The sequence below is a fragment of the Pocillopora damicornis genome, chromosome 10 (genome assembly GCF_964200805.1).
Source record: "Pocillopora damicornis chromosome 10, jaPocDami1.2, whole genome shotgun sequence".
NCBI classification, from domain to species: domain Eukaryota; kingdom Metazoa; phylum Cnidaria; class Anthozoa; order Scleractinia; family Pocilloporidae; genus Pocillopora; species Pocillopora damicornis.
Genome location: NC_142679.1, coordinates 16,993,796 through 17,061,295, shown reverse-complemented (window position 1 = coordinate 17,061,295; position 67,500 = coordinate 16,993,796). Strand labels below are relative to the sequence as shown.

General features: G+C 39.4%; 5 protein-coding genes across 5 annotated transcripts in view; all 5 read left to right on the top strand.

Moving 5' to 3' along the window:
* LOC149039149 (uncharacterized) overlaps positions 1 to 4,816 on the top strand; it is a 28,828-nt gene extending 24,012 nt beyond the window's left edge. The window contains exons 4-5 of the mRNA XM_089185767.1: positions 3,519 to 3,668; positions 4,269 to 4,816. Coding sequence (XP_089041893.1) covers positions 3,519 to 3,668; positions 4,269 to 4,816 — 698 coding nt within the window. The remainder of the gene's footprint in view (positions 1 to 3,518; positions 3,669 to 4,268) is intronic.
* Positions 4,817 to 8,203: 3,387 nt separating this feature from the next.
* LOC149039148 (uncharacterized) lies at positions 8,204 to 14,353 on the top strand. The gene is made up of 2 exons (XM_089185766.1): positions 8,204 to 8,264; positions 13,700 to 14,353. The coding sequence occupies exons 1-2, from the start codon at positions 8,204 to 8,206 to the stop codon at positions 14,257 to 14,259; spliced, it is 621 nt and encodes a 206-aa protein (XP_089041892.1). The 3' UTR covers positions 14,260 to 14,353.
* Positions 14,354 to 17,398: 3,045 nt separating this feature from the next.
* Positions 17,399 to 21,506, top strand: LOC149039147 (enoyl-CoA hydratase, mitochondrial-like). The gene is made up of 5 exons (XM_089185765.1): positions 17,399 to 17,404; positions 18,165 to 18,177; positions 20,037 to 20,156; positions 20,664 to 20,731; positions 21,240 to 21,506. Exons 1-5 carry the CDS (start codon positions 17,399 to 17,401, stop codon positions 21,303 to 21,305), a joined length of 273 nt encoding a protein of 90 aa, XP_089041891.1. The 3' UTR covers positions 21,306 to 21,506.
* A 17,208-nt stretch (positions 21,507 to 38,714) lies between these two features.
* LOC113685006 (uncharacterized) lies at positions 38,715 to 43,145 on the top strand. The gene has a single exon (XM_089185764.1). The coding sequence runs from the start codon at positions 38,715 to 38,717 to the stop codon at positions 43,143 to 43,145; it is 4,431 nt and encodes a 1,476-aa protein (XP_089041890.1).
* A 4,960-nt stretch (positions 43,146 to 48,105) lies between these two features.
* Positions 48,106 to 50,182, top strand: LOC149039146 (enoyl-CoA hydratase, mitochondrial-like). The gene is made up of 3 exons (XM_089185762.1): positions 48,106 to 48,178; positions 48,979 to 49,083; positions 49,947 to 50,182. The coding sequence occupies exons 1-3, from the start codon at positions 48,106 to 48,108 to the stop codon at positions 50,180 to 50,182; spliced, it is 414 nt and encodes a 137-aa protein (XP_089041888.1).
* Positions 50,183 to 67,500: the final 17,318 nt, after the last annotated feature.

The following is a 67,500-nucleotide window of genomic DNA, read 5'->3' as shown; positions in this document are numbered from 1 at the left end:
GTCGTTCACCGTGAAACCGCAGCAAATGTGTGCGTCAGCCTGCGTACAAAAAAATAATTTTTTGCAGTCATTTTTGTGTTGAGATGTATGAGAAAATACTAAAAAAAATGAAAATTAAAGTGACTGGCTCCACGGGGAACAGTGAGGACTGCTTTCTCTTGCCCTGCAAAACTCGTTGTTTCCCTTGGAGTCAGTCATTAGTCACTTATTTTACCAACTTTGCCAGATGTCTGTATTAGAATTTTCTGGATGCGAAAGTAAACAATATCAGCAGGGTAGCTAGAGTGCAAAAGATGAGAAAATAGTTAGAGCATCGAAGAAATAAATATTTCTTAGCATATTGGCTTCGGTTATCAGATTTTTGGATCCGTGCGCGGGTCTGAAAAAGGAACACATAACTACATGTATGGTACGGCAGATATATCTACAAATTGAGACTCATAAATGTACGAGTTACAACTTGAGGGGCAATTCTGTCAGTTTTCATCTCTCTCTGTTGCATCCCATTACATCCTGTTTGCTGTTTTTCATTAGTCGAATTTAGCTTTGTTTGGTGGGGAAAAGTTGTTATGGATCCCAAATGCGACTAATTGATACTCTTAAAGAGTGCAAGACAAAAGAAGTCCGGATATTAAAAAGAATCCGAATAATCGAGGTTTTTCTCAATTAAAGTCAAACGCCCCCACGTTTTACTCGATTGTGAAGAACCACTAAGCCCCCCCGGGAAAACAACAAATTGAACTTTCAACTCTCACGTGATAATGTGTGTGCCAGCCTGCGTACAAAAAGTAAATTTTGGCAGTCATATTCGAGTTGGGAGGTATATATGAGGAAACACTTTAAAGATTAAAATGACTGGTCTCACGGGAAACAATGAGGATTGCCCCGCAATGGAAACAAAATTCATTGTTTCCCATGGAGTCAGTCATTAGTCACTTTTTTTTACCAACTTTGCCAGATGTCTGTATTAGAATTGTCTGGAAGCAAAAGTAAACAATATTAGTAGGGTAGCTAGAGTGCAAAATATGAGAGAATAATCAGAGCATCTAAAGAAATAAATGTTTCTTAGCATATTAGCTTCGGTTATCAGATTTAACGTGTACGGAATGGTACGGCAGATATACCTACAAATTGTGACTATTTAAATGTACATAAATATACGAGTCAGAACTTAGGAAGAAATTCTGTCACTTTTCATTTCTGAAAAAACTTTTTAAGTTGAAATTACACCCTGCAGCTCTTTTTCATTAGGCGGATTTAGCTTTGTTTGGTGGGAAAAAGTTGTTATGGATCCCAAATGCGACTTATTGATACTCATAAAGGGTGCAGGACAAAACAAGTTCGGAAAATAAAAAGAATCCGAAAAATCGCGGTTTTTCTCTATTAAAGTCAAACGCCCCCACGTTTTACTCGAATGTAAAGAGTCGGTAAAACGAGTCGTGATCAGTACTTCGTGCAAAACTGACCCATGCATAATTTATGTATGAGTTCTCAAGCTGTTTCTATTAATTTCTATAATTTTCAATGTTACCCAAGGTTCGATAAAATTGTATGAAAAGTTTATAAAAAAGTTTTTCAATACAAAAATACGAGAGAAGCGGAAAGAAACTGAAGGTAAGAATATACTGGTTTCAAGGAGTAACCAAGTCATTCAATTTGGAGAAAATTGGTTAATTTAAACTTGATCTCTAACTTTGACAACATCATAAATCTTGAATAGTCAGCCGCTTCGATAAATACTTTTGAGTGAGAAGTATATATACAAAAGACCTTTACTACCGCATAAACGTGAGAAGGAAAGTCGAGGAAAAGGAAGGTGAGTGTGAGTGAGAAACTCGATGTATTTACTTACTATCGGGTGAGTATCTTGTGCAAGCCAGCGGACAAGAATTAATCCTTAGCAGGGAAGATTCCTTATATTACTCGGCAGTTTAAAAAGCGCTCGTATTCTTTCGCTGAGTCAGACAAAGTGTAATTAACAAAATCCTAAATTCACAATCAAAACTATTTGTTGCATCTAAGAAAGGAGAAGAGCAACATTTGTCATCTGTTTTTCTTTCTTTCTCAAATTACAGGATGAGAGCGCTTTTAGTTGGTTTCCATTTCTGTCCCGTTCTGTTGAGTGGTGTTGCTTTGTTTCTTGTGGCTTTCTCCAAATTGAATGACTTGGTTACTCCTTGAAACCAGTATATTCTTACCTTCAGTTTCTTTGCACACTGACTTGAGCAGGGACACGGTTTTCGAGAGAGTTGAAGGTAACACATGAATGTGTTATATCTCATAACACAGTGATATTTTTTTCCGACGGGATGTGAATGTTTCAAGTGCCATGAGCGAAAACTTGGATAGGATGATAGATTTTGGCTGTGTCACGATAAACTTTACATGATCCCCCCCCCCCCCCCCCCCCAAATAAGGCTCTGTGACATTCTTACAATCCTCCTCATTGGTAGTAAATCTTCATTCTTCCCCCTTTATACTCTGTTGGCCACAGCAGTTCGCCCCCCAAAAAAATATGAGATCGCCCCAAAATCGGGTAAAAACAACAGGAACTTTCTAGGCGCAACTCTTATAACTCTCAGGGCTTCTTCATATTCACCTTTGAACGATATCAAGAATCAAGATGACCTCATAAGACAGGCTAATTAACCACACACAAACTGTGTTATTAAAGTATCCAAAAAAAATTGAGTGATGAGAACATGAAACACGATTGTGTTGTTTTTCAAGGATTTGAGCTAATTGGTCACATCACCATGACACTATATGCTGACGAAATAACCTGTGGATTGAGATGCCTTCAAGATGAAAACTGCCAATCTTACAACAGCAAGTCCGATGCTAATGATGCAAAGAAGGAATGTCAACTGAGTAATCAAACCAAAAATTCAAGTCCGGAAAACCTGAGGTGTAACCCACGTTCTACTTATTATCATGGAAGAGGTACTGTTAAGTAAAGTGCTTAACATTATGGAAAAGTTAGTGGAGGTGGGGATAGGGGGGGTATGAAGGGTCGGAGTATTTTGGTTGTCACAATAAAGTTTTCCTGATCCTTCCATAACGTTCCGAATTATTCTATCGATCTTCCTAATTGGCAGTCAATTTTCTTTAATCCCACCTTTAAACTCTGTTAGTGACCACTGCTCCCCTCTCCATTCCCTTTGAAAACAATGATACCCCCCCCCTAGACCCTGCCGCCCCTCCCACCCCCTCTTTCCAAGTCAAAAATGGTGACCTATTTCTTACTTCTGATAAGCGCTTTTCAGAGCTCTGTCATGTCACGTGTACATCCACGTATAATCTTTCCCGAGAGAATATGAAGTTAAAAATCTCTTGCTTTTCGTTATAATGATAGGTTGTCCATTTTCTTAATTTAAATTTAAATTTCCAAAATCAAGAGCTATCTAATAATTACGCGAAAGGAACTACTTATGGAATCAGACCTCTGTGGTGTGTTTTGTTTCTTAGTTTGATCCTCTCCTCGTTTCAAATGATTATTCTTCCCTTTTCCTATGCAGGTAAACGAGGTTTGGATTCTGCTCATCCGGCCCTCTCCTGTAAAGAAATTCTGGACTCTGGACACTCTAAAGGAGACGGGGAGTATTGGATCGACCCAGAGAAGAGTGGAAACCCTTTAAAGGTCTATTGTGACATGTTAAGATCTGGTGGTAAGAGAATGAATTTTTTTTTCTTTGAGACACGAGGACCTCAACAGGAGTATATTTGACTTGGAGAATTTTCTATTTGAACGTTCTGGTCTTGGCTATTCTTGCTTTCTCAAAAAAGATCCTTCTTATGTTTTGAATCAAAAGTATAGCAGAATTCTCGAAAATGAATGGTTATCATCAGCAGGCCGATTTGAGCACAAATAGGACAGTGTACGCGTCATACTTGTGATTGGACGGTATAATAGGACCGTTGAAGGGACAGTTAATGGGTAATGCCTGTGTGAGAGGACAGAACGCGTTATGTGCGCGCTGTTGTCTCGCATTTCGCCGAGTAAACTGTTGTTTTTCGTTTTTATGAAAACGTATAACCGATGTCCAGTTTCTTCTCAAATTTTGTCATAGTTTTAATTAATTGGTAACAGGCCTTCTTGTCGTCTAATTCTGTCTGTAATGATACGAGTGATTAACAAATCGGACTCCCGCTTTGCGGTCGTACGATTCTGTAAATCACTCGTATGATTACAGACCCAATTGGACTCCACTCGGTCCTGTTTCATTTTCATGGATGTCACCAGATGATTTAGGTTTGTTTTATTTTAGGAGGTTGGCTTCTGGTGTCAAATGTTGAGTTCGGAAGCCCCTCTCCTAAGGTGTCAATTGAGACATCATACCGTGGAATAGGTAAGTCACACATGGTTCTGCAGAAAAGTGCCATGAAAGAGCTCAGAAGACACTTGTCCTTCACTCAGCTGAGATTCCACTGCCACAAGAAACAGGGACGCACATTCCACGTGGTCACAGCTTCCAACAGCTCAGGGGAAGCTGTGGTCCGGTACTTCAGCGGTCAGACAGATGAGCAACCTGACGCCTGTGGTTCGTTTGTGAGATTGACGTTGGATGACAATTCCGAGTTAGCTGGCATTTGCAAAGATTGGGGTCGACTAGTAAGTGGAGAGTACCGGGTTGGAAAGTGGGGACATGGTGAAGATCAAAACAGGCTATACTGGTATCCCGTCTCTAGAATAAACAAGTATAATCTTAGGGTCCAACTGCATAACGTTGACGACCTCAGAAAAATGGAATGTGATGATGACTCCCGTAACACTAACGACACAAACGGCGATTTCTGGAGAGTCTTTGTTCGTTAGTTGCGTCTATCTGTACACCAAGCAACCCTTGACTGTGCGAATAACAGTAACAAACGAATAAAGCAAAATAAAAAAATGCACCGTTACACTCATCAGGTTATAAGATTGTTTTTGTTTCCATTTCGGGGCAAGGGAAAGCAATCCTCACTGTTTCCCGTGGGGCCATCTATTTTAAATTTAATTTTTGAAAATATTTTCTCATATTTCCCAAACCGAATATGACTGTAAAAATCACTTTTTGTACGTGGCTGGCACACACATTTGCTGCGGTTTCACGGTGAACAACCTTATCGCGCGAGAGTCGAAAGTTAGAGTTGTTGTCTCCCCGGGGGCTTAGAGAATTTTGTTCACCCTAGAAGGTTAGTGTATTTTGATTCACGGCGCGTGACATATTCAACCGTCCAATCAAAAAACCTATTTGAGTTGAGAGATACATAACGATAAATATTTTCACAACTGCTTAAATAAAAGGTTGAACTAGTGACCACGTCAACCTCAACGTTAAGTTGAAGGACTCTAAACATGATTGGCTAGTTGATCGGATCGCGAGCGTCGCACGTGAATACTAAAAATTCCAGAGGAAGAGGAAAGGACACTTTGCAGTTCGAAAAAAACTCACTACTGACACAAGAAAATTTCAACGACCTGTTTGATATGGCGGGAAGCCATTGAGAAAAGCCATGCTTAGCACAAGAGGTCGAGCCTAGCTGGGAAATCTCCCGGACAATAAAAAAGTAATCATACAGATTTTGACCTTCAACCCCTCGGGGACTGGGGTAGGGTTTTATTCCACTTTTCAGACATGACACGAGTTTTTATACTGTAACCAATCACAATAAAAGAAATTTTAATTTTCAATGATTGAGAGATTTATATCAAACATAATAACCGTGCATTATTATCAATATACGCGGCCAAATAGATAATCGGCCTCTTCAAAACACACGCTCAGACTGACAGCGGGCTGCTAATACATTATCAGCCTTACCGCTGATTGGTTCTTGCTTCATCATCCGATGAATTTTAACCAATTAGAGTAAGCCTAGTGTTGACGCGGGAAAACCATTCATTTGCGAAACTCCGGTTTTGAACTGCAGTTTTTTCAGTCGTCGAATCGTCTTCGAGCGAAAACTGAAGTAATGGCATGGAAGAAATTAGCAGTCAAAACTCAGATTTGCGGCTAGAAGATTTGGACAAATTAGAAGCAAAAGACGATAGACAAATACAAGGGCACAAATAAACAATATTCCCTAAAAAAGTCATGTCATTATCATTATTATCAATAAACAAGGCCAAATGATATCAAGAATGCGAGTTTTAATAATACAAGCTAAGTGAATGACGAATTCAAAGTCACTTCAAATCATCATGTAAGTGTTGATTGAACAAGCTATTAAAGAATCAAATAGTGAACTTATTGAAAATTACCGAAAAAATGCTTAAAATCGTCTATCATTTGGCCTTGTTTATTGATAATAATGATAATGACATGACTTTTTCGGGAATATTGTTTATTTGCGCCCTTGTAGTGTCATTTGCGGGCGCAAATAAACAATACTCCCTCAAAAAGTCATGTTATTCCCTTATTGTGAGCTTCACACAAGTCAAGAACTATATTATGCTTTTGGCACCCATAAGCTCCTTTTCCTTCGGGTTTCAGTCGGCTCAAATCTCGATATCAGCAATTTCATTTGCCCTTTGGAAGAAAACGTTGCCGTTGTTGGCGGACCAGGGCAGGTTATATAAGGGCTCTTTTCAAACCGCATGCAGTTTACAATTAGGAGGCTAAAATAATCGTCATTCCATACAGATGGGGTTGTCCTACCATATCGAAGGTCTCTGTGTCAGGACGTCCACTGAACTCACACGAGCAACAATCTCGCCAACAGATTGAGACTGGACATTTCATGTTTAAAGACCAATGGTATCTATGTTCTCTCGGTGATACAATGCCGATGCCTCGCGGGAAGGAGGGAGAGGGAAAGGCCACAGCATTTTTGTTGTCACAATAAGTCGAGTCAGTCAATTTTCTTTGGTCACGCCTTTAAACTCTGTCAGCGACGACTGATCCTACCTCCGTTCCCTTTGTAAACCAGGAGACCCCCCTACCACCCGCAAGACCCGCTCACCCTCCAACCCCTCTTTCCAAGCGAAAAATGGTGACCTATTCCTTACTTCTGCTCAGCGCTTTTCAGAGAATGTAAAGTTTATGATCTCTTGCCTTTCCTTATAACTTTTCCATTTTCTTAATTTGAGATTGAAGGATGCTATGGATACTACAAATATTTCCAAAATCAAAAGCTATCTAATGATCACGCGAAAGGAACTACTTTTCGAATAAGAGCTATGCGGCGTGTTTTGTTTCCAAGTTTGATCCTCTCCTCGTTCCAAATGGTTATTCTTCCCTCTTCCGATGTTGATAAACGAGGCTGGAATTCTGCTCATCCGGCCTTCTCCTGTAAAGAAATTCTGGACTCCTGACACTCCAAAGGAGACGGGGAGTATTGGATCGACCCCGAGAAAAGTGGAAACCCTTTGAGGGTCTATTTTTACATGTCAAGATATGGTGGTAAGTGAATAAGTCTTTTTATTTGAGACACGAGGACTTTAACTGGAGTATATTTGACTTGGAGCGGTTTCTATTAGAACATTCTGATCTTGGCTACTTGTGCTTTCTCTTCGAAGATCCCTGTTTTCAGTGTTTTTTAATCGAAACCGTAAAATATTCTCGAACGTGTTTGGTTATCACCAGCCTGCCGATTTGAGCACAACAGGACAGTACACACGTCATGCTTGCAATTTGACAGTGTAATAGGACCGTTAAAGAGACAGTTAACACGTCATGCCTGTATGAGGGAAAAGAACGCGTCATGTGCGGGCACTGTTGTCTCGCACTCCGCCGTGTTGTTTTTCGTTTTTATGAAAACGTATAACTGATATCTAGATTCTTTCTCAAATTTTGTCATTGTTTTGATTAATTGGTAACAGGCCTTCTTGTCGTCCAATTCTGTCTGTAATCATACTCGTGATAAAAAAAATCGGACTCCCGCTTTGCGGTCGTACAATTCTGTGAATCACTCGTATGATTACAGACCAAATTGGACTCCACTCGGTCCTGTTACCATTATTCATATGTAAAAAATTCTAGTTACACGAATGTCACCAGATCACTTAGGCTGGTTTTATTTTAGGAGGTTGGCTTCTAGTGTCAAATGTTAAGTTTGGAAGCCCCTCTCCTAAGGTGTCAGTCGAGACATCATACCATGGAATAGGTAAGTCACACATGGTTCTGCAGAAAAGTGCCATGAAAGAGCTCAGAAGGCGCTTGTTCTTCACTCAGCTGAGACCGACTTCCACTGCCAGAAGAAACAGGGACGCACACTCCACATGGTCAGAGCTTCCAACAACTCTGGTGAACCTGTGGTCCAATACTTCAGCGGTCAGACAGGTGAGCAATTGGATGCCTGTTGTTCGTTTGTGAGATTGAAGTAGGATGAAAATTCTAAGTTAGCTGGCATTTGCAAAGATTGGGGGCTAGTAAGTGGAAAGTACTTTTTTGGAAAGTGAGGACGTGGAGAATTGAAAGCAGGTTATACCGGTTTCCCGCCTTTGGTCCACTTAAATAATGTTGGTGACCTCAACGACATGGAATGCGATGATATCGCCTCTTAGACTGTTAACTCAATCGACGATTTCTGGTGAGTCTTTGTTCGTTAGTTGCGTTTGTCTCAGAGCTGTCTGTACCCTAAGCAACGCTTGATTGTGCGAATAACTTTAACAAACGAATAATCAAAACAAAGACGAACACAAGAAATGCGCCGTCACCGTAACCAGCTGCACGACGTTTAAGCGCACAAACATCTAGTTAGGTCACATGTCTGGCGCTCGCTTCTTCCTTATGGTAGGCTTACCGACAGTGCTCCACCGTTTGTATCATGTAGTTATAGTTTTACATGCACCGCACCGCATCCTAAAGGAGTCAATGAGATAAACACGGTTTTCTATGTAGTAGTTTATGTTGCTTTACTAATTTCAAAGAACAATTAAGGTTCGAAGAGTTAGCCTTTCCCTTTTGTTTAGTCACGGAATATGTAAATATACTGATTTCCGCGTGAATATAAATAAATATTAGGGCAAGGTGTTTTTTTAAATCTGACAATTTGTTATTTCATCCATTTCAAAGTCAAATCGTTCAAGTTTTCGAGAGCAAGAGGAACTTTGTCTGAAGTATAAAGGGGGTAAGGTTTTAGAGAAACAGTAGTGCTGTGTCGGTGGGGAAGTATGACAAAATAATTTGGTTTTATCAACTGAATTGTTAACGTAAATTGGCCACCACAAAGAGCTTAAAAGCTGACGTTTTGAGTGTTAGACCTTTGTTAGAGCGAATGACGATTCGTATGCATTTATTATCAGGAGATGAATGTCGCACGCCCTTGTTTGAATTCTCAGGCGATTGAAGCGCTTTTTCTGTCGATCACGTAATCAGCGTGCATGTGACAGAATCACCAGAGGATTGTGAATTGCAGTGTTATTTAGAGGATGATTGTATGTCAATCAACATCGGAATAATGGGGGATGAAACGTACTATTGTGAATTGAGTGACTCAGATCATGTTGTACATCCTCGCGATCTTGAAAATCAGAAAGACGTTATTTACAGATCAGTACAGGTGAGAATTTGTCGATTCAACTGACGGATCAATTTTTCTGTCAATCTTATTCCGTAAGGGGATGCATTGAGATTAGTTTTTAGAACTCTTACGTTTCCGAAGGCCTGTACGGATTAAATATAAATCTAGAAAAGTGAACGAACAATCCTCTCTGGAGAATTAACTCATAGAACAGACATGAGTTCTGGTTACTATTTGTTTACAGTATTTTGTCATGCTCGCGATCGAGGCATCGGCATTGCATCACTGAGAGAACATAGATGCCACTGGTCTTCAAACAAGCAATGGCCAGTCTCAAACTCCTAGCGAGATTGTCGCTCGTGTGAGTTCAGTGGACTTTCTGATACAGAAACCTTTGATATAATAGGAGAACCCCCTCGTATGGAATGGCGACTATTTTAGCCTCCTAATTGTAAACATGCATGCGGTATGAAAAGAGCCCCAACATAGCCTACTCCGGTCCGCCACAACGGAAACGTTTACTTCTAGGGGGCACCTAACGTTGCTAATATCGGGATTTCAGTCGACTGAAACTTGAAGGAAAAGTAGCTTATGGGTTTTAAAAGCATAATATAATTCTTGACTTGTAGAGAGCTCTGAACGCGACATTTATGCAATGCCCAACTTAAATACGTCTTTTGATTGAAGGGCTGAACATGTCGCGGGTTGTGAATCAAAATACACTTACTTTCTAGGATAAAAAATATTCACTAGGCCACCGGGGAAACAATGACTTGGCTTTCAACTGTCACGTGATGCAATGCCGACTTAAATACGTCTTTTGATTGGAGGGCTGAACATGTCGCGAGTCGTGAATCAAAATACACTTACTTTCTAGGATAAACAAATTTCATTAGGCCCCCGGGGAAACAACGACTTGACTTTCGACTCCCACATGATAAGGTCGTTCACCGTGAAACCGCAGCAAATGTGTGTGCCAGTCTGCCTATAAAAATTATTTTTTGCCGTCATTTTCGAGTTGGGATGGTGACTGGCCCTACGGCAAACAGTGAGGATTGCTTTACCTTGCCCTACCAGGGCAACAAACTCACTGTATCCCTTGGAGTCGGTCATTAGTCACTTATTTTACCAACTTTGCCAGGTGTCTACATTATAATTGTCTGGAAGCGAAAGTAAACACTATTAGTAGGGTAGCTAGAGGGCAAAAGATGAGAAATAATTAGGGCGTCAGAAAAAACAAATGTTTCCCAGCATATTGGCTTCCGTTGCCAATTTTAACGTGCACGAGTCCAAAATAGGAACACAGAAATACATGTATGGTACAGCAGATATATCTACAAATTATGACTCATAAATGTACGAGTTAGAAGGTGAGAGGGAATTCTGTCACTTTTTATCTCTCTCTGTTGAAATTACATCCTGCAGCTTTTTTTCTATTCGACGAATTTCGCTTTGTTTGGTGGGAAAAAGTTGTCATCGATCCCTAATGCGACTAATCGATACTCATAGAAATCCGTGTGCAAGAGAATCGAGGTTTGTTTCTATTAAAGTTAAACGCCCCCACGCTTTAATCGAATGTCAAGAAATGTTAATCAGAAATGTTAGTCGTGATCAGTACTTCGTGCACAGCTGACTAATGCTTGACTTACGTAAGGGGTTCTCAAGCTGTTTCTTTTATTTCTTTTAATTATTGTCTAAAGTCTCACTCAAATTGTATGAAAAATTGATGAAAGATTTTTTTTAATAGAAAAATACGAGAGGAGTGGAAAGAAACTGAAGGTCAGAATATACTGGTTTCAAGGAGGAACCAAGTCATTCAATTTGGAAAAAATTGGTTAATTTAAACTTAAAAGAAGATTGCTTTCTAACTTTGATGACAACATAATAAAAACAATCCGAGTAATCAGGTTTGTTTCTGGTTGAATGCCCCCACGCTTTATTCAAATGTAAAGAAACGCTAACCACAAGTCGTGACCAGTACTTCGTGCAAAGTTGACTGATGCATAACAAAGTGTATTTAACAAAACCCTAAATTCACAATCAAAACTATTTGTTGCATCTAAGAAGGGAGAAGGGCAACATTTGTCATCTGTTTTTCTTTCTTTCTCAAATTACAGGATGAGAGGGCTTCTAGTCGGTTTCCATTTCTGTCCCGTTCTGTTGAGTGGTGTTGCTTTGTTTCTTGTGGCTTTCAGTTCGTCTTTGCACACTGACTTGAGCAGGGACGAGGTTTTCGAGCGACTAGAAGGTAACACATGAATGTGTTATATCTCCCAACACAGTGATATTTTTTTCCGACGGGATGTGAATGTTTCAAGTGCCATGAGCGAAAACTGGGATCGGATGGCAAAGATTTTGGCTGTGTTACGATAAACTTTACATGATCCCCTCCCCCCCCCCAATAAAGGATGTGTGACATTCTTACAATCCCCTCATTCGTAGTAAATCTCAATTCTTCCCCCTTTGTACTCTGTTGCCATAGCAGTTCGCCCTCAAAAAAAATATGGGGTCGCCCCAAAATCGGATTAAAACAACAGGAACTTTCTACGCGCAACTCTCATAACTCTCAGGGCTTCTTCATATTCACTTTTGAACGATATCAAGAGTCAAGGTGACCTCTTAAGACAGGGTAATTAACTACACACAAACTGTATTATTAAAGTATCCAAAATAAACTGAGTGATGAGAACATGAAACACGATTGTGTTGCTTTTTAAGGATTTGAGCTAATTGGTCACATCACCAAGACATTATATGCTGACGAAATAAGCTGTGGATTGAGATGCCTTCAAGATGAAAACTGCCAATCTTACAACAGCAAGTCCGATGCTAATGATGCAAAGAAGCAATGTCAACTGAGTAATCAAACCAAAAAATCAAGTCCGGAAAACTTGAGGCGTAACCCACGTTCTACTTATTATCATGGAAGAGGTACTGTCGAGTAACGAGCTCAACATTATGGAAAAGTTAGTGGAGGTGTGAGGGGGGTGTAGTATTTTGATTGTCACAATAACGTTTTCCTGATCCTTACATAACGTTCCGAATTATTCTATCGATCTTTCTCATTGGCCGCCAATTTTCTTTAGTCCCACCTTTAAACTCTGTTAGCTACCATTGATCCCCTCTCCATTCCCTTTGAAAACAATGATATCCCCCCCAAGACCCTACCACCCCTCCCACCCCCTTTTTCTAAGTCAAAAATGGTGACCTATTTCTTACTTCTAATTAGCGCTTTTCAGAGCTCTCTCGTGTCAAGTGTACATCCATTTATAATCTTTCCCGAGACAATATGAAGTTTAAAATCTCTTCCTTTTCCTTATAATGATAGATTTTCCATCTTCTTAGTTTAAATTTAAATTTCCAAAATCAAGAGCTACGCGAAAGGAACTACTTATGGAATAAGACATCTGTGGCGTGTTTTGTGTCTTAGTTTGATCCTCTCCTCGTTCCAAATGATTATTCTTCCCTTTTCCTATGCAGATAAACGAGGTTGGGATTCTGCTCATCCGGCCTTCTCCTGTAAAGAAATTCTGGACTCTGGACACTCCAAAGGAGACGGGAAGTATTGGATCGACCCAGAGAAGAGTGGAAACCCTTTGAAGGTCTATTGTGACATGTCAAGATATGGTGGTAAGGGAATGAATTGTTTTTTTGAGACACGAGGACTTCAACAGGAGTATATTTGACTTGGTAGAGTTGTTATTGGAACGTTCTGGTCTTGGCTATTCTTGCTTTCTCTACCAAGATATATATTATGTTTTGAATCAAAACTACAGCAGAATTCTCGAAAGTGATTGGTTATCATCAGCCGGCCGATTTGAACACTAATAGGACAGTGTACGTGTCATATTTGTAAATGAACAGTGTAATAGGACCGTTAAAGGGACAGTTAACGCGTCATGCCTGTGTGAGGGGACAGAACGCGTCATGTGCGCGCGCTGTTGTCTCGCATTTCGCCGAGTGAACTGTTGTTTTTGGTTTTTCTGAAAACGTATGACCAATGTCTAGTTTCTTTCCCAAATTTTGTCATAGTTTTGATTAATTGGTAACAGGCCTTCTTGTTGTCCAATTCTGTCTGAAATCATACTCGTGATTAACAAATCGGACTCCCGCTTTGCGGTCGTACGATTCTGTAAATCACTCGTATGATTACAGACCCAATTGGACTCCACTCGGTCCTGTTACTATTTGATATGTCCAAAGTTCTAGTTACATGGATGTCACCAGATCATCTAGGTTTGTTTTATTTTAGGAGGTTGGCTTCTGGTGTCAAATGTTGAGTTCGGAAGTCTCTCTCCTAAGGTGTCAATTGAGACATCATACCGTGGAATAGGTAAGTCACACATGGTTCTGCAGAAAAGTGCCATGAAAGAGCTCAGAAGACACTTGTCCTTCACTCAGCTGAGATTCCACTGCCACAAGAAACAGGGACGCACATTCCACGTGGTCACAGCTTCCAACAGCTCAGGCGAAGCTGTGGTCCGGTACTTCAGCGGTCAGACAGAAGAGCAACCGGACGCCTGTGGTTCGTTCGTGAGAGTGACGTTGGATGACAATTCCGAGTTAGCTGGCATTTGCAAAGATTGGGGTCGACAAGTAAGTGGAGAGTTCGAAATTAAGTGGAGAGTTGGAAAGTGGGGACATGGTGAAGATCAAAACAGGCTATACTGGTATCCCGTCTTGATAAAAAACAGTCGTCAACTTAGGGTCCAACTGGATAACGTTGGCGACCTCAGAAAAATGGAATGCGATGATAGCTCCGCTCCCAATGTTGGCACAAACGGTGATTTCTGGAGAGTGTTTGTTCGTTAGTTGTGTCTATCTGTACACCAAGCAACCCTTGACTGTGCGAATAACAGTAACAAACGAATAAAGCAAAATAAAGACAAATGCACCGTTACACTCATTAGGTTATAAGATTGTTTTTGTTTCCATTTCGGGGTAAGGGAAAGCAATCCTCACTGTTTCCCGTTGGGCCATTTATTTTAATTTTAATTTTTGAAAATATTTTCTCATACATCCCAAACCGAATATGACTGCAAAAATCACTTTTTGTACGTAGGCTGGCACACACTTTTGCCGCGGTTTCACGGCGAACAACCTTATCGCGCGAGAGTCGAAAGTTAAAGTTGTTGTCTCCTCGGGGGCTTAGAGAATTTTGTTCACCCTAGAAAGTTAGTGTATTTTGATTCACGGCGCGTGACATATTCAACCGTCCAATCAAAAAACCTATTTGAGTTGAGAGATACATAACGATTAAATTTTCACAACTGCTTAAATAAAAGGTTTAACTAGTGACCATGTCAACCTCAACGTTAAGTTGAAGGACTCTAAACATGATTGGCTAGTTGATCGAATCGCGAGAGTCGCACGTGAATACTAAAAATTCCAGAGGAAGGGGAAAGAATACTTTGCAGTTCGAAAAAAAATCACTACTGACACAAGAAAATTTCAACGACCTGTTTGATATGGTGGGAAGCCTTTGAGAAAAACCATGCTTAGCACAAGAGGTCGAGGGTAGCTGGGAAATCTCCCGGACAATAAAAAAGTAATCATACAGATTTTGACCTTCAACCCCTCGGGGACTGGGGAAGGGTTTTTTCCACTTTTTAGACATGACACATGTTTGTTGTATTTAACTAATTGTCGAGAGAGGATTGTCCGCTCATTTTTCTTGTTTTTAATTTAATCCTTACCGGCTTTACGCCTAATCATGGGAAGAATTCTCCATTTGACTACCTCAAGATAAAATAAGAATCTGAAATAAAAGGAATGACAAAAATTCAGATAAAATGCATCATTTTACGCGACAGCACACTTACAGTCTAGACATTCAGAACTATCGCTTGGAAACGTGATTAAGTGATTCATTGCTTTAAACCGGCCAAACTGCAACTAGAGGGCGCTTAAAAACTATAAAAACTACTTATTTTACTAAATAAAAAACTATAGGATTGTGACGTAAGACCCCACATAGACTGTTCCATTTCAAGCTTGACTTATCCATTTCACTTTTGTATTTTTGGCGGTTACGGCGTAAACGAACTGCTGTAACACTAAACCATTTCGGTTTCGGTTTGTACTAAACCTTTTGTCGTCACGCTAAACCATTTCACTTTCCTTTGAGTAGGTTGATGCGTTACTAAGCCATTACGGCCTACTATCAACCATTTGCCGATAGCTTTAGCTATTTCACACTACTCTCGGTTGTGTCAAGTCACTGAACCAAAGTACAGCTAGCTGAACCGTTTATCGTTTCGACACTGAGTTGAGTAACTTTTGCAAGCCAGCGGACAAGTTTTAATCCTTAGCAGGGAAGGTTCCTTTATATGAGCTGGTAGTTTAAAAGCCCTCCGTGTTCTTTCGCCGAGTCAGACAAAGTGTAATTAAAACCCTAAATTCGCAGTCAAAACTATTTGTTGCATCAAAAAAGGGAAAGCGCGACAATTGTCATCTGTTTTTCTTTCTTTCTCAAATTACAGGATGAGAGGGCTTCTAGTTGGTTTCCATTTCTGTCCCATTCTGTTGAGTGGTGTTGCTGCATTTCTTGTGGCTTTCAGTTCGTCGGCCCGCGCTGACTTGAGCAGGGACGAGGTTTTCGAGAGAATTGAAGGTAACACGTGAATGTGTTATGCCTCTGTTATAACACCGTGATATTTTTTTTCCGACGGGATATGAACGCGTCAATTCCCATGGGAGAAAACTCGCCAAATCAATATAATATAACTTACTGATAACGATAAACTTTACATGATCCCTCCCCACATAAGGCTCTGTAACAATCTTAAGATCCCCCTCTTTGGCAGTCAGTTTTCTACACTTCCGGTCTCTCTTAATACTCTGTTGGCCACAACAAATCCTCCTAAAAAAAACATGGGATTGCCCCAAAATCGGGTAAAAACAACGGGAACTGTCTACGCACAACTCTTATAACTCTTAGGGCTTCTTCATATTCACCTGTGCACGATATCAAGAATCAAGATGACTTCTTAAGACAGGGTGAACAACTACACACATACTGTATTATGAAATTATCCAAAGGAAACTGTATGATAATAAAATGAAACACGATTGTGTTGTCATATCACCAAGACATTATACGCTGACGAAATGACCTGTGGATTGAGATGCCTTCAAGATGAAAAATGCCAATCTTACAACAGCAAATCAGATGTTAGTGATGCAAAGAAGGAATGTCAACTGAGTAACTTAACTAAAAAATCAAGTCCGGAAAACTTGAGGCGTAACCCACGTTCTACTTAATATGGAAGAGGTACTGTTGAGTAAGGTGCTTAACCTTAGGAACAAGTCATATTTTTATCGCCTGGGTAGAAGGGGAGAAGAGGGGGAAGGAAAGGTCACAGCATTTTGGTTGTCACAATAAATCGAGTCAGTCAATTTTCAAATCAATTTTCAATTTAGGTCCAACCTTTAAGGTCTGTCAGTAGCGACTGATCCCCTATCCGTTCCCTTTGAAAACCAGGATACCCCACACCCCCGGTAGGACCTTCCTACACCTCCCACCCCCTTTTTCTAAGCAAAAAATGGTGACCTATTCCATACTTCTCCTCAGCGCTTTTCAGAGAATATAAAGTTAATGTTCTCATGCCTTTCCTTATAACTTTTCCATTCTCTTAAATTGAGATTGAAGGATGCTATGGCTCCTACAAATATTTCCAAAATCAAAAGCTATCTAATGATCACGCGAAAGGAACTACATTTGGAATAAGACCTAGGTGGGCTGTTTTGTTTCTAAGTTTGATCCTCTCCTCGTTGCAAATGATTATTCTTCCCTCTTCCGATGTAGAAAAGCGAGGCTGGGATTCTGCTCATCCGGCCTTCTCCTGTAAGGAAATTCTGGACTCTGGACACTCCAAAGGAGACGGGGAGTATTAGATCGACCCCGAGAAGAGTGGAAACCCTTTGAGGATCTATTGTGACTTGTCAAGATATGGTGGTAAGTGAATAAGTCTTTTTTCAGAGACACCAGGACTTAAACCGGAGTATGTTTGACTTGGAGCACTTTCTATTGGAACATTCTGGTCTTGGCTATTCGTGCTTTCTCTACAAAGATCCTTGTTATGTTTTTTAATCGAAACTGTAACAAAATTCTCCAACGCGATTGGTTATCACCAGCCGGCCGATTTGAGCACAACAAGACAGTATACGCGTCATACTTGTAATTGGACAGTGTAATAGGTCAGTTAAAGGGACAGTTAACACGTCATGCCTGTACGAGGGGACAGAACGCGTCACGTGCGCGCGCTGTTGTCTCGCATTTCGCCGAGTAAACTGTTGTTTTTGGTTTTTCTGAAAACTTATAACCAATGTCTAGTTTCTTTCCCAAATTTTGTCATAGTTTTGATTAATTGGTAACAGGCCTTCTTGTTGTCCAATTCTGTCTGAAATCATACTCGTGATTAACAAACCGGACTCCCGCTTTGCGGTCCTACGATTTTGTTAATCACTCGTATGGTTACAGTCCAAATTAGACTCCACTCGGTCCTGTTACCATTATTAATATGTCCAAAATATTATTATGAATAAGATGCCAGTAGTCTAAGTTATTGGTGCAAATCACCAGCTCAATGCCCAGATTGTCCAATAATTAAGAGATTTTTTTGTAGCTGTCATTGTGTTATTATGGGTGGCAAACAAAGTTTGTCTTTTTCCATTGTTGCTCGATTGAAGTATGTTGTACAATACTTTCTTCACAGCTTGAAGGAGGATGTGAGTTAGCCATCATGTGTGATATCATTTATGCTGGAAACAAAGCTAAGTTTGGTCAACCAGAGATTTTGCTTGGAACTATTTGAGGTATGCCACACATAAATTACCCACAGAAACAACTTAATCAGTTTGCACAATAAGAAAATATAATATATTCCAGTGACCTTGATTAAAATATCAGAGAGCAGAAATAAGCTACAGGATAGCAGATGAAGAAAATGAAAATTATGTCTTCTCCTTTCCAAGATTTTTCTATACTTCTTAAGAGTATTAGTCATTAGCCCCTTTACACCCAAACATCAGTCTACAAGTTCTCCATACTTTTCTCCATACATTTCCTAATGTGCTGACGAGGAGAATTTGTTTAACAATCAAAAGCTTGTTTGATTGATGATCATTTCCTTTATTCTCATGACCTTAATGTGTGATTCAGGGGTGATATTGTGAGGAGAAACTAGATGCTAATCACTCTTTGGGGTCAAAGAGTGAAAATTTTCTTTAACTTAAAAAAAAAGTGATGTGATTTAGTGAAGTAAAGACTTGTAATCAGGAAAGATCATAGGAGTAAGATGGCTTTTTTATGAAATGGATATTTTTTTATTCTAGACTCTCTTATATTGCTGCTTTTATGTTCCTTAACCCTTTAACTCCCATGAGTGACCAAGACAGAATTTCTCTTTACATTATCAATACAATATTAACCAGATAAGTGATGAGAATAAAGAAAAATTTCAATTTGGGGATAATTAGTTGATCCAATATTAAATTCTTTAAATTAAAATTATAAGAATTGTATGGTTGACAATAAGTAGAATTACAAATTTGATCTGGGAATTAAAGGGTTAACTGTGTCAAGCTTAAGTTTGTGCTTAAAGCTGCAACTAACTCGAAGATTGCTTTCATTTTTTTAGGTGCTGGCGGTACACAGCGACTTTCAAGAGCTGTTGGGAAGTCCCTGGCTATGGAAATGATACTAACAGGAGATCCTATTTCAGCAGAAGATGCACAGAAATCAAGTCCATGTTCCTTTCAACTTAGCTCCTATTTTTGACCAGTTGTTCATCATTACCTCTTTACCTTACAAAATCGATCAACATGCAACTTCTCCCTGTAATAAACATACATCATCCAGCAAACGGGTAATGAGAATATTTAAACTTCTCAGTTCAAAGTTGTTATTGATCTAACGTCAAATTCTCGTAACTAATTAAAAACGAAATGTGTAGCAGCTAGAGGAGAGAATTAACAATCAGATCTTAGTGGTTAAAAGATCAAGGAGGGAGGTACTTAGCATCGTGAGCCTTCCCGGTGGCACAAGGAAACTCTCACACAAATTATTGAGAAATGTGTACAGTACTTCCACATCATCAAGGACTGCAACGGAGACACACTGTTTTGTGCTAAACACTTGTGTAAGCCTGCAAAATTTGAGTTAAAAGCGTAGATTTTTCCCTTCTGTTTGTTAGCATTTCCTCGAAGGAACCGTTCACTTCGGAAGACGTTTTTTAGAGTTTACGTAAACTTATATGTCTTCAGTACTGTCCTCTCTTATTAAAAGCTCTCGGCAAAAGTTATTTGCGCAAACCTTTCTCTTCGTTTTGATTCAATTACATTTGCTCTATACACTTATTTCAAAAAGTCGCAGTTAAGGCCGCGTTACCTCAAGTTGTTCAGTTAGGTTTAAGGGTTAATAAAAGAATGAACTTGGGGCATGCACTCCTGTGATAAAACTACACAAACTTCTGAGAATTATTGGCGTCGGCTTTATCAGGTGGGGCATTGCGCACTCATTCTCGAGATTTTTCTTCACTTAGATCTAAATTCAAATTGCAGACTTAAAAACTTTAATTTTTTCTTAGGCCTGGTTAGTAAAGTCTTCCCCGTAGAAGAGCTCGTAGATGAAGCGATCAAGACAGCTGCAAAAATATCATCCTTGTCGAAGATTGCCGTACAGATCGCCAAAGAAGCTGTCAACACAGGTATTGCCCTGGCAGTTGTAACCGTCCGATTGACTGTTCCTGTCATGAGTTATACCTCGATTATTCGAAAGATTTTATGTCAACTGCAGTCGGTGTTGATCTTGTCCATCGCTAGACGTTTCTTGTTGGTTTACCAGTCAACTTCAAAACAGTTACCTATCCTATTTGACTGTTCTACTGCGACACCATTTTTTTTCCGGTGATCGAAATAGCCCAAAACATCATGACATACTTACATTAAAAAGAGTAAAATTGATTGTTTCTAAGTCATCATCTTAATTGAAGCAAACTGAGAAAATGAGGTAGACTTTTGCGCAAGTTAAGCAGAGAGGAACTTGATCTCTCGTAGGGTTTTGTTGCCTCGGGATATAAATCATCATGACTGACCTGCTTGAGTCCAAAAGTTTAACAGTTTACAAGAAATGCATGCAAGAACAATTTATGGTCGTTGCATTCCCTTTGAAAGTTTCGTAGATGGTTGAATTTCCTAAATGTCTTTTTGTTTAGGCTACGAGATGTCACTGGCAGAAGGACTGCATTTTGAGAAAAGAATGTTTCACTCAACATTTTCAACAGTAAGTTAATATTGATCGGCGTTTACACTTGAAAGAAGACGCCAATTGCAATACAAAGTGAAAAGCCACTTAACCATTTCCCGAAAACATATCACCTACTCTCTCTGATTTAGAGCAATACACTGAATACTTCACGTCTTCTGCGCAACCGAAGAAAGTTTGGATTAAAATATTAAAATGTTCTTATGTTCCCGCTAAAAGCGTAGCTCCATCTTTCTGCATGTAAACTAGACACAACCCACAATTCCTCTATTCGCTCTGACGAAAGGCTAACGCTAGGAACGTCAGCTTTAGAAACTCTCTATGGTGGCCATTTTTGAATTATCAACGCTTTTGATGTAAATAATATTTCTGATACCCCACCCGCCGCAACACTACAGTTTCTCTAGAAACTTACCCCGTCTGTTCGATTGTTACCATGGTGATGAATAACAATGTAATGAATTTGTAAGGACTTGCGATGAAACTTTCCCGAATGAAAAATTTCTCCTTTTCTTTAATTTCGCAGGACGATCGAAAGGAAGGGATGACAGCTTTTGTCGAAAAACGGAAAGCCGAATTTATGGACAATTAGTATCAGTTATTTTTCGGAAAGTCGTAGCTTGCGAGAACTTTGGATTGTTTTGTGGGAGTGTTAGGGCAGGTGAAAGAACGATGAAAGCTTATATAAAATTGTGTGAAGGGAAATGAAAACACTCAGCATGAATTTTCACCAAAAAAAAACTTAACCGGCGAAATTGATAGAAAAAATAAAATAAATAAAGTAAAGTCATAGTTATTTTTCGTTCGTGCGCTCATCTGTTGAACGGATACCCTGGTACCCTGATACCCAACTAGTAAGTGGAGAGGTCCGGGTTGGAAAGTGGGGACATGGTAAAGGTCAATAAAGGTTATAATGGTATCCCATCTTGGAAAAAAAACAAGTATCACCTTAGGGTCCAACTGCATAACGTTGACGACCTCAGAAAAATGGAATGTGATGATAACTCCGCTCCCAATGTTGGCACAAACGGCGATTTCTGGAGAGTCTTTGTTCGTTAGTTGCGTCTGTGGTCCAGTACTTCAGTGGTGAGACAGATAAGCAACCGGACGCCTGTGGTTCGTTTGTGAGATTGACGTGGGATGACAATTCCAAGTTAGCTGGCATTTGCAAAGATTGGGGACTAGTAAGTGGAAAGTACTTTGTTGGAAAGTGGGGACATGGTGAAGATCAAAACAGGCTATACCGCTTTCCCGTCTTCATAAGAAACAAGTATCATCTTAGGGTCCGACTGCATAACGTTGACGACCTCAAAAAAATGGAATGTGATGATGGCACCGGTACCAATGTTGGCACAAACGGCGATTTCTGGAGAGTCTTTGTTCGTTAGTTGCGTCTATCTGTACACCAAGCAACCCTTGACTGTGCGAATAACAGTAACAAACCAATAAAGCAAAATAAAGAGAAATGCACCGTTACACTCATCAGGTTATAAGATTGTTTTTGTTTCCATTTCGGGGCAAGGGAAAGCAATCATCATTGTTTTCCGTGGGGCCAGTCATTTTAATTTTAACATTTGAAAATATTTTCTCATACGTCCCAAACCGAATATGACTGCCAAAAATTACTTTTTGTAGTTAAAGTTGTTGTCTCCTCGGGGGCTTAGTGAATTTTGTTCACCTTACAATGTCAGTGTATTTTGATTCACGGCGCGTGACATACTAAACCATCCAATCAAAAACCTATTTTAGTTGAGAGGTACATAACGATTAAATTTTCACAACTGCTTCCTTCTAAATAAAAGTTTGAACTAGTGACCACGTCAACCTCAATGCTAAGTTCAAGGACTCTAAACATGATTGGCTAGTTGATCGGATCGCGAGCGTCGCGCGTGAATACTAAAAATTCCAGAGGAAGAGGAAAGAACACTTTGCAGTTCGAAAAAGATTCACTTCTGACTCAAGAAAATTTCAATTTTCAATTTCAAGCCATTGAGAAAAACCATGCTTAGCAGAAGAGGTCGAAGCTAGCTGGGAAATCTCCCGGACAATAAAAAAGTAATCATACAGATTTTGACCTTCAACCCCTCGGGGATTGGGGAAGGGTTTTTTTCCACTTTTTAGACATGACACGAGTTTTTATACTGTAACCAATCACAATCGAAGAAACTTTAATTTTCAATGATTGGGAGGTTTATATCAAACGTAATAATAACATAATAACAGGGCATTATATATATATATATATATATATATATATATATATATATATGTTATTATATGTATAATTTTTTTTTTTTATCGTGTTCGGAGTTTCACACAAGTCAAGAACTATATGATGCTTTTAGCACCCATAAGCTCCTTTTCCTTTGGGTTTTCAGTTGATTCAAATCTCGATATCAGCAACGTCTCAAATCGCATGAGTTCTAGTTACTGTTGGTTTACAGTATTTTGTCATGAAAAATCGAGCAAATCTGCTTGCGATCGAGGCATCGTCATTGCATCACTGAGAGAACATAGATACCACTGGTCTTCAAACAAGTAATGGCTACTCTCAACCTCTTAGCGAGATTGTCGCTCGTGTAAGTTCAGTGGACTTTCTGATACAGAAACCTTCGATGTGATAGGAGAACCCCCTCGTATAGAATGACGACTATTGTAGCCTCCTAATTGTAAACATGCACGCGGTATAAAAAGAGCCCCTACATAGCCTCCACCACAACGGCAACGTTTACTTCTAAGGGGTACATAACGTTGCTAATATTGGGATTTCAGTCGACTGAAATTTGAAGGAAAAGGAGCTTATGGGTGCTAAAAGCATAATATAATTCTTGACTTGTAGAGAGCTCTGAACGTGACATTTATGCAATTCCCAACTTAAATACGTCTTCTGATTGAAGGGCTGAACACGTCGCGAGTCGTGAATCAAAATACACTTACTTTCTCGGATAAACAAAATTCACTAAGCCCCCGAGGAAACAACGACTTGACTTTCGACTCTCACGTGATGCAATGCCCAACTTAAATACGTCTTTTGATTGGAGGGCTGAACACGTCGCGAGTCGTGAATCAAAATACACTTACTTTTCTAGGAGAAACAAAATTCAAAAGTCGACGCTCACATGATAAGGTCGTTCACCGTGAAACCGCAGCAAATGTGTGTGCCAGCCTGCCTATAAAAATTATTTTTTTGCCGTCATTTTCGAGTAGGGATGTATGAGAAACACTTTAAAAAATTAAAATTAAAGTGACTGGCCCCACGGCAAACAGTGAGGTTGCTTTACCTTGCCCTACCAGGGCAACAAACTCACTGTATTCTTTGGAGTCCGTTATTAGTCACTTATTTTACCAACTTTGCCAGATGTCTGCATTATAATTGTCTGGAAGCGAAAGTAAACACTATTAGTAGGGTAGCTGGAGGGCAAAGGATGAGAAATAATTGGGGCCTCAGAAAAAACAAATGTTTCCTAGCATATTAGCCTCCGATGCCAATTTTAACGTGCACGAGTCAAAAATAGGAACACAGAAATACATGTATGGTACAGCAGATATATCTACAAATTGTAACTCATAAATGCACGAGTTTGAAGGTGAGAGGGAATTCTGTCACTTTTCATCTCTCTCTGTTGAAATTACATCCTGTAGCTCATTTTTATTAGACGAATTTCACTTTGTTTGGTTGGAAAAAGTTGTCATCGATTTCCGAATGCGACTAATTGATACTCATAGAAATCCTTGTGCAAGAGAAAAGAGGTCCGGAAAAAAAAAAAAAAGAAAAATCCGAATGATCGAGGTTTTTTTCTATTAAAGTTAAACGCCCCCACGCTTTACTCGAATGTAAAGAAATGTTAATCAGAAATGTTAGTCGTGATCAGTACTTCGTGCAAAGCTGACTAATACTTGATTTACATAAGGGGTTCTCAAGCTGTTTCTTTTTATTTCTTTTAATTATTGTCTCAAGTTTCATTAAAATTGTATGAAAAGTTGATTTTTCACACGAGAGGAGTGGAAAGAAACTGAAGGTCAGAATATACTGGTTTCAAGGAGTAACCAAGTCATTCAATTTGGAAAAAATTGGTTGATTTAAACTTCATAAGAAGATTACTTTCTAACTCTGATAACAACATAGGTCTTGAATGGTCAGCCACTTCGATAAATACGTTTGAGTGAGAAGTATATATACAAAAGACCTGAGTGTGAGGGAGAAACTCGATGTATTTACTTACTATCGGGTGAGTAACTTGTGCAAACCAGCAGACAAGAATTATTCCTTAGCAGGGAAGATTTCTTTATATGATTTGGTAGTTTTAAAAGCGCTCGTATTCTTTCGCTGAGTCAGATAAAGTGTAATTAAAAAAAACCCTAAATCCACAATCAAAACTATTTGTTGCATCTAAGAAGGGAGAAGGGCAACATTTGTCATCTGTTTTTCTTTCTTTCTTAAATTACAGGATGAGAGGACATCTACTTGGTTCCCATTTCTGTCCCGTTCTGTTGAGTGGTGTTGCTTTGTTTCTTGTAGCTCTCAGTTCGTCTTTGTACACTGACTTAAGCAGGGACGAGGTTTTCGAGAGAGTTGAAGGTAACACGTGAATGTGTTATACCTCCCGACACAGTTATATTTTTTTTCCGACGGGATGTGAATGTTTCAAGTACCATGGGCGAAAACTGGGATCGGATGACACAGATTTTGGCTGTGTCACGAGAAACTTTACATGATCCCTCCCCCCCCCCTCTCCCCAAATAAGGCTCTGTGACATTCCTACAATCCCCCTCATTGGTAGTAAATCTCCATTCTTCCCCCTTTATACTCTATTGGCCACAGCAGTTCGCCCCCGAAAAAATATGAGATCGCCCCAAAATCGGGTAAAAAGAACAGAAACTTTCTACGCGCAACTCTCATAACTCTCAGGGCTTCTTCATATTCACCTTTGTACGATATCAAGAATCAAGATGACTTCTTAAGACAGGGTAATTAACTACACACAAACCGTATTATTAAAGTATCCAAAATAAACTGAGTGATGAGAACATGAAACACGATTGTGTTGTTTTTCAAGGATTTGAGCCAATTGGTTGCATCACTAAGACAGTACATGCAGACAAAATAAGCTGTGGATTGAGATGCCTTCAAGATGAAAACTGCCAATCTTACAACAGCAAATCCGATGCTAATGATGCAAGGAAGGAATGTAAACTGAGTAATCAAACCAAAAAATCAAGTCCGGAAAACCTGAGGCGTAACCCACGTTCTACTTATTATGGAAGAGGTACTGTTGAGTAAGGTGCTTAACGTTATGGAAACGTTAGTGGAGGTGGGAGGGGGAGTATGAAGGGTCAGAGTATTTTGGTTGTTGCAATAAAGTTTTCCTGATCCTTCCATAACGTTCCGAGTTATTCTATCGATCTTCCTGATTGGCCGCCAATTTTCTTTAGTCCCACCTTTAAACTCTGTTAGCGACCACTGATCCCCTTTCCATTCCCTTTGAAAACAATGATACCCCTCCCCAGACTCTGCCACCCCTCCCACCCCCTCTTTAAAAGTCAAAAATGGTGACCTATTTCTTACTTCTTATCAGCGCTTTTCAGAGCTCTCTCATGTCACGTGTATAATGATGGGTTTTCCATTTTCTTCGTTTAAATTAAAAGATGCTATGGATCCCACAAAGATTTCCAAAATTAAGAGGTATCTAATAATTACGCGAGAGGAACTAGATATGGAATATGACCTCTGCGGCGTGTTTTGTTTCTTAGTTTGATCCTCTCCTCGTTCCAAATGATTCTTCTTCCCTTTTCCTATGTAGAGAAACGAGGTTGGGATTCTGCTCATCCGGCCTTCTCCTGTAAAGAAATTCTGGACTCTGGACACTCCAAAGGAGACGGGGAGTATTGGATCGACCCTGAGAAGAGTGGAAACCCTTTGAAGGTCTATTGTGACATGTCAAGATCTGGTGGTAAGCGAATGAATTGTTTTTTTGAGACACGAGAACTTCAACAGGAGTTTATTTGACTTGGAGCATTTTCTATTTGAACGTTCTGGTCTTGGCTATTCGTGCGTTCTCCTTATATGTAAAAAATTCTGGTTACATGAATGTCACCAGATCACTTAGGTTCGTTTTATTTGGGGATGTTGGTTTCTAGTGTCAAATGTTAAGTTTGGAAGCCCCTCTCCTAAGGTGTCAGTTGAGACATCATACCGTGGAATAAGTAAGTCACGCATGGTTCTGCAGAAAAGTACCATGAAAGAACTCAGAAGACACTTGTTCCTCACTCAGCTGAGACTGACTTCCACTGCCACAAGAAACAAGGACGCACGTTCCACATGATCACAGCTTCCAACAGCTCTGGTGAAGCTGTGGTCCAGTACTTCAGCGGTCAGGCAGATGAGCAACCGGATGCCTGTGGTTCGTTTGTGAGATTGACGTGGGACGACAATTCCAAGTTAGCTGGCATTTGCAAAGATTGGGGACTAATAAGTGGAAAGTACTTTGTTGGAAAGTGGGAACATGGAAGTTGAAGGCAGGTTATACCGGTTTCCCGCCTTTGTACAATTTAAGTATCACCTTAAGGTCCACTTGAATAACGTTGGTGACCTCAACGACATGGAATGCGATGATATCGCCTCTCAGACTGTTAACTTAATCGGCGATTTCTTTATTCATTAGTTGCGTTTAACTCAGAGCTGTCTGTACCCTAAGCAACGCTTGATTGTGCGAATAACTTAAACAAACGAATAATCAAAACAAAGACGAACACGAGAAATGCACCGTTACCGTCACCAGCTGCAGGTTATAAGGACTTTAAGCGTACAAATATCTAATTAGGTCACATGTCTGACACTCGCCCCTTCCTTGTGACTCACCAATAGTGCTCCACTGTTTTATCGTGTACTTATAGTTTTTACATAGACCACAGCCTAAAGGAGTCAATGAGATCAACACGGTTTTCTATGTAAAAGTTTATGTAGCTTTACTTATTTATTATTTATTGTATTATTTCCAAGAACAATTGAGGTTAGAAGATTAAGCCTTGCTCTTTTGTTTGGTCATGGAGTTTGTAAATATACTGATTTCCTCGTGAATAGATATAAATATTATCGCAAGATTTTTTCTTAAATCTGATAATTCTTCGTTTCATTCATTTCAAAGTCAAAATTGCTCAAGTTTTTGAAAGCACGAGGAACTTTGTTTGAAGTATAAAGGAGGTAAGTTTCTAAAGAAACCGTGGTGCTGTGTCGGTGGGGAAGTATGACAGAATAATTTGGTTTAATCGACTGAATTGATATTGTGAATTGGCCATCGTAAGGAGCTTAAACGCTGATGTTTCGAGCGTTAGACCTTTGTCACAGCGGAAGACGAAGGGCTAACGCTCGAAACAGCAGCTTTTAAACTCTTTGTTTGAAATATGTTAAAATTAGAGTTTTAAAATTAGAATAAACGCGCCATAGCGTCTTCTTCAGCGGTTTACTTGGCCTGTATTTGTCCGAAAAAACAAATGATGGTGATTGTGGTGAATGGAAAAACAAGTTGTCTGTAAATTATTAACGTTGCTGTAGGGACGTTTAGATTATCAGTGGACGAGTTAAGCAACATGTACGAGTTTTGAACATAAGTGAAACTGTGCGAAATCATACAAGCATAGTATTCCGTTTGAGGATTAGTGGGACTTTTTATGAGCAGCAAAGGTCCCTCTACAGGTACTTCCTTTGTGTTTGTGCTTGTGAAGAGATACCCAGCCCTAATTAATACTCCAGCAATGTTACAAATCAAATATTAAGCACAACTGAAGGATTCTTGGCTATTGTGTTCAATATATAAAAATGACACAAGCAGGGTACAGTAGGAAAAAAGGTTCAACTGATAATAGAAATATTTGTGTTATTTTTATACTTCTAGATACTTCTATGGCTTTGTTTATTAATTCCTATTTTCTTCGCTGAGTAACAACGCAGAATTCTTAATGAAAAATATATTTCTGTCATACGCCGCTTGTTGTCCTTCTTTACAAATGAGGATTATAACAAGCTAAAGGTTGCACAACTTGATCTGTACTTGCCACTGTTCCTAATTAGTTTGATCCGTTAAAACTCCAAGCCACGTAATGCGGTCTGTTCGTTATAAGTATCGCCTTAGAGCTTGCCACAATCTTCTTTAACCCTTTACACCCTAAGATCAGTATGCATATTCTCCATAATGTTCTCTGAACATTTACTAAGGTTCTGACATAGAAATTTTGTCTAGCAATCAAGAGTTTCTTTAGTTGGTGATCATTTCCTTTATTCTCATGACATTAATGTGTGACTCAGCGGTGATATTGTAAGGAGAAATTAGATGCTAGTCACTCTTAGGGGTTAAAGGGTTAAAGTGCCGGGGCAAGTTTTATGACTTTTTTCCCGACAGCTTTACAAAATATTTTGCATGTCAGAACGAATATTCCCGATCGTACTTTTCCTTTCTTTAAAGCGCTTGGCTCGTTGGAAGTCTCTCAAGGAAGTGGTAAGCCATTCGTTTAAGATTTTTCACTTATGTTTTCTTAAGAGAGGATGAAGAACATCATTCCACCCTTGGTTCTCTAATTTACAGGAGAACATGATCCTCTCATGAATCCCTCTATAACCTATAAAACCTCGAATGAGTAATGATGTTACTGCACAAGATTAGTTTTCTGACACTGTAGATCACACTTTATGTCAGTTTAAGCTTTCATGTGTTAGACAAATCTGACATTTTATGAATCAGTTTAGTGTTGCGTGGTTCTGTAAATGAAAATGTTTGCGCAAACTGATTATAGTCACAAATATCAAAACTCCGACCCCTCTAAAAATCTGTGTTCTTGACAGCACCGAAAAAGTGATCAGTACGGACTATAGTTTGAAAGCCCTTTGTGAAAGCTTGAGTTTGGCATTAAGAATTTCTCAAAGTTTCCGTATTCTCTTTACACTGTCGTCCCCTTTATTCGCCGTTTTCAGCTAATTAGATAAGGCTCAATTGTCCGTGTTAGGGATCGAATGAGACGAGGGATGTTAAGGTCAAAGATTCCGAAGTATAAAACAATTCGGCGTAATCCTCGGGTATTTTAATCCTAAATCAGAGATTGGGGATATCATTCAAGGAAACTCAGGTTTGTAAGCACAGGACAGGTGATGAGCTAGAATGACGAGTGTCGACCAAGAAATGCTTCATTTACCATAAAATGGTTAAAGTAACACTCTAAAATATAACATTATTAAAACAATTAGGCTTCAACTGCGTACTATCTTCAATTTTGTTTCCTATACATGAAGGAAGCGCCTTGGTTGTCGATCACGTAATCAGCGTACATGTGACAGAATCGTCAGAGTATTGTAAATTAAAGTGTTATTTAGAGGATGATTGTATGTCGATCAACATCGAACCAAAAGGTGATGGAACATATTACTATGAATTGAGTGACTCATACCATGTTTTACATCCTCGAGATCTCGAAAATCGGAAAGACGTTATCAACAGATCAGTGCAGGTGAGAATTTCTCGATTCAACTAACGGATCAATTTATCTATCAATCTTGTTACGTAAAGGGATGCATTCAGATTAGTTTTAGAACTCTTTCGTTTCCGAAGGCCTGTAAGGATTAAATAAAAAACTAGAAAAACGAACGACCAATCCTCACTCGAGAATTAACTCATAGAACAAACATGAGTTGTAGTTATTATTTGTTTACAGTATTTTGTCATTAATAATATACAAGGAAAAATCACTCAGTTCTGATTGGCTAAGATAAATGCAGTTTTCAGGTAATTCAGTGCAGAAGAGAGTTAATTCAATGTAGAAGAAGGTTAATTTAGTGCAAAGAAAGTAACAAGTCGGACATTCTGATTGGTCAATAATCAAAGAAATTCACAAATAACCAATCAAATGCGAGCCTTAGATGTAGGCGTTTTAAGTGGGTTTTCTTTCGCCACCGCAGCTGAAAAACAGCTCAAACAACGAAAATGCTGTAAAAAGCACTGCTATTTGGTTGTCGGTTTGGAAAAAGTGGTGTTCAGAGAAGGGAATTGCCAAGGAAATCGAAAATTACGAGCCGACCCAGCTTAACACTTTGCTCGAGCGATCCAACGCCGAAATTAAAAACAAACATGGTTTAACCTCGGAAACGACGATTCAATTTTATCGAAAGTGATCCGGACACAGAATGAAGAATTCCTTGAACTGTTTAGCCGGACTTTGACTTTTTTGCGCCTTAAAGTTGTAAAGATATTATTGCACATTATTGTTTTGATCGTACGCGGTTGTTTTGACCGAACGCACGGTTTGAATAAATAATTTTTGCATGCACTTGATGCGCGCGCTTTGCTTATGCTTATTTTGCTTATGCTTATTAACACGTTATGTGTTAGTCTTTAAAAAACACTTACTCGTGCTTATTTATTCCAAATTGCGCTCGAAATCATGTGATTACCTCTACAAACAATCGCACAATTTGCACGCACGATCCAGGCATCGGCATTGCATCACTGAGAGAACATAGATACCAATGGTCTTTAAACAAGCAATGGCCAGTCTCAACCTCTTAGTGATCGCATGAGATTGTCACTCGTGTGGGTTCAGTTGACTTTCTGACACAGAGACCTTCGATATGATAGGAGAACCCCATCTGTATGGAATGACGGTTATTTTAGCCTCCTAACTGTAAACAAACATGCGGTATGAAAAAAGCCCCCACATAACCTACTCTGGTCCGCCACAACGGCAACGTTTTCTTCCAAGGGGTACATAACGTTGCTAACATTGGGATTTCAGTCAACTGAAACTTGAAGGAAAAGTAGTTTATGGGTGCTGAAAGCATAATGTAATTCTTGACTTGTCTAAAGCTCTTGAGCGCGGTATATATATACGCTATGCCCGACTCAAATACGTTTTTTTCGATTGGAGGGTTGAACATGTCACGAGCCGTGAATCAAAATGCACCAACTTTCAAGGGTAAAGAAAATTCACTAGCCCCTAGGGAAACAATGACTTGAATTTCAACTCTCACGTGATAAGGTCGTTCACCGTGAAACCGCAGCAAATGTGTGCGTCAGCATGCGTACAAAAAAATAATTTTTTGCAGTCATTTTTGTGTTGAGATGTATGAGAAAAATACTAAAAAAAATGAAAATGAAAGTGACTGGCCCCACGGGAAACGGTGAGGACTGCTTTCTCTTGCCCTGCATAACTCGTTATTTCCCTTGGAGTCCGTCATTAGTCACTTATTTTACCAACTTTGCCAGATGTCTGTATTAGAATTGTCTGGATGCGAAAGTAAATAATATTAGCAGGGTAGCTAGAGTGCAGAAGATGAGAAAATAGTTAGAGCATCGAAGAAATAAATATTTCTTAGCATATTGGCTTCGGTTATCAGATTTTTGGATCCGTGCGCGGGTCCGAAAAAGGTAACTACATTTATGGTACGGCAGATATATCCACAAATTGTGACTCATAAATGTAGGAGTTACAACCTGAGAGGCAATTCTGTCAGTTTTCATCTCTCTCTGTTACATCCTATTACATCCTGCAGCTGTTTTTCATTAGGCGAATTTAGCTTTGTTTGGTGGGGAAAAGTTGTTATGGATCCCAAATGCGACTAGTTGATACTCATAAAGGGTGCAAGACAAAAGAAGTCCGGATATTAAAAAGAATCCGAATAATCGAGGTTTTTCTCAATTAAAGTCAAACGCCCCCACGTTTTACTCGAATGTAAAGAACCACTAAGCCACCCGCGAAAACAACAAATTGAACTTTCAACTCTCACGTGATAATGTGTGTGCCAGCCTGCGTACAAAAAGTAAATTTTGGCAGTCATATTCGAGTTGGGAGGTATGAGAAAATACTTTAAAGATTAAAATGACTGGCCTCACGGGAAACAATGAGGATTGCCCCGCAATGGAAACAAAACTCATTGTTTCCCTTGGAGTCAGTTATTAGTCATTTATTTTATCGACCTTTCCAGGAGTCTGTGTTAGAATTGTCTGAAAGCGAAAGTAAACAATATTAGCAGGGTAGCTAGAGCGCAAAAGATGAGAAAATAATCAGAGCATCTAAAGAATTAAATGTTTCTTAGTATATTAGCTTCGATTATCAGATTTAACTTGCACGGAATGGTATGGCAGATATACCTACAAATTGTGACTATTTAAATGTATATAAATGTACGAGTCAGAACTTAGGAAGAAATTCTGTCAATTTTCATTTCTGAAAAACTTTTTAAGTTGAAATTACACCCTGCAGCTCTTTTCCGTTAGGCGGATTTAGCTTTGTTTGGTGGGAAAAAGTTGTCATGGATTCCAAATGCGACTTATTGATACTCATAAAGGGTGCAGGACAAAAGAAATTCGGATAATAAAAAGAATCCGAATAATCGCGGTTTTTCTCTATTGAAGTCAAACGCCCCCACGTTTTACTCGAATGTAAAGAATCGGTAAAACGAGTCGTGATCAGTACTTCGTGCAAAACTGACCCATGCATAATTTATGTCTGAGTTCTCAAGCTGTTTCTATTCCTTTCTATAATTTTCATTGTTACCCTTGGTTCATTAAAATTGTATGAAAAGTTTATAAAAAAGTTTTTCGATACAAAATACGAGAGAAGCGGAAAGAAACTGACGGTAAGAATATACTGGTTTCAAGGAGTAACCAACTCATTCAATTTGGAGAAAATTGGTTAATTTAAACTTCATAAGAAAATTGCTCTCTAACTTTGACAACAACATAAATCTTGAATAGTCAGCCGCTTCGATAAATACGTTTGAGTGAGAAGTATATATACAAAAGACCTTTACTACCGCATAAACGTGAGAAGGAAAGTCGAGGAAAAGTAAGAAAAGGAAGGTGAGTGTGAGTGAGAAACTCGATGTATTTACTTACTATATATCGGGTGCGTAACTTGTGCAAGCCAGCGGACGAGAATTAATCCTAGGCCTTAGCAGGGAAGATTCCTTATATTACTCGGTAGTTTAAAAAGCGCTCGTATTCTTTCGCTGAATCAGACAAAGTGTAATTAACAAAACTCTAAATTCACAATCAAAACTATTCGTTGCATCTAAGAAAGGAGAAGGGCAACATTTGTCTCTTTCTTTCAAATTACAGGATGAGAGGACATCTAGTTGGTTTCCATTTCTGTCCCATTCTGTTGAGTGGTGTTGCATTGTTTCTTGTGGCTTTCAGTTCGTCTTTACACACTGACTTGAGCAGGGACGAGGTTTTCGAGAGAGTTGAAGGTAACACGTGAATGTGTTATACCTCCTAACACAGAGATATTTTTTTTCCGGCGGGATGTGAATGTTTCAAGCGCTAAGGGCGAAAACTCGGATCGGATGACACAGATTTTGGCTGCGTCAATATATACTTTACATGATCCCTCCCCCCCCAACCCTCCCCCCCCCCTCCCTAAATAAGGCTCTGTGACATTCTTACAATCCTGTAGTAAATTTCCATTCTTCCCCCTTTATACTCTGTTGGCCACAGCAGTTCGCCCTAGAAAAAAAAAATATAAGATCGCCCTAAAATCGGGTGAAAACAACGGGAACTTTCTACGCGCAACTCTCATATTTCTCAGGGCTTCTTCAATTTTACCTTTGTACGATATCAGGAATCAAGATGATCTCTTAAGACAGGGTAATTAACTACACACAAACTGTATTATTAAAGTATCCAAAATAAACTAAGTGATGAGAACATGAAACACCACTGTGTTGTTTTTCAAGGATTTGAGCTAATTGGTCACATCATCAAGACATTATATGCTGACGAAATAAGCTGTGGATTGAGTTGCCTTCGAGATGAAAACTGCCAATCTTACAACAGCAAATCCGATGCTAATGATGCAAAGAAGGAATGTCAACTGAGTAATCAAACCAAAAAATCAAGTCCAGAAAACCTGAGGCGTAACCCACGTTCTATTTATTATCATGGAAGAGGTACTGTTGAGTAAGGTGCTTAACATTATGGAAAAGTTAGTGGAGGTGGGGGTAGGGGGGGTACGAAGGGTCGGAGTATTTTGGTTGTCACAATATAGTTTTCCTGATCCTTCCATAACGTTCCGAATTATTCTATCGATCTTCCTCATTGGCAGTCAATTTTCTTTAGTACCACCTATAATCTCTATTAGCGACGACTGATCCCCTCTCCATTCCCTTTGAAAACAATGATATTCCCCCCTAAGACCCTGCCACCCCTCCCACCCCCTCTTTCCAAGTCAAAAATGGTGACCTATTTCTTACTTTTGATAAGCGCTTTTCAGAGCTCTGTCATGTCACGTGTACATCCACGTATAATCTTTCCCGAGAGAATATGAAGATAAAAATGCTTTTCGTTATAATGATAAGTTGTCCATTTTCTTAATTTAAATCTAATTTTCCAAAATCAAGAGCTATCTAATAATTACGTGAAAGGATCTACTAATGGAATAAGACCTCTGTGGCGTGTTTTGTTTCTTAGTTTGATCCTGTCCTCGTTTTAAATGATCATTCTTCCCTTTTCCTATGCAGATAAACGAGGTTGGGATTCTGCTCATCCGGCCCTCTCCTGTAAAGAAATTCTGGACTCTGGACACTCCAAAGGAGACGGGGAGTATTGGATCGACCCAGAGAAGAGTGGAAACCCTTTGAAGGTCTATTGTGACATGTTAAGATCTGGTGGTAAGAGAATGAATTTTTTTTTCTTTGAGACACGAGGACCTCAACAGGAGTATATTTGACTTGGAGCATTTTCTATTTGAATGTTCTGGTCTTGGCTATTCTTGCTTTCTCAACAAAGATCCTTCTTATGTTTTGAATCAAAAGTATAGCAGAATTCTCGAAAATGAATGGTTATCATCAGCAGGCCGATTTGAGCACTAATAGCACAGTGTACGCGTCATACTTGTGATTGGACGGTATAATAGGACCGTTGAAGGGAAAGTTAACGCGTCATGCCTGTGTGAGAGGACAGAACGCGTTATTTGCGCGCTGTTGTCTCGCATTTCGCCCAGTAAACTGTTGTTTTTCGTTTTTATGAAAACGTATAACCGATGTCCAGTTTCTTCTCAAATTTTGTCATAGTTTTAATTAATTGGTAACAGGCCTTCTTGTCTTCTAATTCTGTCTGTAATGATACGAGTGATTAACAAATCGGACTCCCGCTTTGCGGTCGTACGATTCTGTAAATCACTCGTATGATTACAGACCCAATTGGACTCCACTCGGTCCTGTTACCATTTAATATGTCCAAAATTCTAGTTTCATGGATGTCACCAGATGATTTAGGTTTGTATTATTTTAGGAGGTTGGCTTCTGGTGTCAAATGTTGAGTTCGGAAGTCCCTCTCCTAAGGTGTCAGTCGAGACATCATACCGTGGAATAGGTAAGTCACACATGGTTCTGCAGAAAAGTGCCATGAAAGAGCTCAGAAGACACTTGTCCTTCACTCAGCTGAGATTCCACTGCCACAAGAAACAGGGACGCACATTCCACGTGGTCACAGCTTCCAACAGCTCAGGCGAAGCTGTGGTCCGGTACTTCAGCGGTCAGACAGATGAGCAACCGGGCGCCTGTGGTTCGTTTGTGAGATTGACGTTGGATGACAATTCCCAGTTAGCTGGCATTTGCAAAGATTGGGGTCAACTAGTAAGTGGAGAGGTCCGGGTTGGAAAGTGGGGACATGGTGAAGATCAAGAGAGGCTATACTCGTATCCCGTCTTGAGAAAAAACAAGTATCACCTTAGGGTCCAACTGTATAACGTTGATGACCTCAGAAAATTGGAATGTGATGATGTCTCCCGTTACACTAACGACACAAACGGCGATTTCTGGAGAGTCTTTGTTCGTTAGTTTCGTCTATATGTACATCAAGCAACCCTTGACTGTGCGAATAACAGTAACAGACGAATAAAGCAAAATAAAGAGAAATGCACCGTTACACTCATCAGGTTATAAGATTGTTTTTGTTTCCATTTTGGGGCAAGGGAAAGCAATCCTCACTGTTTCCCGTGGGGCCATTTATTTTAATTTTAATTTTTGAAAATATTTTCTCATACATCCCATACCGAATATGACTGCAAAAATCACTTTTTGTACGTGGCTGGCACACACATTTGCCGCGGTTTCACGGTGAACAACCTTATCGCGCGAGAGTCGAAAGTTAAAGTTGTTGTCTCCTCGGGGGCTTAGAGAATTTTGTTCACCCTAGAAAGTTAGTGTATTTTGATTCACGGCGCGTGACATATTCAACCGTCCAATCAAAAAACCTATTTGAGTTGAGAGATACATGACGATTAAATTTTCACAACTGCTTAAATAAAAGGTTTAACTAATGACCACGTCAACCTTAACGTTAAGTTAAGGGACTGTAAACATGATTGGCTAGTTGATGGGATCGCGAGCGTCGCACGTGAATACTAAAAATTCCAGAGGAAGAGGAAAGAATACTTTGCAGTTCGAAAAAAAATCACTACTGACACAAGAAAATTTCAACGACCTGTTTGATATGGTGGGAAGCCCTTGAGAAAAACCATGCCTAGCATAAGAGGTCGAAGCTAGCTGGGAAATCTCCCGGACAATAAAAAAGTAATCATACAGATTTTGACCTTCAACCCCTCGGGGATTGGGGAAGGGTTTTTTTTTCCACTTTTTAGACATGACACGAGTTTTTATACTGTAACCAATCACAATCGAAAGAATTTTAGTTTTCAATGATTGGGAGGTTTACATCAAACATATTAACCGGGCAATATATATATATATATATATATATATATATATATATATATATATATTGTTATGGAGAGCGCCCATGTTTTTTAGAGTGCGTTGTGTTACATAATTATTAAAAATAGAACGAAGAAGTTTCTAGAACATTCAGTCATGATGACTAAGCGAGAACTTTAAGGAGAACCTTCTAGAACCGTGACTCAGCATATTTTTGTTATGATGTAATCATAGTGTAATGTTTCTAAAAATAACAATATTACAGATCTCTAGAACATTCTAGAACTTTTCCGAAAGATATATAAGGAGTCACGCTAGCTTAAAGAAAAGAGGCCTTTTAGTGAGCTATAACTGCTGTTGCGAAGAGCCCAGAGGAGCGAGAGCCGGACAGAGTTGTTTATTGGAATTGAAAGCCGTGTGGAAGGCTACGTGAGAGAAAGAATTACGGACGTCGACAGTTTGTTAAAGATTTTCAAGAGAACTGTGAGTTGTGCGGTAGTGCACTGAGATTTAAGTAATAATATTTGTAAAGGGCTCTAAGTTATAGGGATACTGATTGTATTAGCATTTATATCGCTCCGTAGATAAGTGAAAAAGATAGTTATTGTATTGGTTGTCGATATCGCTTCGTAGTTATTACGTTGGTCAATAAAGTAGTTGAGTTGTACGAGTTGTATCTTTCTGGCGGTTTGAAAAATACCGTAACAGAAATTGGGGGCCTGTCCGGGAGCGAATTTTGTGGAAGTGTATTTAGAGCAGAGGTAATTGTTTGGGAGCGAATTTTGTGGAAGTGTTTGGCATATAAGTTATTGTCTAGGAGCGAGTTTTGTAGTAAAGGTTATAGTAGAGTATTCTAAAGATAAGTTATTGTCGACTTGAGTAGTCATAGAGTATATCAAGATGTCAAAGTTTAATCCAGAAGACTTTATGTCGAGTCCCGACAAAGGAGTATTTAATGCGTTAAGGAAAGACGAACTTATTTTATTAGCAAAGCACTTAGAGTTAGAGTCTAAGCAAGCAATGAGAAAGGATGAGATACGACAGATTATAGTAAACCACTTAGTGGATACTGAGGTTTTTGAAGGGACAATGTTAGAAACATCGTCAAAAACAATGTTAGAAATAAAAAAGTTGGAGATGCAAGAAAAGCGAGAGAAAGAGGAAAGGGAAATGCAAGAACGACTGAAGAGAGAAGAAATGGAGAGACAAGAAAGACTGAAGAGAGAAGAAATGGAGATGAAGAGAGAAGAAATGGAGATGAAGAGAGAAGAAATGGAGAGACAAGAAAGACTGAAGAGAGAAGAAATGGAAAGACAAGAGAGGCTAGAGAAAGAGAAACTGGCTTTTCAGCATGAAATGGAAATGAAAAAGTTAGAGGTACAAATGAAATTAGGATTAAGCTCGGATAGTGAAAAGCATAGCGAAAAGTTTGATGTTACAAAGAACATCAGGTTAGTGCCTCCATTCCAAGAAAAAGATGCTGATAAGTACTTTTTACACTTCGAGAAAATAGCTAGTAGTCTTAAGTGGCCTAAAGAGTGCTGGGTTATGTTATTACAAAGTGTATTGGTTGGTAAAGCTAGGGAAATATATACACAGTTAAGTGTAGAACAAGCTGTAAGTTACGACGAAGTTAAGGATCTTATTTTAAAGGGTTACGAGTTAGTTCCTGAGGCTTATCGTCAAAAGTTTAGAAACTATGAGAAAGTTAGTAGTCAAACCTACGTAGAATTTGCTAGGAGTAAGGAACAGTTATTTGATCGTTGGTGTTATTCACAGAAGGTAGATAAGAGTCACGATAAGTTAAGACAGTTGGTATTAGTTGAAGAATTTAAGAGGTGCATTCACAGTGATGTCCGAACGTTCATTAACGAGCAAAGAGCAGAAACGTTGGAAGACGCTGCACGGTTAGCAGATGAATTTTCGCTGAGTCACAAAGTGAACTTCGTGGAAAAGCCCCGTCAGCCTGACAGTAGATTTCAGCCTCCCTCCGCATCACGATGGGTTGGAAGCCAGCGGAGTAAACACAATGACGGAGCACCTCCCAAACGGAACCCTGGTAACCATTTTACAAATCGTTCCAGCTCCACCTCGCCAGGACAAAACAGGTTTGTTCCAAATAAGCCCATCAAGCCACCAACCTGTTATTATTGCAGAAAAGAAGGTCATCTGATTTCCAGTTGCCCAGAAAAGTGGAGATCTGCGCAAAAATATGGTGTGGAGTCGAAGCCCAACGGATTTGTTGCCAAGCCGTCGCCTTCAGTTTCTGAAAGTGAATGTACACCTCCGCGATTTTCTCGAGAGAAGACCCAGACAATCTCTACAAATGACGTCAGTGGTTCGTCTAAATCTGTCATGGATATGTTCCAGCCCTTTATTCACGATGGCTCAGTATCATTATCCCGTGATATGACAGATTCAGTACCGATCAAGATTTTAAGAGACACTGGAGCCTCACAGTCTTTGCTATTAAGCGACACGTTGTTGTTTTCTGAGAAATCGTCCACTGGTGCAAGTGTTCTAATCAGAGGAATCAGTTCCGAGTATACCCCAGTGCCGCTCCATACAGTTTTTCTGTCGTCAGATCTTGTGTCTGGTCTTGTGAAAGTTGGAGTACAATCAACATTGCCGTTCGATGGAGTACATCTTATCCTTGGAAATGACCTTGCAGGAGACAAAGTGGTCATTAATGCTGTCGTTACAGAGAAGCCTAGTTCAGAAAAGTCTCCAGACCCCGTCGAGAAGATAATTCTTGGTCTTTATCCTGCATGTGTAGTAACGCGAGCCATGAGCAAGAAGAGGAAAACCAGCGATGAAGAAATTGCCTTAGCGGACACCCTTATCAGTCGAGTTTTTGAGGATGAGCAGCCAAGTCCCTCCCCTTCTGAGCCAACAGAAATCCTACCTGAGAAGAATTTAACAGATCAGTCTGAGAAGATGTCGACCTCTCAGCTCATCGCTGGACAACGTGAAGACCCAGAAATTTCGCCGTTGTTTTCAAGAAGCGTTAGTGAAAACGAAGTATCACAGAACCCCACGTGTTATTTTACAAAGAATGGAGTGCTAATGAGAAAGTGGAGACCGCTCGATGTTCCAGCTGAGGACGAATGGGCTGTTAAGTACCAGGTTGTTGTCCCGAAAACTTACAGGCAAGACATTTTAAGTATGGCACACGAGACTCCCCTGGCTGGCCATTTAGGTGTGAACAAAACTCACAGGAAGATCTTGAATAATTTCTATTGGCCCAACCTGAGAAAAGATGTAGCTGAGTACTGTAGGACATGTCACGCCTGTCAGATGGTTGGGAAACCAAACCAGACCATTCCAAAAGCGCCACTGCAGCCTCTGCCAGCCGTTCAAGAACCATTCAGCCGTGTAATCGTTGATTGCGTCGGACCGCTACCAAGAACGAAGTCTGGAAATCAGTTCTTGTTAACCATCATGTGTGCGTCCACCAGATTTCCTGAAGCCGTGCCCCTGAGAAACATCAAGGCCAAGACTATCGTCAAAGCTTTAACGAAGTTCTTTACGCTGGTCGGACTTCCTAGCGCTATCCAGTCTGACCAAGGTTCTAATTTCATGTCTGGTATTTTTCAACAAGTAATGCACGAGCTTGGGATCGCACAGTATAGATCATCCGCGTACCATCCTCAAAGTCAAGGAGCTCTTGAAAGATGGCACCAGACTTTAAAGAACATGATGAGAGTCTACTGTTTCCAAACAGAGAAAGATTGGGACGAGGGAATCCACCTATTGCTGTTTGCGGCACGCGAGTCCGTCCAGGAGTCCCTAGGATTTAGTCCGTTTGAGCTCGTTTTTGGGCACACTGTGAGAGGGCCTCTTAAACTGCTTAAGGAGAAATTATTGTCAAGCAGTAGTGAGTCCATTAATCTTTTACAATATGTTTCAGACTTTCGTACTAAGTTATTTAGAGCTTGTGAACTAGCTAGAGACAATCTTAGTTCTTCTCAGAAGTTAATGAAGAAGAAGTATGATGTAGACGCTGTAGAACGTAGTTTTAAGCCAGGTCAAAAGGTTCTTGCATTGTTGCCAGTGCCCGGTAACACATTGTATTCTAGATTTTTTGGTCCTTATGTTATTGAGAAGAAGTTAAATAACCTTAATTACGTAGTAGTTACTCCAGATAGGCGTAAGCAGACGCAATTGTGTCATATTAACATGTTGAAGCCTTACCTAGAGAGAGATAATAATGTAGTTAAAGAGCCCGTAAACGTTAATGTAGTTATTTCTGAGCCCGAAGACTTAAGTAGTGAGTTTAGTAGTAGTCATCTCAGTCTTACTGACACATCAAAACTCACCAACTCCGATGTGCTAAAGAATTTGGACTCCAAGTTGTCACACCTTGAAGAGAGTCAACGTCAAGACCTACAGAAGCTACTTGAAAGGTATAGTGACCTGTTCCCTGATGTACCATCTAGGACAAATCAGATTTACCATGACGTGGATGTCGGTGATGCTGCTCCTGTTAAACAACACCCATACAGGCTGAATCCGAGAAAACAACAGTACCTCAAAGAAGAGGTAAAATATTTGTTGGAGAACGATTTTATCGAACCAAGCAGCAGTAGTTGGAGTTCTCCATGTATACTCGTGCCTAAACCGGATGGGAGCTATCGGATGTGTACCGATTACAGGAAAGTTAATAGTGTGACTAAGACAGATACCTTTCCAATCCCAAGAATGGATGATTGTATCGATAAGCTGGGAAAGGCAAAGTATGTAACGAAATTTGACCTTCTCAAAGGATTCTGGCAAGTACCGTTAACGGATCGCGCTAAGGAGATATCAGCATTTGTAACTCCAGAAGGACTCTACCAATACAAGGTCATGCCCTTTGGTATGAAAAATTCTCCTGCTACCTTCCAACGTCTCATTAACAAAGTCATCGCCAACCTTGAGGATTGTGAAGCCTATATTGATGATGTAATCATCTATAGTGAAACCTGGGAGAAACACCGAGAAACTATCCGTGAGTTCTTCAGGAAGTTGAGCGAGGCCAAATTAACAATCAATCTCTCCAAAACCGAGTTTGGCCAAGCACAAGTGACGTATTTGGGACATGTCGTCGGACGAGGACAAGTACAGCCAGTTAACGCCAAGGTCGAAGCCATAATCAAGTTTCCGCGACCAGAAAACAAAAAGCAACTGATGCGTTTCCTTGGTATGGCTGGTTATTATCGAAGGTTTTGCTCTAACTTTGCAACTGTCACAGAGCCATTGACAAAACTGCTCAGCAAGAAGGAGAAATTTAATTGGAGCGACCAGTGTGAAAAGGCTTTTGAGGAGCTGAAAGCCATGTTACAGAGTGCCCCTGTTTTAACAGCGCCTGATTTCTCTTCACCGTTCAAGCTGGCTGTTGATGCAAGCGATGTTGCCGCTGGTGCTGTGTTGTTACAAGAGGATGATGAAAGTGTAGAACACCCGGTTTGTTATTTTTCAAAGAAGTTTAACAAAAGTCAAAGGAACTATTCCACCATCGAAAAGGAATGTTTAGCACTGCTGTTAGCTCTTCAACATTTTGAAGTTTATGTTAGTTCCTCAAGTTTGCCCGTTGTTGTGTATAGCGATCACAACCCCCTCGTATTTCTTCACAAATTAAAGAACAAGAATCAGCGATTGTTGAGGTGGAGTTTAATGCTGCAGGAGTATGTCTTGGACATCCGACATATAAAAGGAAAGGATAATATTATTGCAGACTGCCTCTCGAGACCTTGAGCTTTGCAAGAAAGTTTTGCAAACTTTCTTTTCTCGAAGGGGGAGGGTGTTATGGAGAGCGCCCATGTTTTTTAGAGTGCGTTGTGTTACATAATTATTAAAAATAGAACGAAGAAGTTTCTAGAACATTCAGTCATGATGACTAAGCGAGAACTTTAAGGAGAACCTTCTAGAACCGTGACTCAGCATATTTTTGTTATGATGTAATCATAGTGTAATGTTTCTAAAAATAACAATATTACAGATCTCTAGAACATTCTAGAACTTTTCCGAAAGATATATAAGGAGTCACGCTAGCTTAAAGAAAAGAGGCCTTTTAGTGAGCTATAACTGCTGTTGCGAAGAGCCCAGAGGAGCGAGAGCCGGACAGAGTTGTTTATTGGAATTGAAAGCCGTGTGGAAGGCTACGTGAGAGAAAGAATTACGGACGTCGACAGTTTGTTAAAGATTTTCAAGAGAACTGTGAGTTGTGCGGTAGTGCACTGAGATTTAAGTAATAATATTTGTAAAGGGCTCTAAGTTATAGGGATACTGATTGTATTAGCATTTATATCGCTCCGTAGATAAGTGAAAAAGATAGTTATTGTATTGGTTGTCGATATCGCTTCGTAGTTATTACGTTGGTCAATAAAGTAGTTGAGTTGTACGAGTTGTATCTTTCTGGCGGTTTGAAAAATACCGTAACAATATATATATATATATATATATATATATATATAGGAAGTTTGCGAGTCGATTTTCGCGTGGAACAGTGCTCAATACGTTGAAGCAGAGCAGAATAAATATTATGAGAGGAAAAAAGGACGTAACTACATTTCCCGACAAGCCTGTTTCGTGAATCGCTTCACTCTTCAGGGGTTTAAACCCCTGAAGAGTGAAGCGATTCACGAAACAGGCTTGTCGGGAAATGTAGTTACGTCCTTTTTTCCTCTCATAATATTTATATATATATATATATATATATATATATATATATATATATATATATATATAGGAAGTCTGCAAGTCGATTTTCGCGTGGAACAGTACTCAATACGTTGAAGCAGAGCAGAATAAATATTATGAGAGGGAAAAAGGGACGCAACTACATTTAGTTGCGTCCCTTTTTCCCTCTCATTATATATATATATATATATATATATATATATATATATATTTATATATTAATTTTTTTATCGTGTTCATTGTTCAGAGCTTCACACAAGTCAAAAACTATATTATGCTTTTAGTACCCATAAGCTCCTTTTCCTTCGGATTTTCAGTCGACTCAAATCTCGATATCAGTAACGTCATGTGTCCCTTGGAAGAAAACGTTGCTGTTGTGGCGGACCAGTGTAGGTTATGTAAGGGCTCTCTTAGACTAAAATAATCGTCATTCCATACAGAGGGGGTTGTCCTACCATATCGAAGGTCTCTATGTCAGGAAGTCCACTGAACTCACACGAGCAACAATCTCTCTAAGAGGTTGAGACTGGACATTGCATTTTTCAAAACCAGTGGTATCTATGTTCTCTCAGAGATACAATGCCGATGCCTCGCGTGCAGATTTGCTCGATTGTTTATGAAAAAATAATGTAAACGAATAATATGACTCATGTTTGTTGTATTTAGCTGATTGTGGAGAGAGGATTGTCCGTTAATTTTTCTAGTTTTTAATTTAATCCTTACCGACCTTACGCCTAACCATGGGAAGAATTCTCTATTTGACTACCTCAAGACAAAATAAGAATCTGAAATAAAAGGAATGACAAAAATACAGATAAAATGCATCTTTTTGCGCGACAGCACACCTACAGTCTAGACAGTCAGAACTATTGCTAGGAAACGTGATAAAGTGATTCATTGCTTTAAGAAGACGAAACTACAACTAAAGGGCGCCTAAAAATTTCAAAAAAATTTTATAGTTTAAAACTATATGGTTATAAATTGTTTATAGTGAAAACTGGTTTACTTTAAACGGAGAATTCTTACCATGGTGACGTGTGACCATGGTAATAATTCTCCATTGTTCTCCCTCAAGACAAAATAAGAATCTGAAATAAAAGGAATGACAAAAATACAGATAAAATGCATCATTTTGCGCAACAGCACATTCAAAGTCTAGACAGTCGGAATCAAGGCTAGGAAACGTAATAAAGCGATTCATTGTTCCAAGACGACGAAACTACAACTAAAGGGCGCCTAAAAACTATAAAAACTATAGGATTGTGACGTAAGACCCCACATAGACTGTTCCATTTCAAGCTTGACTTATCCATTTCACTTTTGTATTTTTGGCGGTTGTGGCGTACCATTTCGGTTTCGGTTTGTACTAAACCTTTTGTCGTCATGCTAAACCATGTCACTTTCCTTTGAGTAGGTTGATGCGTTACTAAGCCATTGCGGCCTACTATCAACCATTTGCCGATAGCTTTAGCTATTTCACACTACTCTCGGTTGTGTCAAGTCACTGAACCAAAGTACAGCTAGCTGAACCGTTTATCATTTCGACACTGAGTTGAGTAACTTTTGCAAGCCAGCGGACAAGTTTTAATCCTTAGCAGGGAAGGTTCCTTTATATGAGCTGGTAGTTTAAACAAGTCAGACCAAGGGTATTTAAAACCCTAAATTCGCAGTCAAAACTATTTGTTGCATCAAAAAAGGGAAAGCGCGACAATTGTCATCTGTTTTTCTTTCTTTCTCAAATTACAGGATGAGAGGGCTTCTAGTTGGTTTCCAGTTCTGTCCCGCTCTGTTGAGTGGTGTTGCTTTGTTTCTTGTGGCTTTCAGTTCGGCTTTGCACACTTACTTGAGCAGGGACGAGGTTTTCGAGAGAGTTGAAGGTAACACGTGAATGTGTTATACCTCTGTCATAACACCGTGATATTTTTTTTCCGACGCGTCAATGAACGCGTCAATTGCCATGGGCGAAAACTCGCCAGATCAATATAATATAACTTACTGATGTCGAAGGATTTTGGCTGTGTCACGATAAACTTTACATGATCCCTCCCCCCATAGGGCTCTGTAACAATCTTACGATCCCCCTCTTTGGCAGTCAATTTTCTACACTTCCTGTCTCTCTTCATACTCTGTTGGCTACAACAAATCCTCCTGAAAAAAACATGGGATTGCCCCAAAATCGGGTAAAAACAACGGGAACTCTCTACGCACAACTCTCATAACTCTTAGAGCTTCTTCAAATTCACCTGTGCACGATATCAAGAATCAAGATGACTTCTTAAGACAGGGTGAACAACTACACATATACTGTATTATGAAAGTATCCAAAGTAAACTGTATGATAATAAAATGAAACACGATTGTTTTGTTTTTCTAGGATTTGAGCTAATTGGTCATATCACCAAGACATTATACGCTGAAGAAATAAGCCGTGGATTGAGATGCCTTCAAGATGAAAAATGCCAATCTTACAACACCTAAAGTAACCTAACTAAAAAATCAAGTCTGGAAAACTTGAGGCGTAACCCACGTTCTACTTATTATGGAAGAGGTATTGTTGAGTAAGGTGCTCAACCTTAGGAACAAGTCATATTTTTATCGCCTGGGTAGAAGGGGAGAAGAGGGGGAAGGAAAGGTCACAGCATTTTGGTTGTCACAATAAATCGAGTCAGTCAATTTTCAAATCAATTTTCAATTTAGGTCCAACCTTTAAGGTCTGTCAGCGACGACTGATCCCCTATCCGTTCCCTTTGAAAACCAGGATACCCCCCATCCCCGGTAAGACCCTCCTACCCCTCCCACCCCCTTTTTCTAAGCGAAAAATGGTGACCTGTTCCTTACTTCTCCTCAGCGCTTTTCAGAGAATATAGAGTTTATGATCTCTTGCCTTTCCTTATAACTTTTCCATTCTCTTAAATTGAGAGTGAAGGATGCTATGGATCCTACAAATATTTCCAAAATCAAAAGCTATCTAATGATCACGCGAAAGGAACTACATTTGGAATAAGACCTGGGTGGGTTGTTTTGTTTCTAAGTTTGATCCTCTCCTCGTTGCAAATGATTATTCTTCCCTCTTCCGATGTAGAAAAACGAGGCTGGGATTCTGCTCATCCGGCCTTCTCCTGTAAGGAAATTCTGGACTCAAGACACTCCAAAGGAAACGGGGAGTATTAGATCGACCCCGAGAAGAGTGGAAACCCTTTGAGGATCTATTGTGACTTGTCAAGATATGGTGGTAAGTGAATAAGTCTTTTTTCAGAGACAGAAGGACTTAAACCGGAGTATGTTTGACTTGGAGCACTTTCTATTGGAACATTCTGGTCTTGGCTATTCGTGCTTTTTCTACAAAGATCCTTGTTATGTTTTTTAATCGAAACTGTAACAAAATTCTCGAACGCGATTGGTTATCACCAGCCGGCCGATTTGAGCACAACAAGACAGTATACGCGTTATACTTGTAATTGGACAGTGTAATAGGTCAGTTTAAGGGACCTTTAACACGTCATGCCTGTATGAGGGGACAGAACGCGTCATGCGCGCGCTGTTTTCTCGCATTTCGCCGAGTAAACTGTTGGTTTTGCCTTTTCTGAAAACGTATGACCAATGTCTAGCTTCTTTCACAAATTTCGTCATAGTTTTGATTAATTGATAACAGGCCTTCTTGTCGTCCAATTTTGTCTGAAATCATACTCGTGATTAACAAATCGGACTTCCGCTTTGCGGTCCTACGATTTTGTTCATCATTCGTATGATTACAGTCCAAATTAGACTCCACTCGGTCCTGTTACCATATTAATATGTCCAAAATATTATTTTGAATGAGATGCTAGTAGTCTCAGTTATTGGTGCAAATCACCAGCTCAGTGCTCAGATTGTCCAATAATCAAGAGATTTTCTTGTAGCTGTCATTGTTTTATTAAGGGTGGCAAACAAAGTTTGTCTTTTTTGTTGTTGCTTAATTAAAGTATGTTGTGCAATACTTTCTTCACAGCTTGGAGGAGGATGTAAGTGAGCCATGATGTGTGATATCATTTATGCTGGAAACCAAGCTAAGTTTAGTCAACCAGAGGTTTTGCTTGGAACTCATCCAGGTGTGGCACCCATATAAATCAGCCATAGAAACAACTTTATCAATTTGCACAATAAGAAAATATATTTTATTGACCTTGATTAAAATATTAGAGAGCAGAAATAAGCTACAGGATAGCAGATGAAGAAAATGAAAATGATGTCTTCTCCTTTCCAAGATTTTTCTATACTTCTTAAGAGTATTAGTCATTAGCCCCTTTACACCCAAACATCAGTCTACAAGTTCTCCATACTTTTCTCCATACGTTTCCTAATGTGCTGACAAGGAGAATTTGTTTAGCAATCAAGAGCTTGTTTGATTGATGATCATTTCCATTATTCTCATGACTTTAATGTGTGATTCAGGGCTGATATTGTAAGGAGAAACTAGATGCTAATCACTCTTTGGGGTCAGAGTGAAAATTTGCTTTAACTTAAAAAAAAGTGATGTGATTTGGGGAAGTAAAGACTCGTAATCAGGAAAGATCATAGGAGTAAGATGGCTTTTTTATGAAATGGATATTTTTTTTTATTCTAGACTCTCTTATATTGCTGCTTTTATGTTGTTTAACCCTTTAACTCCCATGAGTGACCAAGACAGAATTTCTCTTTACACTATCAATACAAAATTAACCAGATAAGTGGTAAGAATAAAGAAAAATTTCAATTTGGGGATAATTAGTTGACCCAATATTAAATTCCTGAAACTAAAATTATAAGAGTTGTATGGTTGACAATAAGTAAAATTACAACTGTGTCAAGTTTAAATTTAAGTTTGTGCTTAAAGTTGCAACTAACTCGAAGATTGCTTTCATTTTTTTAGGTGCTGGTGGTACACAGCGACCTCCAAGAGCTGTTGGGAAGTCTCTGGCTATGGAAATGATACTCACAGGAGATCCTATTTCAGCAGAAGATGCAAAGAAATCAGGTCCATGTTCCTTTCAATTTAGCTCCTATTTTTGACCGGTTGTTCATCATTACCTCTTTACCTTACAAAATTGATCAACATGCAACTTCTCCCTGTAATAAACACACATCATCCAGCAAACGGGTAATGAGAATATTTAAACTTCTCAGTTCAAATTTGTTATTGATCTAACGTCAAATTCTCGTAACTAATTAAAAAGGAAATGTGCAGCAGCTAGAGGGGAGAATTAACAATCAGATCTTGGGGGTTAAAGGGTCAAGGAGTGAGGTACTTAGCATCGTAAGTCTTCCCGGTGGCACAAGGAAATTCTCACACAAATTATTGAGAAATGTGTACACTACTTCCACATCATAAAGGACTGCAACGGAGACGCACTGTTTTATGCTAAACACTTGTGTAAGCCTGCAAAATTTGAGTTAAAGGCGTAGATTTTTCCCTTCTGTTTGTTAGCATTTCTGCGAAGGAACCGTTCACTTCCGAAGATGTCCGCACTCTTCCGAAGACGTTTTTTAGAGTTTACGTAAACTTGTATGTCTTCAGTACTCTCCTCTCTTATTAAAAGCTTTCGGCAAAAGTTATTTGCGCCAACCTTTCTCTTCGTTTTGATTCAAGTACATTTGCTCTTTATACTTTTTTCAAAAAGTCGCAGTTAAGGCCGCGTTACCTCAAGTTGTTCAGTTAGGTTTAAGGGTTAATAAAAGTATGAACTTGGGGCATGCACTCCTGTGATAAAACTGCATAAAATTATAAGAATTATTGGCGTCGGCTTTGTCAGGTGGGGCATTGCGCACTCATTCTCGAGATTTTTCTTCACTTAGATCTAAATTCAAATTGCAGACTTAAAAACTTTTACTTTTTGTTAGGCCTGGTTAATAAAGTCTTCCCCGCAGAAGAGCTCGTAGATGAAGCTATCAAGACAGCTGCAAAAATATCATCCTTGTCGAAGATTGCCGTACAGATCGCCAAAGAAGCTGTCAACACAGGTGTTGCCCTGGCAGTTGTAACCGTCCGATTGACTGTTTCCTGTCATGAGTTATACCTCGATTATTCGCAAGATTTTATGTCAACTGCAGTCGGTGTTGATCTTGTCCATCGCTAGACGTTTCTTGTTGGTTTACCAGTCAACTTCAAAACAGTTACCTATCCTATTTGACTTTTCTACTACGGAACTATCTTTTTTCTAGTTACCGAAATAGCCCAAAACATCATGACGTACTTCCATTCACAAGAGTAAAATTGATTGTTTCTAAGTCATCATCTTAATTGAAGCAAACTGAGAAAATGACTTAGATTTTTGCGCAAGTTAAGCAGAGAAGAACTTGATCTCGCGTAGGGTTTTGTTGCCTCGGGATATAAATCATCATGACTGACCTGCTTGAGTCTAAAAGTGTAACAGTTTACAAGAAATGCATGCAAGAACAGTTTATGGTCGTTGCATTCCCTTTGAAAGTTCCGTAGATGGTTGAATTTCCCAAATGTCTTTTTGTTTAGGCTACGAGATGTCACTAGCAGAAGGACTGCATTTTGAGAAAAGAATGTTTCACTCAACATTTTCAACAGTAAGTTAATATTGATCGGCGTTTACACTTGAAAGAAGACGCCAATTGCAATACAAAGTGGTAAACCCACTTAGCCATTTCTTGAAAACATATCACCTACTCTCTCTGATCTAGAGCAATCCACTGAATACTTCAAGTCTTCTGCGCAACCGAAGAAAGTTTGGATTAAAATATTAAAATGTTCTTATGTTCCCGCGAAAAGCGTAGCTCCATCTTTCTGCATGTAAACTACACACAACCCACAATTCCTCTATTCGCTCTGACGAAAGGCTAACGCTAGGAACGTCAGCTTTAGAAACTCTCTATGGTGGCCATTTTTGCATTATCAACGCTTTTGATGTAAATAATATTTGTGATACCCCACCCGCCGCAACACTACAGTTTCTCTAGAAACTTACCCCGTCTGTTCGATTGTTACCATGGTGATGAATAACAGTGTAATGAATTTGTAAGGACTTGCGATGAAACTTTCCCGAAGGAAAAATTTCTCCTTTTCTTTAATTTCGCAGGACGATCGAAAGGATGGGATGACAGCTTTTGTCGAAAAACGAAAAGCCGAATTTATGGACAATTAGTATCTGTTATTTTTCGAAAAGTCGTAGCTTGCGAGAACTTTGGATTGTTTTGTGGGAGTGTTAGGGCAGGTGAAAGAATGATGAAAGCTTACATAAAATTGTGTGAAGGGCAATGAAAACACTCAGCATGAATTTTCACCAAAAAAAAACTTAACTGGCGAAATTGATAGAAAAAATAAAATAAATAAAGTAAAGTCATAGTCATTTTTCGTTCGTGCGCTCATCTGTTGAACGGATACCCTGGGGTATACATTGGGACGGGTGCGAGTATAGATTTAAGTTCTGCACAGTTCGATATTTTAATTAAGACTCGAGTCACGAAAACTAAATGACGCCCAAGATGACGGCTCTTCCGTAAACTTTCTGGAAAATTAATCCAAGACAAACCAAGTTTTCGACTTGTTTCCTCTCTGTTCACTTTCCTTTCGTTTTGAATCAAATTCTTGGAAGAAAAGGATTTTATCTGCTGTAAGGCACCTTGTTTAAATTGCCTTAAGAGTCAATGTCTATATGATAATTTTTTTTTTCTTTTTCGGTACCGGAGGTTTCTCAGCTAGCCTCGACCTTTTGTGCAGGGCATGATTTTCATGGTTTTCGTGAATTTTTTTGCGAAGTGCAAACTAAGCGTACTATTCCACTTTCCCTGGAATGTTTGTATTCACGCTTGACGCACGTGATTCGACCAACTAGCCAATCATGTTTAGATCCTTGAACTTAACGTTGAGGTTGACGTGGTCAATTTCCTTAGCACTGATTCAACCTTTAATTAAGATAGCAGTTGTAAAAATTTAATCGTTATGTACCTCTCAACTCAAAGGGGTTTCTGATTGGAGGAGAACAAGTCGCTGTGAATCAAAATAAACCAACTTTCTAGGGTGAACAAGAAGCCCCTTGGTAAACAACAACTTGAAATTTCGACTATCACGGGATAAGGTCGTGCACCGTGAAACTGCAGCAAATGTGAGTGCCAGCCTGTGTAAAAAAAATAATATTTTAGCAGTCATTTTCGAGTTGGGAGGTATGACAAAACACTTTTAAAAATTAAAATCAAAGTGACTGGCCCCACGGGAAACAGTGAGAATTGCTTTCCTTTGACCCGCAATGAAAACAAAACTCATTGTTTCCCCTATAGTCAGTTAGTCGCTTAATTTATCAACATTGCCAGGTGTCTGTATTAGAATTGTCTGGAAGCGAGAGTAAACAATATTAGCAGGGTATTAGCTAGAGCGCAAAAGATGAGAAAATAATCGGAGCATCGAAAGAAATATGTTTCTTAGCATATTGGCTTCGGTTATTAGATTTAACTAACACGGGTGCAAAACAGGAACACACAAAAACATGTATGGTACAACAGATATACCAACACATTGTGAGTCATAAATGTACGAGTTAGAACGTGAGAAGGAACCCTGTCAATTTCATCACTGAAGAAAACTTTTAACCTTGAAATTACATCCTGTAGTTCTTTCAGTTTTCATTAGGCGAATTTAGCTTTGTTTGATGGGAAAAAGTTGCTCTGTATCCTGAATGCGACTAATTGAGAAAAGAAATCCGGATAATAAAAACAATCCGAGTAATCTAGGTTTGTTTCTAATTAAATGCCCCCACGCTTTACTCAAATGTAAAGAAACGCTAACCCCAAGTCGTGATCAGTACTTCGTGCAAAGTTGACTGATGCATAATTTATGTATGGGTTCTTAAGCTGTTTCTATTTTTTTCTTTTAATCATTGTCTCAACTTTCATTAAAATTGTATAAAAAGTTGAAAAAAGAGCTTTTCAATATAAAAATACGAGAGGAGTGGAAGGAAACTGAAGGTAAGAATATACTGGTTTCAAGAAGATTGCTCTCTAACTTTGATAACATAAATCTTGAATAGTCAGCCGCTTCGATAAATATGTTTGAGTGAGGAGTATATATACAAAAGACCTTTACTACCGCATAAACGTAAGAAGAAAAGTCAACATTAAACGCTCTCCAAACGCGCAGGCCCTCATGTGTAAACTCAAAGTTGTGTAAGCTGTTGAAATTGGCAATCTTGTTAATTTCTAGGGTTGAGTTCTGTTCCTGGACTATGCACACTGACGCCGTCGTTCCCTTGACCGATCTCTCTTTCAATGCGTTATACATGTCTTTGGCAGAAACAACATCATGGTCTTCGTTGCGGTATCTCCTGATTGACGCTTTTAACGGACACAAAATCCTGTCACACATATCTTTTCCAGCCTGCGGCTCAGAATGATCGTACCTCACGAGTTCGATTCCCTGGTGATGTCCGAGCTCTCGTAGGGATGATACCAGCTTACTGTTGTGATAGCAACCTGCTTCATCTGATCTTCGAAAGAGACTTCCAAAGAGACTCATGGCATTTCCTTCACAGAAGCATTGTGCTTGTTGCATTAGTTAATACAAATAACTGGACGTAGGAAAAAGTGGATTAGTATACGAACGAGCGATTGGGGAGAAAACGGGAGAGATTGGTTGAAATCAGCCACTTCAGTATCTTAAATCACTTGTTCCAACCTGAACCTACTTGAACGAGAACGCCATACATCTTAGAAATGGCCTTTGACATTTCCAAATTGACAGAATACCGGCTCTTTGCCCCCTTGGAATCGCTACCAGGGTGTGTCGGATACTGGCACGCTGATCTTTGGCGCCAGAACTTCCCATAGGTGTGCCTATGCTTTGCACAGACCAACATTTTTGCCACAACTGAGTCATCTATATCGAACAGGCCAGCCCTTGCTAGGATAAGCTCTCCTTCCGTGACACTCTCTTTTGACAAATGGATTAAGGAGAGATGACTCTCTACTGAGTCAGTACACTGAAGTAAATTAAACAACCCGGAAACTCCTCGTGAGTCTCCGCACGAAGTTTCTGAGGAATGCGACAGAAAGCAAGACATCTTACTGCGAATGCTGCTTCAAGAATTTTGTGTTATTAATCAAAAGCAAACCAGTACCGAAAGAAGCAATTGAATTACAGCTAATAGGATTACGCACTTTACAATATAGATATGGCTAATTGTTGGAAAAATTAGGTGACACATAACGAAATAATTTATTTCCTTTAAAAACGCGGAGTCCTTTTCTACAAGAAAGTTCTAAAGTTGTGAATAGAAACTCTCATAAAGTCAGGTGTGCAGACAAAATTTTCTCTTATTCCTGCCGACTAGAATTCTGAGCCAAAAGACGATGTTATCGCTGCTTTATCGAGATGGGAGAGGTAATTCAGGATAATTACACAATTGAATTACGTGACAGAGTCACTGGTCACGGTATATTTTAGTGTGCGCTGTTATCGCCAGTTGCACTAAATAAAATCCTGTAGTTTGGTTCCGAAATGTTCACACAGGTTTGAATAGCGTAAGCTGTCAGAACTCAACTATGAAATAACAAATTGCCATTAAAAGGTTGACTGAGCGCTAATCAAATTATGATATTCGATACGTTGTTGTTGACGTCTTTCGTCACGAGATAGAAAGTTTGTCAAATTTTGGCCTCTTAAAATGTTTAGAGTATCAATCAGTGTGATCTAAAAGCTCTGCCCTACTATATTTTCAACTTAAAATGGCCAAAATCTAAGATTTATTGAGCTACTTATATAAAACGGTCGGAGTTTGCTCAATGAACTAATTTGCATAATCGGCTGTCACGCTAGCAAAATCGCTAAAAGTTTGAAGTCACCACGGCGAAGAAGACTAATAAGTGCAAGATGTTTTCATATTTTTCTTATGCCAAACATCTTATTAGAAGAAATCAAGCGGAGTTTTCAATGGTCTGGTCTGGACTTGAGCAATATCAACCAAGAAAGAAAGAGTACTTTTGACCAATTTCAGAAAGCTGTCTAACGTGTGTTATTAAATAAATCATGACGAACCTCTGAATAAACGAATATAAAAATTGAAATGCTTTTTATACACCATACATATTACACAGTCTAATAATACAAAAGATCTTTTGCTGCATGCGGTGTGATACGAGGACCGGGCTTTTTAACTTTTGAAATTCTCGATGTCGCAAGCGGTCAAAAAAGGGCCTTTTGCAGCTTTGACTCTTGAGAGCTCTAAAACTTTTATTTTAACGTATTTCCAGAAACTAATGTGGTTTTATTTACTCGCTACCAAAGGTAGATTATTGGGCAAAGTTTGAGGGAAAACTTTATTCCGATGCGAAATGCCCTGGACCGCTTTTACAGAGGTCGCCTCTTAACACTTTGCTCGAGCGATCCAACGCCGAATTTAAAAACAAACATGGTTAAACCTCGGAAACGACGATTCAATTTTATCGAAAGTGATCCGGACACAGACTGAACAATTCCTTCAACTGTTTAGCCGGACTTTTTTGCGCCTTAAAGTTGTAAAGATATTATTGCATATTATTGTTTTGATCGTACGCGGTTGTTTTGACCGAACGCACGGTTTGAATAAATAATTTTTGCACTCGATGTGCGCGCTTTGCTTATGCTTAATTATGATGAACCATCTCGTATTTTTCCATGCATATTATTAACACGTAATCACATAATTTTTCTCGTGCAATTTGAAATAAATAAGCACTTGACTGTCATTTTAGCCTACTAACTGTAAACGAGCATGCGGTATGAAAAAAGTCCCTACATAACCTACTCTGGTCCGCCACAACGGCAACGTTTTCTTCAAAGGAGCACATAACGTTGCTAATATTGGGATTTCAGTCAACTGAAACTTGAAGGAAAAGTAGCTTATGGGTGCTAAAAGCATAATATAATTCTTGACTTGTCTAAAGCTCTTGAGCGCAATGTATATATATGCAATACCCGACTCAAATACGTTTTTTGATTGGAGGGTTGAACATGTCACGAGCCGTGAATCAAAATGCACCAACTTTCAAGGGAAAAAAAAAATTCACCAGCCCCTAGGGAAACAACGACTTGACTTTCGACCCTCACGTGATAAGGTCATTCACCGTGAAACCGCAGCAAATGTGTGCGCCAGCCTGCGTACAAAAAAATAGTTTTTCTGCAGTCATTTTCGTGTTGAAATGTATAAGAAAATACTGAAAAAAAAAATGAAAATTGAAGTGACTTGCCCCACGGAAAACAGTGAGGACTGCTTTCTCTTGCCCCGCAAAACTCATTGTTTTCCTTGGAGTCAGTCATTAGTCACTTATTTTACCAACTTTGCCAGATGTCTGTATTAGAATTTTCTGGATGCGAAAGTAAATAATATTAGCAGGGTAGCTAGAGTGCAAAATATGAGAAAATAGTTAGAGCATCGAAGAAATAAATATTTCTTAGCATATTGGCTTCGGTTATCAGATTTTTGGATCCGTGCGCGGGTCTGAAAAAGGAACACATAACTACATATATGGTACGGCAGATATATCTACAAATTGTGACTCATAAATGTACGAGTTACAACTTGAGAGGCAATTCTGTCAGTTTTCATCTCTCTCTGTTGCATCCTATTACATCCTGCAGCTGTTTTTCATTAGGCGAATTTAGCTTTGTTTGGTGGGGAAAAGTTGTTATGGATCCCAAATGCGACTAATTGATACTCATAAAGGGTGCAAGACAAAAGAAGTCCGGATATTAAAAAGAATCCGAATAATCGAGGTTTTTCTCAATTAAAGTCAAACGCCTCCACGTTTTACTCGAATGTAAAGAACCACTAAGCCCCCCGGGAAAACAACAAATTGAACTTTCAACTCTCACGTGATAATGTGTGCCAGCCTGCATACAAATAGTAAATTTTGGCAGTCATATTCGAGTTGGGAGGTATATATGAGGAAATACTTTAAAGATTAAAATGACTGGTCTCACGGGAAACAATGAGGATTGCCCTGCAATGGAAACAAAACTCATTGTTTCCCTTGGACTCAGTCATTAGTCAATTATTTTATCGACCTTGCCAGGAGTCTGTGTCAGAATTGTCTGAAAGTGAAAGTAAACAATATTAGCAGGGTAGGTAGAGTGCAAAAGATGAAAAAATAATTAGAGAATCTAGAGAAATAAATGGTTCTTAGCATATTAGCTTTGGTTATCAGATTTAACGTGCACGGAATTGTATCGCAGATATACCTACAAACTCTGACTCATAAATGTACGAGTTTGAACTTAGGAAGAAATTCTGTCAAAACTTTTAAAGTTGAAATTACACCCTGCAGCTCTTTTTCATTAGGCGGATTTAACTTTGTTTGGTGGGAAAAAGTTGTTATGGATTCCAAATGCGACTAATTGATGCTCATAAAGGGTGCAGGACAAAAGAAGTCCGGATAATAAAAGGAATCCGAATAATCGCGGTTTTTTCGCTATTAAAGTCAAACGCCCCCACGTTTTACTCGAATGTAAAGAATCGGTAACCCAAGTCGTGATCAGTACTTCGTGCAAAACTGACCAATGCATAATTTATGAATGGGTTCTCAAGCTGTTTCTATTCATTTCTATAATTTTCATTGTTACCTAAGGTTAATTAAAATTGTATGAAAAGTTGATAAAAGATTTTTTCAATAGAAAAATACGAGAGGAGTGGAAGGAAACTGAAGGTAAGAATATATTGGTTTCAAGGAGAAACCAAGTCATTCAATTTGGAGAAAATTGGTTCATTTAAACTTCAGAAGAAGATTGCTCTCTAACTTTGATAACAACATAAATCTTGAATAGTCAGCCGCTTCGATAAATACGTTTGAGTGAGAAGTATAAATACAAAAGACCTTTACTACCGCATAAACGTGAGAAGAAAAGTCGAGGAAAAGTAAGAAACAGAAGGTAAGTTTGATTGAGAAACTCGATGTATTTACTTACTATCGGGTGAGTAACTTGTGCAAGCCAGCGGACAAGAATTAATCCTTAACAGGAAAGATTCCTTTGTATGACTTGGTAGTTTAAAATAGCGCTCGTATTCTTTCGCTGAGTCAGACAAAGTTTAATTAGCAAAACCCTAAATTCACAATCAAAACTATTTGTTGTATCTAAGAAGGGATAAGGTCAACATTTGTCATTTGTTTTTCTTTCTTTCTCAAATTACAGGATGACAGGACATCTAGTTGGTTTCCATTTCTGTCCCGTTCTGTTGAGCGGTGTTGCTTTGTTTCTTGTGGCTTTCAGTTCGTCTTTACACACTGGTTTTAGCAGGGACGTGGTTCTCGAGAGAGTTGAAGGTAACACGTGAATGTGTTATAGCTCCCAACTCAGTGATATTTTTTTCCGACGGGATGTGAATGTTTCAACTGCCATGAGCGAAAACTCGGATCGGATGACACAGATCTTGGCTGTGTCAATATAAACTTTACATGATCCCTCCCCCCCCCCCCCCCCTAAATAAGGCTCTGTGACATTCTTGCAATCCTGTAGTAAATTTCCATTCTTCCCCCTTTATACTCTGTTGCCATAGCAGTTCGCCCTCAAAAAAATATGAGATCGCCCCAAAATTGGGTAAAAACAACAAGAACTTTCTACGCGCAACTCTCATAACTTTCAGGGCTTCTTCATATTCACCTTTGAACGATATCAAGAATCAAGATGACCTATTAATACAGTGTAATTAACTACACACAAACTGTATTATTAAAGTATCCCAAATAACCTTAGTGATGAGAACATGAAACACGATTGTGTTGTTTTTCAAGGATTTGAGCTAATTGGTCACATCACCAAGACATTATATGCTGACGAAATAAGCTGTGGATTGAGATGCCTTCAAGATGAAAACTGCCAATCTTACAACAGCAAATCCGATGCTAATGATGCAAAGAAGGAATGTCAACTGAGTAATCAAACCAAAAAATCAAGTCCGGAAAACTTGAGGCGTAACCCACTTTCTACTTATTATCATGGAAGAGGTACTGTTGAGTAAAGTGCTTAACATTATGGAAAAGTTAGTGGAGGTGGGGGGGGTATGAAAGGTCGGAGTAGTTTGGTTGTCACAATAAAGTTTTCCTGATCCTTCCATAACGTTCCAAATTATTCTATCGATCTTCCTCATTGGCCGCCAATTTTCTTTAGTCCCACCTTTAAACTCTGTTAGCGACCATTGATCCCCTCTCCATTCCCTTTGAAAACAATGGTATTCCCCCTTAAGACCCTGCAGCCCTTCCCACCTCCTCTTTCCAAATCAAAAATGGTGACCTATTTCTTACTTCTGATTATCGCTTTTCAGAGCTCTCTCATGTCACGTGTACATCCATGTATAATCTTTCCCGAGAGAATATGAAGTTAAAAATCTCTTTCGTTTCCTTATATTGATAGGTTTTCCATTTTCTTAGTTTAAATTTCCAAAATCGAGAGCTATCTAATAATTACGCGAAAGGAGCTACTTATGGAATAAGACCTGGCGTGTTTTGTCTCTTAGTTTTATCTTCTCCTCGTTCCAAATGAATATTCTTCCCTTTTCCTACGCAGATAAAAGAGGTTGGGATTCTGCTCATCCGGCTTTCTCCTGTAAAGAAATTCTGGACTCTGGACACTCCAAAGGAGACGGGGAGTATTGGATCGACCCAGAGAAGAGTGGAAACCCTTTGAAGGTCTATTGTGACATGTCAAGATCTGGTGGTAAGAGAATGAATTGTTTTTTTGAGACACGAGAACTTCAACAGGAGTTTATTTGACTTGGAGCATTTTCTATTGGAACGTTCTGGTCTTGGCTATTCGTGCGTTCTCTACGAAGGTCCTTATTATGGTTTTAATCAAAACTTCTCGAAAATGAATGTTTATCATCAGACGGCCGATTTGAGGTCTAATAGGAAAGTGTACGCGTCATACTTGTAATTGGACAGTGTAATAGGTTAACGCGTCATGCCTGTGTGAGTGGACAGTACACGTCGTCTGCGCGCTGTTGTCTCGCATTTCGCCGAGGAAACTGTTGTTTTTCGTTTTTATAAAAACGTTTAACCGACTTCCAGTTTCTTTCTCAAATTTTGTCATAGTTTTGATTAATTGGTAACAGGCCTTCTTGTCGTCTAATATGATTACAGACCGAATTGGACTCCGCTTGGTCCTGTTACCATTTGATATGTCTAAAAATTCTAGTTTTATGGATGTCACCAGTTCAGTTAGGTTTGTTTTATTTTAGGCGGTTGGCTTCTGGTGTCAAATGTTGAGTTCGGAAGTCCCTCTCCTAAGGTGTCAGTTGACACATCATACCGTGGAATAGGTAAGTCGCACATGGTTTTGCAGAAAAGTGCCATGAAAGAGCTCAGAAGACACTTGTCCTTCACTCAGCTGAGATTCCACTGCCGTAAGAAACAGGGACGCACATTCCACGTGGTCACAGCCTCCAACGGCTCAGGTGAAGCTGTGGTCCGGTACTTCAGCGGTGAGACAGATGAGCAACCGGACGCCTGTGGTTCGTTTGTGAGAGTGACGAGTGATGACAATTCCGAGTTAGCTGGCATTTGCAAAGATTGGGGTCAACTAGTAAGTGGAGAGGTCCGGGTTGGAAAGTGGGGATATGGTAAAGATCAAGAGAGGCTATACTGGTATCCCGTCTTGATAAAAAACAGTCGTCAACTTAGGGTCCAACTGCACAACGTTGGCGACCTCAGAAAAATGGAATGTGATGATAGCTCCGCTCCCGATGTTGGCACAAACGGCGATTTCTGGAGAGTCTTTGTTCGTTAGTTGTGTCTATCTGTACACCAAGCAACCCTTGACTGTGCGAATAACAGTAACAAACGAATAAATCAAAATAAAGACAAATGCACCATTACACTCATCAGGTTATAAGATTGTTTTTGTTTCCATTTCGGGGCAAGGGAAAGCAATCCTCACTGTTTCCCGTGGGGCCATTTATTTTAATTTTTATTTTTGAAAATATTTTCTCATACATCCGAAACCGAATATGACTGCCAAAATCCACTTTTTGTACGTAGGCTGGCACACACGTTTGCTGCGGTTTCACTGTGAACAACCTTATCGCGCGAGAGTCGAAAGTTAAAGTTGTTGTCTCCTCGGGGGCTTAGTGAATTTTGTTCACCCTAGAAAGGTAGTGCATTTTTATTCACGGCACGTGATACATTCAACCATCTAATCAAAAACGTATTTAAGTTGAGAGGTACATAACGATTAAATTTTCTCACCTGCTTCCTTCTAAATAAAAGGTTGAACTAGTGATCACGTCAACCTCAATGTTAAGTTGAAGGACTCTAAACATGATTGGCTAGTTGATCGGATCGCGAGCGTCGCGCGTGAATACTAAAAAATTCTAGAGGAAGAGGAAAGTACACTTTGCAGTTGGAAAAAAGTTCACTACTGACACAAGAAAATTTCAATAACCTGTTTGATATGGCGGGAAGCCACTGAGAAAAACCATGCTTAGCAAGAGAGGTCGAAGCTAGCTGGGAAATCTCCCGGACGATAAAAAAATAATCATCCAGATATTGACCTTCAACCTCTCAGGGACTGGGGAAGGGTTTTATTCCACTTTTTAGACATGACACGAGTTTTTATACTGTAACCAATCACAATCAAAGAAATTTCAATTTTCAATGATTGAGAGGTGACCAAGACATTAAACGCCGGCGAAATAAGCTGTAGATCAGTTGAGATGCCTTCAAGATGAAAAATACTAATCTTACAACAGCAAATCCGATGCTAATGATACAAAGAAGGAATGTCTACTGAGTAACCAAACTAAAAAAACCAAGTCCGGAAAACTTGAGGCGTAACCTACGTTTTACTTATTATGGAAGAGGTGCTGTCGATTAAGATGTTTAAACAACATCACATTTTTATCACCTGGGTAGGGGTGGGGGGGGGGTTGGAGGGAGAGGGAAAGGTCGCAGCATTTTGGTTGTCACAAAAAGTCGAATCAGTCAATTTTCTTTGGTCACACCTTTAAACTCTCTCAGCGACGACTGATCCTACCTCCGTTCCCTTTGAAAGCCAGGAGACTCCCCCCCCCCACCCGCAAGACCTGCTCACCCCTCCACCCCTCTTTCCAAGCGAAAAATGGTGACCTATTCCTTATTTCTGGTCAGCGCTTTTCAGAGAATGAAAAGTTTATGATCTCTTCCCTTTCCTTATAACTTTTCCATTTTCTTAATTTGAGATTGAAGGATGCTATCAAAAGGTATCTAATGATCACGCGAAAGGAACTACTTTTGGAATAAGACCTATGTGGCGTGTCTTTTTTCTAAGTTTGATCCTCTCCTAGTTCCAAATGATTATTCTTCCCTCTCCCGATGTCGATAAACGAGGCTGGAATTCTGCTCATCCGGCCTTCTCCTGTAAAGAAATTCTGGACTCTTGACACTCCGAAGGAGACGGGGAGTATTGGATCGACCCCGAGAAAAGTGGAAACCCTTTGAGGGTCTATTTTGACATGGCAAGATATGGTGGTAAGTGAATAAGTCTTTTTATTTGAGACCCGAGGACTTTAACCGGAGTATATTTGACTTAGAGCAGTTTCTATTAGAACATTCTGATCTTGGCTATTCGTGCTTTCTCTACGAAGATCCTTGTTATCAGTGTTTTTTAATCGAAACCGTAAAATATTCTCGAAAGTGTTTGGTTGTCACCAGCCTGCCGATTTGAGCACAACAGGACAGCATGCATGTCATGCTTGGAATTTGACAGTGTAATAGGGTCGTTAAAGGGACAGTTAACACATCATGCCTGTATGAGGGAACAGAACGCGTCATGTGCGGGCGCTGTTTCTCGCATTTCGCCGAGTAAATAGGTGTTTTTCGTTTTTATGAAAACGTATAACTGATACCTAGTCTCTTTTTTTTCTCAAATTTTGTCATTGTTTTGATTAATTGGTAAGTTTCCTTCTTGTCGTCTAATTCTGTCTGTAATCATACTAGTGATTAAAAAAATCGGACTCCCGCTTCGCGTGTCGTACGATTTTGGTAATCATTCGTATGATTACAGACCAAATTGGACTCCACTTGGTCAGGTTACCATTATTCATATGTATATAATTCTGGTTACATGAATGTCACCAGATTACTTAGGTTGGTTTTATTTTAGGAGGTTGGCTTCTAGTGTCAAATGTTAAGTTCGGAAGCCCCCCTCCTAGGGTGTCAGTTTAGACATCATACCGCGGAATAGGTAAGTCACACCATGGTTCTGCAGAAATGTGCTATGAAAGAGCTCAGAGGACACTTGTTCTTCACTCAGCTGAGACTGAGTTCCACTGCCACAAGAAACAGGGACGCACGTTCCACATGGTCACAGCTTCCAACAGCTCTGGTGAAGCTGTGGTCCAATACTTCAGCGGTCAGGCAGATGAGCAACCGGATGCCTGTAGTTCGTTTGTGAGATTGAAGTAGGATAACAATTCTAAGTTAGCTGATATTTGCAAAGATTGGAGACTAGTAAGTAGAAAGTACTTTGTTGGAAAGTGGGGACATGGAGAAGATGAAGACAGGTTATAACGGTTTCCCGCCTTTGGACAATTAAGTATCATCCTAAGGTCCACTTGAATAACGTTGGTGACCTCAACGACATGGAATGCGATGATATCGCCTCTCAGAGTATTAACTCAATCGGCGATTTCTGGAGAGTCTTTGTTCGTTAGTTGCGTGTGACTCAGAGCTGTCTGTACCCTAAGCAACCCTTGATTGTGCGAATAACTTTAACAAACAGATAATCAAAACAAAGACGAAAACAAGAAATGCGCCGTCATCGTGACCAGCTGCAGGTTATAAGGACGTTTAAGCGTACAACCTAACTAGGTCACGTCTGACACACGCCCCTTCCTTGTGACTCACCAATAGTGCTCCACTGTTTTATCGTGTACTTATAGTTTTACATACACCACAGCCTAAAGGAGTCAATGAGATAAAAACGCGGTTTTCTATATAAAAGTTTATGCAGCTTTACTTATTTTCAAGAACAATTGAGGTTGGGTAGAGTAAGCCTTTCTCTTTTGTTTGATCACAAAGTATGTAAATATACTGATATCCTCGTGAATAAATATAAATATCAGGGAAAGATTTTTTCTTAAATCTGATAATTTGAATGAATGATTTGGTTTAATCAACTGAAATGATATTGTGAATTGGCCACAGTAAAGAACTTAAACGCTGAAGTTTCCGGCGTTAGACCTATGTCACAGCGGAAGACGAAGGGCTAACGCTCGAAACGCCAGCAAATATGTTAAAATTAGAGTTTTAAAATTCGAATAAACGCGCCATAGCATCTCCTTCATCGGTTTACTTGGCCTGTATTTGTCCGAAAAAGCAAATGATGGTGATTGTGGTCAAATAAGTGGAAAAACAAGTTGTCTGTAAATTATTAATGTTGCTGTAGGGACGTTTAGCTTATCAGTGGACGAGTTAAACAACATGTACGACTTTTGAACATAGTTCAGGTGAAACTCTGCGAAAATATACAAGCATAGTATACCGTTCGAGGATTTGTGGCGCTTTTTATGAGTAGCAAAGGTCCGTCTACAGCTACTGCCTTTGTGTTTGTGCTTGTGAAGAAATACTCAGCCCTACTATGTTAAAAGTACTCCAGTAATGTTGTAAATCTAATATTAAGAACAACTGAGGGATTCTTGGCTATTGTGTTCAATATATAAAAATGACACGAGCAGGGAACAGTAGGAAAAAAGGTTCAACTGATAATAGAAATATTTGTGTTATATTTATACTTATAGATATTTCCATTGCTTTGTTTATTAATTCCTATTTTCTTCGCTGAGTAACAACGCTGAATTCTGAATGAAAAATATATTTCTGTCATACGCCGCCGGTTTGTTTTCCTTCTTTAGAATTGAGGATTATAACAAATTAAAGGTTGCACAACTTGATCTATACCTGCGACTATCCTTAATTAGTTTGATCCGTTAAAACTCCAAGCCAAGTATCGACTCAGAGCTTGTCACAGTCTTCTTTACCCTTTTACACCCTAAGATCAGTATGCATATTCTCCATAATGTTCTCTGAAGATTTACTAAGGTTCTGACATAGAAAATTTGTCTAACAATCAAGAGTTTCTTTAGTTGCTGATCATTTCCTTTATTCTCATGACATTAATGTGTGATTCAGTGGTGATATTGTAAGGAGAAATTAGATGCTAGTCACTCTTAGGGGTTAAAGGGTTAAAGTGCCGCGGCAAGTTTTATGACTTTTTTCCCGACAGCTTTACAAAATATTTTGCATGTTAGAACGAATATTCCCGATTGTACTTTTCCTTTCCAAAGCGCTTGGCTCGTTCGAAGTCTCTCAAGGAAGTGGTAAGCTATTCGTTTAAGATTTTTCACTTATGTTTCCTTAAGAGAGGATGAAGAACATCATTCCACCCTTGGTTCTCTCATTTACAGGAGAACATGATCCTCTCATGAATCCCTCTATAACCTATAAAACCTCAAATGAGTAGTGATGTTACTGCATTAGATTAGTTTTCCGACACTGTAGATCACACTTTATGTCAGACACAAATATCAAAACTCCGACCATTCTAAAAATTTTGTGTTCTTGATAGCAACGAAAAAGTGATCAGTACTGACTATAGTTTGAAAGCCCTTCGTGAAAGCTTGAGTTGGGTTTTAGGAATTTCTCAGACTTTCCATATTCTCTCTATTCTGTCATCTTGATTGATTGATTGATCTTGTTGATTGTTGAGCGCCCCGCGGCAGCACACGCATTTCGTCTCTCTAGTTTTTTTACTGGGTTCAGCTTCCTACGGGCGCTTATTGTCCAAAACTCCACCGGCAAGCTTTTCTTCAGTGTCACCGTCTTCAAATGGCGCTAAATTACGGAAGGGCGACTTTATTTTCTATCCTTTCGACCATGTCCATCTCGCAACTATTGAGTCCGGCAGTTTGGACAGTCGGGCGGAGCGTTTGAATAGGAGAGCTATAACTACACTCGCATCAAATTCAAGTTCGGGGCAACCATCAGTTCAAATGAGTTATTCTGGGTTTTTGGAGCAAAATGTGAACAAAGTGACCGGTAATTTGCATTCTGAAGTCAGTGAATAAAATATTCACTCTGACACCTGTCGCCGAACTACCAACTATGTTGTTGTTGAACACAGTCCATTGTTGCCAATACAAAGGACCGTTCACCAATGCTAACTCTTTGCCATGCTAATGTGCTAGCTGTAAAGTCCAAAACTGCTTGTTTACGGGAATACATCAGCTCCACTGATATGGACATATTTTCGCTCACTGAAACCTGGTTAACAGGGAAGGATACTGCAGCAAAACTTGAGATTTATTCCCCGGAATCTCATTCATTCATTCAGCAAGATTGGAATGGGAGGCGTGGTGGTGGAACTGGACTGTTGTTCAAGAAAGCCATCGATGTGAAAAAGATTGCTGCAGTGGAGAAATTGTTGAGTTTTCAGAGTGGCGAGTTACTTTAACTCGCTAAGGGCTAAGCTAGTTGTTGTTTATCGCCCGCCGTATTCTGAGGCACACCCCATCACGCCTCGTGTGTTTCTTGAGGATCGCATTCCATTTACTCTTACATTTCACCCTCACAACCACGCAGTTAAATCTATCATTCTTAAAAATTTTAAATTACTCCAAAACGATTCAGAGACTGGCACTATCTTTTCGCAACCCCCACTTATTTCATTCAAACGTGACAAAAACATAGGCAACTTTTTAGTCAGGAGTTCATTTCAAACCAATGACCAATCTGGAACTTTTAAATGCGCTCGCTCACGATGCAAAACTTGTCCTTTCATTCACAACGTACAGAAAATATCGGGACCCAAAAGATCCATTAAGATCATTGATCACTTTACGTGTACCTCCGCCAATGTTATTTACTGCATAACTTGCACTTATTGCAATAAGTTATACATCGGCGAGACAGGAAGACGACTGGGTGACCGATTCCGAGAACACCTTCGCGATGTGGAAATAAATGACAAGGACGCATCCAAGCCAGTCGCTAGACACTTTAATCTTCCTTATCATTCTAAACAGCATATGGCAGTTTGCGGCCTTTCCTTACATCTAGGCAGTTCGGAAAGCCGTAAAACACTAGAACAAAAATTTATATTTCAAATCGGCACCCTTAATCCCCACGGAATCAACGAGCGCTTTTCATTCAACTAATTTATTCCTGTTTTTTCGTCATCATATTCCCACCAATGGCGTAGCTCCACTTTCTACATATAAATCCATACACAACCCACAATTCTTCTAATCGCTCTGACGAAGGGCTAACGCTCGAAACGTCAGCTTTTTTACTCTTTACGGTGGCTAATTTACGTTTTCAACCCAGTTGTTAACACTAAATTACCTTCTATACTCTCCCACCGACGCAGCACCACAGTTTCTTTAGAAACTTACCCCTTCATTCATTTGTTTCTTGAGGAGTTTGGCTCTTATCTCGA

Bases quoted from the DNA above. Each gene is read 5' to 3' on its own strand.
- LOC149039148 (XM_089185766.1), top strand. From the start codon at position 8,204: ATGGTCAGAGCTTCCAACAACTCTGGTGAACCTGTGGTCCAATACTTC. The intron at 8,265-13,699 runs GTGAGCAATTGG...GTTTTATTTTAG, and splicing joins ATACTTCAGCGGTCAGACAG to GAGGTTGGCTTCTGGTGTCA.
- LOC149039147 (XM_089185765.1), top strand. The intron at 20,157-20,663 runs GTATTGCCCTGG...CTTTTTGTTTAG, and splicing joins CAAAGAAGCTGTCAACACAG to GCTACGAGATGTCACTGGCA. The intron at 20,732-21,239 runs GTAAGTTAATAT...TTAATTTCGCAG, and splicing joins TTCACTCAACATTTTCAACA to GACGATCGAAAGGAAGGGAT.
- LOC113685006 (XM_089185764.1), top strand. From the start codon at position 38,715: ATGGAAAGACAAGAGAGGCTAGAGAAAGAGAAACTGGCTTTTCAGCAT.
- LOC149039146 (XM_089185762.1), top strand. From the start codon at position 48,106: ATGTGTGATATCATTTATGCTGGAAACCAAGCTAAGTTTAGTCAACCA. The intron at 48,179-48,978 runs GTGTGGCACCCA...TCATTTTTTTAG, and splicing joins TTTGCTTGGAACTCATCCAG to GTGCTGGTGGTACACAGCGA. The intron at 49,084-49,946 runs GTCCATGTTCCT...ACTTTTTGTTAG, and splicing joins AGAAGATGCAAAGAAATCAG to GCCTGGTTAATAAAGTCTTC.